This window comes from Nelusetta ayraudi, unplaced genomic scaffold (assembly GCF_046127955.1).
Source record: "Nelusetta ayraudi isolate G7.1 ecotype Tasmania unplaced genomic scaffold, CSIRO-AGI_Nayr_v1 ptg000105l, whole genome shotgun sequence".
Lineage (NCBI taxonomy): Eukaryota > Metazoa > Chordata > Actinopteri > Tetraodontiformes > Monacanthidae > Nelusetta > Nelusetta ayraudi.
Window position 1 is genome coordinate 122,041 of NW_027466155.1, and position 65,460 is coordinate 187,500.

General features: G+C 47.3%; 2 protein-coding genes across 3 annotated transcripts; one reads left to right on the forward strand and one right to left on the reverse strand.

Moving 5' to 3' along the window:
- Nucleotides 1–37,412: 37,412 nt before the first annotated feature.
- LOC142903083 (uncharacterized) lies at nucleotides 37,413–51,254 on the reverse strand. Its single transcript, XM_076048526.1, has 5 exons — nucleotides 51,080–51,254; nucleotides 48,189–48,331; nucleotides 44,728–46,952; nucleotides 42,403–42,896; nucleotides 37,413–40,739 (listed from the first exon to the last, which is right to left on the reverse strand). The coding sequence occupies exons 2-5, from the start codon at nucleotides 48,324–48,326 to the stop codon at nucleotides 38,179–38,181; spliced, it is 5,418 nt and encodes a 1,805-aa protein (XP_075904641.1). The 5' UTR covers nucleotides 48,327–48,331; nucleotides 51,080–51,254; the 3' UTR covers nucleotides 37,413–38,178.
- Nucleotides 51,255–52,797: 1,543 nt separating this feature from the next.
- Nucleotides 52,798–60,202, forward strand: LOC142903085 (kynurenine--oxoglutarate transaminase 3-like). 2 transcript variants are annotated; one of them, XM_076048528.1, is made up of 14 exons: nucleotides 52,798–52,897; nucleotides 53,841–53,934; nucleotides 56,152–56,213; nucleotides 56,590–56,734; nucleotides 56,848–56,997; nucleotides 57,139–57,225; nucleotides 57,316–57,444; nucleotides 57,534–57,654; nucleotides 58,288–58,364; nucleotides 58,469–58,558; nucleotides 58,627–58,813; nucleotides 59,468–59,544; nucleotides 59,634–59,720; nucleotides 59,808–60,202. In XM_076048528.1, the coding sequence occupies exons 2-14, from the start codon at nucleotides 53,842–53,844 to the stop codon at nucleotides 59,862–59,864; spliced, it is 1,362 nt and encodes a 453-aa protein (XP_075904643.1). In that variant the 5' UTR covers nucleotides 52,798–52,897; nucleotide 53,841; the 3' UTR covers nucleotides 59,865–60,202. The 2 variants fall into 2 exon arrangements, with proteins under 2 accessions (XP_075904643.1, XP_075904644.1); XM_076048529.1 differs by lacking the exon at nucleotides 52,798–52,897 and adding an exon at nucleotides 52,928–52,946.
- The last annotated feature ends 5,258 nt before the right edge of the window (nucleotides 60,203–65,460 follow it).

A 65,460-nucleotide genomic window follows, 5' to 3' on the forward strand; every position in this document is an offset into this window, starting at 1 on the left:
GTCGTTGGGCTTCGGCTGAGGGTTTTTTTTTTTTTTTCCGGCAGTAACTTTACACACGGAGGACATTAGCGGCCTCGGAATCGAGGTGAGGAGCCTTTTTTAGCGTTCTTAAGCTTGTGCTGGTGCTCCATCCTTCGCTGCTCGGGTTAAATCAGTGGTTCTTAACTGGTGGCTTAACTGGTGGGGTCTCACGAACCACATTCTTTTTTCCCTATCATGAAGCCCACTTTCTACCAAGTATACAGTCGTAAAAAAATATATATATATTTAAATTATTGAATTGTGTGTCCTGCAAAATGTATTAAAATTTTAAACATTTAAATACAATCAAAGTAGCTCAGCAACCCACTTTTGGGTCACGACCCACCAGTTGAGAAACGTTAAGGTTGATTACACCATTTAAGATTTGTCCCCCTTCAGGAAAGAAAGAATTGAATTTGAAAAAACAACGACGACAGGGTTGCCAGGTTTGAGTCCTATACACCTCGCTGTGTTTACCTTCTCCACCAGAACGTCTTCCTTCAACTCCGTGTGTCTGTCTGACTGACTGTCTGACTGACGGTCTGACTGACGGCCGGGAAAACGCTGCGTTCAATCTGATTTTCCCGCCGCTCCCGCATTCCGTTTGTTAGTTGCCGGGCCGCCGTTAAACTTTGCCGCCGACGCCGCCTCTCGCTCGGCGAGCGTAAAATGCAGGAGGTGCGGAGGAATCTGGAGACGCGTTTCCTCCTCCTCCTCCTCCTCCTCCTCCGACGGGGAGAGAGGGTGACAGCGGCGCCCGGAAGAGGCCCCCCTGTCTCCCGTAAAGGATGCACAACAACAACAACAGCGGCAGCAGCGGCAGGCCTGTGATTAAAATCTCCTTCTGATTCTTCCATCAAGACTTCTATTAGGGCGACAGGCCGGTGGAGGGGAGGCTGCCACAACACCAGGCAGACGCAACAGACAGACAGACACACACACACACACACACACACACACACACACACACACAGCGACAGAGAGGGAAAAAAACAAAACAAAAAAGGAAAGAGGAGCGGCAGGTATTTAAAATATTTAAGCCGAAGACTTTTTTTTACCGTTTGCTGCCGTGTTTATTGTTGTTATTTCTTGTTGATTGCAAGCAGGCGGAGGTGGGGGGGGTGGGGGGTGGGGGTGGGGGAGGCGGTGTTTTGGTGGCGGTACACCTCATGCAGGAGCAGCAGCCGTCACTCAAGCGGCAGGGTTGGCTGGGGAGGGAAATTTGATGTGTGAAAAGCTTTTCTCGCACCCCCTCCTCCTCCCACGACCCCCCCCCCAACCCCCCCTGTCGACGTGCACCTGCTGACTCTGCAGCGAGCAGCAGTCACCTGTCACCTCCCTCCAAAAGTAGCTACACAAATCGGTGACGAGCAACAAAAAAAATTTCAAATACAAATACAATTTACAAAAAAATTCTAAATGAATCCTCAGCGGCAGTCGCCTCTGCGTTGGCTCCGCCCCCTTCCTCTCTCAGACGTTCAGCCACAGTTGGAGACAAAAGAATCATTTACATTTCCTCTGGCGAGCCCCCCCCCCTCCCTCTCCATCCCTCCCCAGATCCTCCTACCCCCTCCTTCTCCCTCCCCCTCCTCTCTCTCTCTCTCTCTCTCCCCCTCTCTCTCTCTCTCTTTCTCTCCCTCTCTCTCTCTCTCCCTCTCTCTCTCTCCCTCCCTCGCTCTCTCTCTCTCTCTCCCCCTCTCTCTCTCTCTCTCTCTCTCTCTCTCTCTCGCTACCAAAAGCTTATTTAACCCAAGGTTAGATTACAACAGCAAGGTGCTCGCCTGGCCCTCCTCCAGCTCGCCGCTATCAAGGGGCCGCCACCTAATCTGGAGCAGCGGCTCTTCATTAATGTATTATTAACAAGGCGGTTACAGTGTAATGCGGGGGAGAGGCGCTCCGCTGGGGATAGACCTAATGGGGAAGGGCAAGAGTGCGCCCGGTGGAGGCACGATTACAATGAGAGGGGGAGGAAGAGGGAGCGGGTGGTGGGGAGAGGGGGGCGTGGACTGGCTGACTGGGGCTGAGAGGGGGCGCCGGCGAGCCCTGACCCTCCTCGTCCCTGCGCAGCCACCGTGGATAGCAAGGAGTCATCTTACCAATTAGTGTTACTGCGTATTTGGATTGTTAAAGATAACAGGGTTTAATTGAAAAGCGCACCCCTCATCCCCGCCCCCACCACCACCACCACCACCTCAACCCCCCCCATGCTCTTCCAGGCTACTATGTTGTAAACAAACTCTGCGGGTAGATGGCTGTTTTCACTTCATTACGCTGCCTGGATTCTGCAGGTTAGATTTAAATTCATATCTTTAAAAATAAAAATTTAGATTTTGTGTTCGCAGAGTAAACTGGCCGCCGGGCAGGACGACACCATTTGACGTTATTCAAATCAAGCTCGAAGGCAGTTTGCAGCTGTGTGTGACAACCAAAGCAGATTTCTTTTTTTTTTTCCTAGGTCAATACAATATTTTCTTTAAATCACATTTGTTTTAAATGCATTTTTAACAACAGTAAAAAAACTTTTCTCGACCTTAAAAACAGCTTTTAACACATCCAGGCCTGAAGCCATATTGTTGTTTTTGCCACCAGAACAACGTGCACTCGTGTCTGTGGTTGGATTTAAAGGGAAAGTTCACTTCCCTTCTACTTCTGTGTGTTGTGGAGCAGGATGTTCTGGTCGTTTGGATGACACCAGACGCGTCGCGCTACAACTGGGGAAATGAATCCGCTAAGAGGTTGTGTCACCCCCAACGACGTGATGATTGTTTTCATGGGCATATTAACAGGGAGCTTTCATATTTACGGGAATTGATGGGGCCCTGGGGGCCAAAAAAACACTCGATGAAAAAACAACAACACGGAAACGCAAAACGTTCTGACTGGGAAAACCTTCGTCCGTGGTTTCGGCTCCGGAACGTTGATCCCTCGTCTCATCTAACATTTAATGATGTTGACATTTTGTCACTGATATTCATTCACATTTTTGCGTGGCGACACACATGTTAACTGAATGAGGTTCACTCTGTCTTCATAAGGTGTGTATAATTATTAGTGTTTTTTTTTTTTCCTTTGTTACAGACGCACTATTTTCAGATGTTTTTCGAACCTTGACATTTGTTTGTGCAAATTATTCGCATGTAAACTGAAAATAGTATCTTATAATATTAGAAACGAGCGGTACGAGGTATGTACTTAAATAATAAACACACATTCACGCACACACACACACACAACATAAAAACAGGAACAGTTTTTCTAGTGGGTGATGAATGATAACTTTCCCAAGACATGATCTGTGCTCGGGCGTCTGCACAGAGCTGGAAGCAAAGTGAGAGAGCAAGCAGGAGAGCCTGAGCCACGGCGCTGCTCGCCCTGCTGCCCTCTGGCAAAGGAAAACAGGAGCGTCTCTTCCTCCAACCCCACGGCTCCACATGCAAAAAGTTTCCTTTTTTTTCAACATTTTTATGATGACTTATTACTCGCCTATCCCTCCGTATAATTTTAGTATTTTATTACATTCAGCACCGAGGCTTTGTCGGTTTTTTTTTTTCACTCTAAGAAACAAACAAAAACAGGGAGATCTAGCGCGGTCGTTAGCCGACTCTCCGGTGCGCCAGCTGGCCGCGGCCCTGCCGCCGCTGGCCGCTGCTCTTCACACTCCCTCTCTCGCCGTCTAATTGACTTCATGCCCATTCATGAACAGGCTCCTGCTTTTCCACCTGCTCCGCCTCTATTCACGGCGCAACACCAAATTCTCCTGGTGCTCTCACTCTATTAACAGAGATCATAGCCACGTTCAGCCTCCCCGCTATTACTGCGGGAGATGCTAAAAATCTCATTTTCAACTCAATTTAACCGGGTCTACTACCACAGGAGTGGGGTGGGGGGGGGTGTGGGGGGGGGGGCTCATCCGTCTCACTTAATTATGGATAAACAGCTCTGCTGCCACAGTCCCGTCACAAGAATAAAAAAAACAGCCTTTCTGGAGTATTTTGTGGGGAAACGTGAAAAACACAACGCTTGTCTGCAAGGCTATTTATAGACACACACACACACACACACACAGGGTCACTAGAGACACTTAAACCTGCAGGAAAAGTTTCACCGTAATGTAATGTGCATTTCGATCCACACACCAACACACACACACACACACACACACAAAATGAGACTGCTGTTCCAGCTCCTCTTATTTAACTCAATCATTTTAAACTAGGTGCCTCAATTAGATTTAATAATTTAGTGATCTCTTGGCAGTAATACCAAGTGACCTAGATAGCAGGGGGATTTTTTTTATTTTTTGTTTTAATATTCTCCAGTGGAGAGGCCCATTACCTGGCTGGGCTGCGTCACCACCAGCCATCAAGCTCCCAACTCGGCCAACATATAAACACGGCCATCAATGAGGCTCAACGTCTACGGCGCCTGTTACACAAGAGATCCAGATAATATCATTGAGCCGCTGCTGCTGCTGCTGCTGCTGCTGCTGCTGCTGCTGCTGCTGCTGCCGCTGCTGCTCAGCGTACTTGAGGAGGGGGAAACATGTTAGCTTTGGCGCCACATCCGTTCCACGCCTGTTAAAAAGAAAAACAGAAAGAAAGAAAAGAGAAAAAGACGCCGCCTTCTAACGAGAGTAAGAGGTGACGTTTTTGGCGCGGCATCCTGCAGGAGGCTGTCGCCGCGGCTCTGGCTTTGAGCTCCCCTCCAGCGCATACACAGATCCGTAGCAGGAAGCAGCCCGGCTCGGTGTTGAGCGGCGCGCCGACACCAGGTCTGGCCGTCGCTGCTGCTGCTGCCTGCCTGTCTGTCTGTCTGTCTGTCTGCCTGTCTGTCTGCCAGTCTGAGCCGCTTCCTCCCTCCCTCCCAGCGATCCGAGCAGCAGCAGCAGCAGCAGCACCGTTAGCTTAGCAGGCCATCTGTGACTAAGTGCTGCGCGGTTACCCCAGTTTTTGGAGCGTTAGCACCCCGCCACCCCACCCCTTCTCCAGCACATCTATGATCTTAATGAAGCCACAAGCTTTTTACTGTCAATCAATAATTGAGCAGTTCCGCTGAAGGAGCTTCCACAGCTATTTGAAAGGGGCCAGGAGGATGGCTGAGTTCAGAGTGGCGAGACTGGAGGAAATGAAAATGCGCCTCACAAGCAGAGCGGAGCTGCTGAAGGGGGTTCCTGCAGCAGGTTTACACAAGCTTTTACTCACTAAACTGTCTGCTAAAACCATTTGTGCGTGTGTTTTTTTTTTTTTTTAACGGACATCTTTATCGAGTCTAAGCTCCAAAACCAGTTCTGACGCCTCCAAAGGAGAGATGCATGGTAAAAAGAAAAAAGAAAGAAAGAAAAAAAAAAAAAAAGGGGGCGGATCGCAGCCGTTCCCCCATCCCGTCCTCATTTTCACCTCATTCGCACCTAACAAAGCTGCACCTGACTACCATTAACAGCGGGTCATAGCCCGGCGCCGTACCCCGTGCGGCGCCGACACCTCCCAGCAACTGTCAAGTCGGGCTTGAGGCCTATTAATGTCTCGCAGTGACTGACGCGAATCAGCCAGAGTCAACAAAAAGCAACGCGACAGAACGAAGAGGGGGAAACAACAATTTAACGACGCGCGTGCAGCCTGACGAAACGCAGAGCAAAATGTAGCGTAGCAAAAAAAAAAAAAAAACTATATATATATAGTGATGTATGACAGATTTGCAGAACGAGGACAGAAAACATCCACCGAGGTGACAAGCTAATTGGGGACAGGGTACATGACAACAAAAAAAAAAAAGACTCAACAGGATGACAGCAAAAAGTAACAAAGGCTGCGCTAAACCTGTACGTTGGGATTATTTCATCGACGAATTGTTGGCTCGAACGGCGCAACGTTTACAGTGTGTGTACATCAGCAGCATTTACATAGTTTGTTTTTCAGGGCGGGGGGGGGGGGGGGATTATTGAATACACTCAGACATGTTTGTATGTCTAAAAATGAACAGGACATGTTCAACTATGGAGCAAATGTAATTTTGAAAAAAAAAATAGATAAGGACGTCATAAAGACATCACATCCTAGCAGGCTAAAGCACATCATCATACATCCAGATTAGCATTAGCTGGGTGAAAATGTCTTCCTACAATCTTCTTCTTTAACGCTAATCAAAGGTTCAAAAGGTATTTCACCATTCAAATTGCTCATTTGCATTCAATAAACTGCACCAAACCAAACGGGCCACTGTGCGCGGCTAGCGATTAGCGCGCTCCCTAATTGACGACATCAGCCGAGCGCCAACCTGGTCTCGGGGTAAAGTTTCGAGCACGAATGGAGGGGGCGGAATGTGAGAGCAACCTGCTGACTGTGCTGCTGAAACTTCTGCCGGCAGCCAGCGCTAACAGTGTTCCTGCGCCGCCTCTTTTGCCGGGAGGTTAAGCAGCTGAAAGCAGAGTTTTTCTTCCTCTAGTATTCCCCACAGGCGAGCGAGCTAGCGGGCGGGCGGCGGCAGCGGCGGCGTGTCCCTGGGTTCTCTTAGCCCTCCTTATCCCCAGACTTTCACGGAATAGACCTTAAACCACTTTAGCTCTGCTTTATGGTATCATCATTGAGTCGCTTGTGACACGTAGATGCAAAGGGGTTGCCGGAGATCCGCGGATTCATCCATTATTTATGAATTGTGTCGCGAGGATATAAATGCCGCCAGCTCATTGTGGGGTAGCATACTTGGCCTATCGAACCCTGCTTACAAACGGCGCCATCTATTCACAGGCGGCGGCAGTGGCGGCGGCAGTGGCTGGGATTTTTAACAGACGCGACCGGCCGCACAAAGTGAAGGCTACTTGCATCTGCTAGGGGAGCTGGTGCGGCCTGGACGGCGCTGGTCCGGTCCGGTCTGGTCTGGTCTGGTCTGGGGACACTTCTTGTGTGCATTTCCAATTTTGCATTATTTTATGAGGGGTTTTCAAGAGTGTAAGCAAACAGTCCTGCAATCCGCTCGGGGGCCGGCGACAAGAAGTGGAAAAGCCATGTTCGGCGCTCTCCTGGGAGGCACAAATCCTTCCCCACACAAACGCCGCCTTAATTAGTTGGACGGTGCCTAACGGCAGGACATTAGAGTGGGAGTTTGACTGACAAGGTCCTGCTCCTAACTTGTGTTGAATTAAAAGAGGATAGCCGCGGACGGTTTGGTATATTGAGAGGGCCATTTGCATATTTGCGACTATATTAAAAGGGATTAGCTGCAGCCAGTGAGGCACAACAAACAGAAGGGGAAGGACAGCGCGCTTTAATATCACAAATGACACCCAGGGAGTTACCCCCTGCCTCCGAGCCTGATTACGGCTCCTTAATTAGGACGGCTTCTCAACTCCTCACATCGTCTCCTTCCCCTTGCACTGCCGCGTACGGCAGGAGTTTAGTCCCAGATTCAATATTTACCCTGCACTTCTCTACTTGTACCGGGAGTTTTCGCCCAGGATGGAGTGGGGTGAGTAGGGGGAGGTGGGTACGGGGGGCGGGGGTGGGGTTGGGCTGTAGTCGGCACGATATTAATCATGTGAAATCTGCTCCCCATATGCAGGTGCAAACCAATTAGCAGGCTGGCATTTAGAGGACTTCAGTTAATATTTCCGGCGCCCGTGTAATCGAACGGCCGACGGTGTTCAAGTGCCGTTCACGCCCGTTTTCAAATACCGCGTCTGTCAGCGTTGCTTTATTGGCAGCTGTGTGTCAGCAGCTCGGGGGATTTGGTGTTGACATGTCACGTTTCCTTCAGACAGGTGCTGAGTGTTTCGCTGCAACAAAGTAACGCCGGCGACGATTCAATGAAGCCGTGCAGCAGCTGATGATGTAGACAGTTCATTTCATTTGAACGCTTTCGCCATGTGTCAGTTAATCTGAGGGGTTTTTAACTGGCAGCAAGTGTCAGTTTATCCCCATACGATGCCCGATTGAGTGACCCACATCACTATTGACGGATGTTTACAGAGGATAGTGGATGTGAAGCAGTGGCAGATGCCTGATGATTAGTCTTGTTGGACCGCAATTGATTGATTGATCGATTCTCGGAGCAACGTGTCCAAATGTATTGACGGACAAGGACGCACCAGACGGACAAACTGAGGCTCGCGGCACTTGTCATGAGCAGCAGCAGGCCCGTCTGCTGCTCAAATAAGGTTTATGTCAATGAAATATTGGGAAAACAACAACAAAATAGGGTTGGACAATATTGCCTGTTGTGTAGCTTTTCTATTAAGTTATTGGCAGGAAAGAGGATAACGGTTTTAATGGTTTTGGACAATTTTGTTTGTGAGTGAATGAAGGATGTGTTTAAGTTGATGTATAAAGTACACTGAACAGTAAACACATTTCCTAATTGCAGCTGATAAGACAAATATTATTATTGCTGGTAGTAGAAGTGGTAGTGGGACATAAGTAGGACCCGAAATAGTTGACAAACGGAACCAACCAGAAAATATACGCAACTCGACCAGCACCAACATCAGGGCTATCCACTGCATTGCATACATAACATACAACAGGAACGGTAATAAGCACTTTGTAATAAGGTAATAAGCCTGAACCAAGTCCAGGCTGTCGGTTGGCACGTTTGCATTTCCCCCCCTATACTAACGGCTAATGGCTAACAGCTGAACGGCTAATCCAACCGTGAGTTTAACGTCAAAGTCCTTTTTCCGCTACCACGGCGGATGGAATTATGCTAGTCCAGCCGTCTAGTTCGAAGCAGATAACCTGGCAAAACAAGTCTTGGACTGTTTGCTATCCTTAACAAAAAAGATGACCACGATTCCCGGATGTTTACGTTAGCATCGCTAACTATCCAGTATCGCCACCCAAGGTGACAGATTTTTTCTATTTTCAACCCCGAACCTTCAACCTTGAGTGCAAAGTGACACAATCCCTCAGTCCTCATATCCACACATATGCTGGAGGTTGGCAACGCGAGACATAACACTGTAAATTTTACAACAATCAATTGTGGGCGACTGTGGCTCACGAGGTAGAGTGGGTTTGTCCAATGATCGAAAGGTTGGCGGTTAAAATCCCACTCCATCCTAGTCCGTCTTTGTGTCCTTGGGCAAGACACTTAACTCTAAGGTGCTCCCAATGGGGCTTGGCAGTGCTTTGCATGGCAGCCACCCATTGGTGTGTGAATGTGTGTGTGAATGGGTGAATGAGAGGCCTTTGTAAAGCGCTTTGGGGTACCATGAAGGTGCTGGAAAAGCGCTACATGCAGTAAGTGCAGTCCATTTACCATTTACCAACTACTGACTACCAGCTACTGACAGTAGCAATGGTTGAACTTGTAGTAGTATCGTCCTTCCTCCCAAATGACAACCTGGTGCATCAGCACTGGATCCAGCTGTCCAAACATTTATTTTACATTTGCAAAATGTTTTTCTTCTTTGTTTGTTTCTTTAGTTATTTATTTATACATCTGGCTGGTCCTCTTTTAATGTATTTTTCCAACCACCTCATCTCCACCTCTCTGGCTTGTGAGGGTGCAGGAGTCAATCCCAGCTGTCTTGGGGTGAAGACGGGGTTACACCAGTGCATCACAGGGCTACATCCACAGACAATAGGCAGCCATTCGCATATACAGGCTATACAGACATATAGATTTGCCAGTTAGGATGACATGCGTGTCTCTGGACCTTGGGAGGAGGTTGCAAGTAAGTGGATGAGAAGCCACATGGACACGAGGAAGCTGTGCAAGCTACACACACACACACACACACACACACACACACACACACACAAAGGCCCCGGGTGGCACTGAAGCCTGCAACCTTCTGGCTGTGAGGCCGCAGCGCCCATGAATCCTTTATGTAGCAGTAAAATGTAAATGACTTCAATGTGAATAAATAAAAGGCGTTTCAGCCAAAGCCGGTCGGTGTTGTTCATGTCAAACATCATTGGACACCATGTCAACCACAAGCGCCGCTGAGATTGGCCTTTCGTGAAATCACAGAGGAGTGAATGGGGGAGTGGGGGCGGAGCTGCGGGCCCGCAAAGATGCAGCTTGACCCACTTGTTGTTGTTTGTTTATTTATCATTTTCCAAGATTTTTCTTTTCTCTCTCTCTCTCTCTCTCTCTCCCCACTACGGCCGAGTGCTGGGGCTGAAGGTCAAAGGTCAACTGTCACGGGCTGGGATCCTCCAGGGTGAAGATCCTGGAGACGGTGTCCAGGTTTCACAGGTCTGCCCTGCAGCTGCCCCGGGGCTTGAATACATCTGTGTGTTTATTGAGCGAGGGTGGAACCGCACGCCACAAAGGCCTGGCCGCCACCACCACCACCACCACCACCATTTGCCCTGTCGCCGCTGCACTTGATGCTAATGCTCAGGTAGGCTCACTGGCTTCCCACCGCACTGTCTGCTGTTTGCTCAGACGGTCACACCAGTGGCAATAAAAAATGAAAAAGGATCGGGAGGGAAACTTTGGTTTCCCGGGCCGTTGCATCAGACACCCGAGAAAACACAGGGGAAACAGAATTCCGGACGCAGACTGAACAATCCCACATGATGGAAAGACCGCCTCACAAATGGTGTCCTCCAATAATCGCGGTGTTCCAGCCTCTTGGTGAAATTGGAACTTGGATCAGAAATGAATTAGTTCCAGAAATGCACTGTGCCTCTTCTGCTTCGTGAGTGTGTATTCTTGTGATGACACTGGTACTGCTACCGGGTCACAGCCAGGCATTGGCTCCACCCTCTGAGACCCTCTGTGTCCCTGCCCAAACAGATGGAAGCTCCAGCTAAGCACGGGTTTTAGCAGGAGGCTGCAAACAGAGGGCTAAATGTGCAGTTTTCTGGGCATCTTACGTATGATTTATGGGAGCAGAGAGACCAGAATGTGGGCATAACATGGGAAATTTAAGATTAAGATAGTTTTTTTTTTTCTTTCTTTCTTTCTGTCTTCCGGTGATTTGCATGCGATTCCGCATCGCTAAACCCCATCGTCGACGCTGATTAGGAACTCACTCAGCCAGAAGTAAACCGTGTTTGCTCTGTTCACAGTGGAGGAGGACAGAGGGGAGGAGGGAGGGCGGGAGGGAGGGAGGGAGGAGGGGAGGTGGGGAATCATATTAGCAAAAATAAATGTTGGTGGGTTGTTAGAGAGTCTGATTATGTGTGTCTCAGGCAAATTGGCGGTAATGAGTCAAGAGACTGCGCTCGTTCACATACATTAAAACAGCGATCATTAGGAAATTAGGGCCCAGATTAATCCTGTTAATGACACACTGGAGCTCGTGGGAGCAAAAGGAAAAAAAAAAAGGGGGGGGGGGTTGTTGGGAGGAGGAGGAAAAGAAGAAGAAGAAGAAGAGGGAGAAGAAGAAGAAGGAGCAGCGGCCCCAGATGTCGGCATGTGGCGGCGTGATGAAGCATCAACTGCTTACGACGTCTCCTGCTCTCACCCCCCCCCCCCTCCCCCTTTCCCCACCGTCTACTCCCCACTTTCCACACTGCCTGACGCTAACGTGGGGGCCGCTCCTCGCACAGTGCCACCACTTGAAATGCAAACGAGTGTTGGGGAAGGATGTTGGGGGAGGGTGACGGAGAGAGGGTGGGGGGGCGGGGCGAGGATAGGCGAGGCGGGAGGGAGGGAGGGAGGGATGGAGGGGAGGGGGGTGCGGAGGGGGGTTCGGTCTGCCGACTGCTAATGAGAGCAGATCTCAGCGATGAGGAGCGGGAGAGAATAAGGAGGGGAGGGGCGGGGAGGGGAGGGGGAAGAGAGAGTGAATAAATTAAAAAGAAGAAGAAGAAGAGATCTGAACTGAGGATAAGACGCAGCAGCAGGAACTCTGATGTCCCCAATTAGGAGGGATGTCACCCCCTGTCTGGGCCCTAGTAATAAAGCCCTCACTCTGTATTCGGAATCACATGGCTCCCGCACTGTTAACATTCTAATATCTTGGGCGTGCGCAGTAACACTAATTACTTGGCCATTTGGATGTGCTCCTGAATCTCCTTAATGTTTGCCTCCAAATGGAAGTCTGAGCCGGGGCTTAGGCGGCGTTACATTAGGAAATAATCAGCAATATTTGCCTGAGCCGGCGAGCGGCCACAGTTTCTCCTATTGACTGTTTGGATATACCGTCCTCCTGTACAAAGACAATTATTCTCTGAATTTTAACAAGCCGGGGCCCTCCGTCTCCCACAGAACTAGTGGGGTGTTTTCTTCTTCTCCTCCTCCTCCTCCTCCTCCTCCTCCGCCTCCTCCGCCTCCTTGTGTTTGAGAAGGGCTACGCCACATTTAGATTTAATTACAGGTGTTTGAGAAATCCGCGCAGATCTCCCCCAATCTATTCCTATCAGGCCGGGCCCAGTAATTGAAGGGAAACACTCGCTGGCCCAACATTAAAATTCATGGTCACCTTGAACGCCACGTCCGTCTGTCTGCCTGCCTGCCTGCCTGTCTGCCTGCCTGCCTGTCTGTCTACAGAAAGTCTGTCTTGTCTGCTGGAGAATCCCATCAGGCGGCGCTAAGAAACAAACACTTCCCCCCTTTTTTTTTTCTTTTCTTTCTTTTTTTCGTAGCTACCTATATATCGCAGCAGAGGAGAAATTGTTATGGGGGCGGGGGGTTGGTAATGTGATGGTGGCGGTGGTGGTGGGATGAACATTGCTCAGACGGCGACTCCAAACGGCCAACTTTCATCCGGCGGAAGCCGCGCGAAGCCATATTGTTTTCAAAGTGTAGTGAACCCAAAAGAGAAAGGGTAAAGCCATTGTGTGTGTGTGTGTGTGTGTGTGTGTGTGTGTTGTAGCAGAAAATGGGGGTGTGGGTGGGTGAGATGAGGTGGTGGGGGAGGATAAAGGAGAAGAAAGATTACAATTTTTTTTTCCTTCCCCCCGTGTTGAGGTGGCGGCGCTGGCAGCGAGCAGCAGCAAATGTAATGGTTGTATTACTGCACTCGCTGATGCATTATTAATGCAAACGTGATCAAGGCAGGTGGACGAGCCCAGGAGAGACGGCGCCGCTTAATGAACAGCCGCCGCCGCCGCCGCCGCTGCGCCCCGCCTGCACCCGGAACAAGGCCCCGGCAACAAGGCCGCGCCTCCGCACCGTCAGCTACCCACTGACCAGGAAATTGGCTCGTCGACCAATCAGCAGCAGGGGTGAAATTAACCTGCACTTAGTGTCACTCTGCACCTTAATGTTGCACACATGCTTCTTCTTTTGATGGGTGTGTGTGTGTGTGTGTGTGTGTGTGTGTGTGATCCCAGTAGAGATCATACATATATTACACCTTTGTTTGTTTGCTCAATCTGTTTAATTTTGCAGGAAAATCATCTAATAGGGCAGCAGCAGCACCAGGCGATAACAGTGATTTAAAGGCCAGGTGTGTAACGTCTTAAAGGGCTTCTCTTGACGCTGTTTTTTTTTCCTTAAAGAAATACGTATTTTCTTTCTTTCTTAATTTAGCCTTCGTTTGACACAGACAAATGATCAATAAAATCGCAACAACTGACCAAAAACCAAACACGGCACAAAACATGAAGACGCACCAGAAGGCACAGCGAAATGAAGAGACAGCATCAGAAATCAGTCAAAACAGTCTCGTGTCGTGTTTTTAGTTTTGTGAATTGACTAAAAGTGAACAACTGCTGTGCCAATCATTTCATTTGCCAATCAATAGCAGACATTCACATTTCCATAGAGATCAGCTCCGCCTCTAAGGAGGCAGCCATGTTGTTCCACTGCATTTCTACGATAGCCTGTGAGGTGGACCTGCTGATTATAACCCCCCCCCCAAAAAAAAAAGTGGAATTACCGATGCTAACTCACCCCCCACTAAATCTGAAACACTGGGCCTTTAAGGCCAGTGAGAAGATGAAGTTGCAGCGTGATGCCATGCGCCGCTTCATCAATTTTTCCCAAACGCGATTGGCTCAAGAGTGAATTAGCAGCTTTCTGTAGACGTTTGCTCCGTGTTTCCCTGATAAAGTCTTATTGCAGGACACACGAGGATGAGGAGGGAGAGGAGGAAGAGAAGGAGGAGAAAGAGGCGGCAGCCGCCACGTGATTCACACTCAACATGCGCGGCTTGTCGACATGTTGCTGATGTGCGCCGTGCGAATCGCTTTTATAGAGGATAACATCAATTTGACTTTAAATTTTCATTTGATTTTTTTTCCCCCCCTTCTTCTTCTTCTCCTTCTTTTCTGAGAGCACACACGGGCTTGTCAGTGCACTGGGCTGCCTTTCCTTTCCTATTTTTTTTCCCGCCCTCAAACCCCGGAATTTAAATTATTATTTTTTTCAAGTCACATACTGCCCCCTAGTGACGGAGCGTCGTATTACACGTATAAATCAGCGCCTGTCTGACGAGGAGGGCTCCTCTGGGAGAATATGCTGTGTCTTGGAGACGCGTCAGACTCAGCATGCAAGGCACGGCATTAGGAAAATGCATGATTAACAAAACTATTGCTGCAGTGCAGTTAGAGTGCGCGCGCGTGTGTGCGTGTGTGCGTGTGTGTGTGTGTGTGTGTGTGCTTGCGTCCGTGTGAGCGCGTGAGAGCAGCGAAGCCAAAAGCAGGGAGCTATTTTTGGATTTCAGCTCGAGCACGAGTGGATCGGCTCGTCTGATTGAGGACAAATTGCATCTCCGACGTTTTGCTGGCGTTCGCAGTCAAACTATAGACGAGAGGTGAGGGAGATCACGTGCACCCCCCGGGGTTGGACGAGGCCGAGGTTTTGTGTTGTGTTTGGATTATTATTAGAGGCCAGATTACGGCCAAACCCTCCTCCATCCTTTTTGATTTAGATCCGTAAAGAAGAAGAAGAAGAAGAAGAAGAAGAAGAAGAAGAAGAAGAAGTGGGATTCCTTGTGTACACAGGGATGTTTGTGATGTTTATTCCTTTATACTCAGAGCCCCAAGGTCATGCAGGTGAGCACCCCGCCCCGCCCCACCACACCCTTACTTCCACCCCCAACCCCCAAAGCCTGAGACCCCATGCTGCTTTGCAAGGGGACCAAGAAGAAGGCCGTCTAGGGCCCTGCAGCCTGGTTGGATGGATGGATGGATGGATGGATAGATAGATAGATAGATGGATAGATAGATAGATAGATAGATAGATAGATAGATAGATAGATAGATAGGGGTGCATCTGCAGCCCAGTGATGATATTTTAACAGGCACGGTGGATTTTTTTTCTTTTTTTCATTTTACCACCGCCTTGTTTACAACAAGTGGAACAGACAAAGTCACATTGGTGCAGGTTGGTGCGGGTCCGAGGCGTTAGCAAGGAGGCGGCGCGCGGCTCTTCAGACAGGTAAGCTCGGGGTTAATGGAATACTTACCGCTGTTGTAGTGTAGTGTGTCTCTCCGTGGCTCGTTGGGGATGGGAGGGTTGGGGGGAAGATTTGTCGGCGGGGGGGGCGTGATTTGGCGTCGAGGCGCGTCGGGCGAAGCCCCCCCGGTTAACCGATGGAGCGCATCCCCTTCCTTTCGTCAGGCCTGGATTAGGAGGCGGCGGGACGGAGCCGCCGCACATACATCCTGCCCTTTTACGGAGGATTTGGTCACGGAACAGTTATTTATGACTCCGGCCGACACGCCAGGCAAATTATTCCTGGATTACATATATATAGACGAGGCCGGGGGAAGAAAATCAGTGTCATGAATCTGAATGAGATGGTAATGTTTCTTTTTTTTTTTTTGGGGAGGATGGGGGGTGAATGATGTGATGGGACATTATTTCACAGCGAGCAGGAGGAGGAGGAGGAGGAGGAGGAGGAGGAGGACAGGAGCAGTAATATGTCACACCTGTTAGCAGGATTTGTAACGTGGAGGGAAGGGATTGGCGGAGGAGCCTGGTCGGCATCGCTGGGCTTCCAAAAACAGGCCACGAACCACTGACGGAAAAAAAAAACAAAAAAAAAAACGCGCAAAACAACAGTTGCAGCCCCAGAGAAAGAAAGTCTCCTTGTTTAGAACTTGTTTATGTTTAATCCGTGCGGCGTGAGGCGAGTCTAGCCCGGCGAGGGGCCCCCCGCCGCACGCCACCGCACCTCCGAACGACGGCGTTGAGGCAAAAAATAAACATTTGGATACGACCGAGCCAAGAATTGATTGTGGCTTTGGGGAGGCTAGCGTCGTAGCCCGCGCAGCTTCGCCTAAGGCTGGAGCTTACCGCTGCTTTTATACATACTTTATTCCTACCTGTTTTCCACCCCGCATGTCTTGGAAGCGGCGCAATGGTCTCGGCCTCAGCAGCTCCCCCAGCAGCCCGAGCAATCTGTTTGAATCGGCCGGGTTGTGAATAAAACAAACCCCGCTCTTCTGCTCGGCTTAGTGTATAATGCAGGACCTCGCCACCGGTCATGAATTGACAAAGTCCACGTAGAGAGGCCGCGTCTCACCTCACCTGCTGGAAACAGCCGGCGCACGCACGCACACACACACACACACACACACACACACACACACATGGAGCAGCAACCGTGTGGCGATAATGAGGTGGGAGGAATTGCATGACAGGAAAACAAAACAAAACGAGAGGTAGTGGGGGGGGGTGAGGCGGAGGGGGCAACCCCAGGTGTGGGCGGGCAGAAAATGGGACATTATGTTGGGATGGAGGCGTCCCGTCCCTCAAGACAGCGGCAGCTGAAGATGTAGCTGGACGCTAGAACCGGGTCAGGCGCTAACGCTAGCGCTAACAAAGCCACAGCCACCAGACTAAATATTTCATGGCTCCTCCGAGCACAAAAAGACTGCCGAACTGACCCGGCTCGTTTGGAGCTGAAGGTCACGACCTGGCCAGCTGTGGGCTGTGGTGGTGGTGGTGGTGGGGGGGGGGGGGTACACCTCTGATATCTACTGGGTTGTGGGGGGGGGGTTTCGCTGGTAGATTTTTGTTTTTAGTCGCTCAGTGGCTGCAGATGATTTGGGACTGGTTCCCTCCGGAGCACAGCTTCAGTATATCGATGCACATTTTTTACAGGAGACATAACAATAAAACATTTTTAAAAAAAGTCTGTGCAAGGTGGCCGTGAATTCTCTTTTTCATCTATTTTGTTCCCGCACTCCACTTGGCTTCTGCTAACAACACAAAAGAGAACAACAGTGGCGGCGGTGGTTTATACCCTGCAGACCCTAAAGGGAGGCATTTAGCTCCGTGTGACTTTGTGTGCAAAGCAAACCCAAACTCCCAGTGCACGGGGGGAAAAAAATAATAAAGGAAAACTCCAGGGCTGTCTCCAGACAAAAAGCAGCAGGATGGATGGATGGATGGATGGATGGATGGATGGATGGCGGCGTCTGGGGGAAAAAAAGGAAGAATAATAATAATACAACAACAAAAAAGCTAAACCCTGGTGGTACCTCCGCTGCTATTCCCTCCCTAATCAATATCAAAAGCAACACAAAACGCACAGGGCGGGGAGGGGGTGAGGAGGAGGGGGGCGGGGGGGCACACGCTCATGAGAAATAATGCTAACATGCGCAAAAAGCAAACAAATGCCTTTTCTGTTGGGGGTGGGGGGGTGCATTGGGGAAGCGGGGTTGGTGGTGGGGGGGGGGGGTTGCTGAGTTACGGCGCCATCTCCCCGTCTTTACCTGTCATTACCTGCTTTGGCTCCTAATGAGCGGCTCCTCCACACTCGGTCACATCACATTTGTTTTCCGCGAGTCCCTTTGAACAGCTGAGAGATATTGAGTCGCCTTTGATCACCGAATCCGTCTGAATTTCAAATCAGACACGGGGGCCCCTCCCACCAGCACCACCAGCCCCCGTCGTCATCCCCCCCCCCCCCCCCCCCGCCCCCTCTTCTCCCCCCCACAATATCTCCTGCGAGGTCGTCTCCACACTTTCAGTCACTGTTTTGTTTGTTTATACGTCAGCCGAGGGAGAGAGAAAGAGAAAAGATGATGGTGAGCGTGAGAGAAGAAGAGGAGGAGGAGGGAGGAGGAGGGTGAAGGGAAAGACGGAGAGGAATCAGACGAATAAAGAAGCGTGGAGCCTTGCAGGGAGGAGGAGGAGGAGCCAACGCCTGGTATACATTTTGTTCATTAATGTTTATGAATTTAGCGTCGTCGTCGTCGTCGAGGGGGGGAGAAGAACAAAAGGCAAAGACGTCACCGCGAGACGGGAGTTGCTGTGAAAGCCGCTCCTGTCTCTTTCTTTTCTTTTCTTTTTTGTATCGCTCCCTCTCTTTTTTTGTTCCCTGAGATTTGATTTGTTTGGAAGGCGGCCGCTCTTTTTAATGATGACCCTTGGCGTGCTGCGGCACCTGGGACCTCCCCCAGCGCGGAGAGGCAGAGGGAGCCTCGTGGAAAATTAGCCCGTTCACATTTCAAACAGAATTGGGCCTGGACGCTGATCACAGTGCCCCCTCTCCCCTCCCCCCCTCCCCGCCTGCTCCCCCTGAACCCACTCCACCGCCTCCGCTGACGGTCCTCCCCCCTCCCCCTCCCCCGGCGTCGTGACCGAGGGGACACGAGCAAGTCTTGGATGTGGTCCGGCTGCTGAAAGATTCAAGCCACCACCAGGGGGTGTGATGGGTCCCTTTGATGTCCGAGCTGGGGTGCAAGGGGTAGGCGGGTGGGGTCGGGGGGGGGGGGGGGGGCGTCAAGGATCTAGGTTCTCTGGGAGGCCATCAGAGGAAGGTGGACTGAGGAACAGGAGGAAGCTCCACCAGTCAACCAACTTTCACGCTCGTCTTCGGTAAAGACCTGAAATATCAACGTCCGGCAGAGTGAGTGAACGAGTGAGCCGCAAGAAGACCACCAGCAAATCCCAGTCAAAGTCGAATTTCAACTCCAGAGTTTTTCGTGCACCTGCACAATCGAACTGAAAAGGTCGAGTCGGTGCGCTACATTGACTATGTATGCATGCACAGCTTCATCGAGCTGTGCTCAAAATTGGGTTTTCTTTTCTGATCGGACTTCTGCCCTTGTCCCAGTTTACACGCAGCTGAGAAAATCGAATTATTCATGGGAACGTGTCCTCCTCCACAACACTAGGGGGCGAAATCGGTCTTTTCAGCGTGTTCATTTCCAGTTAACCTCTTTCGTCGTACCATGACAAAACAACTGGAGCGCGATAGAACACCGGTGTAATGTCCGCGCTGGTCTTTCAATGTAACCAGTTTCCTCACCTGACACCTGCACTGCAGATGTGCCACCCTCAGCGGATTGGTCAAAAATGTAAAAACATGCACAACATATTACTGCCGATTTAACAGTCGAACTCCACATCTACAGCGAATGTACTCTTGTAAGTGAGCGTTACGTACTAATGACATTTAAAAAAAAAAAAAAAAAAAGAGGAAATACACTAACATGCAAATTTGTGTCAAGCTGCACTTCATTCCACCCGAATTAAAAAAAAACTACAACACAACATCTATCACAAGTCTACCTCTTTAAGCCACAGAGACTCACAGCAAGCACAGCTTTCTTCAAGTATTAGTAAATGAACTCACTCAGCATCCAGAAAACATTTTGCTCTGGGCTCCCCGAGACAACTGGTTTCCCTTCCCTCGGCCATCATGTTTTCTTTACTTTCATTAAAATCGCTAGTAACAGGTTGTATATGTTATGTTGTGATTTTTTTTTTTTTTTTTTTTGGACGATCTGCTGATGGCGGCGTGGCAGCTGTTTGGTAAGGAAACCGATGGGGATTTGGATACAGCCAACAACGCTGTGTGCAGTTGGAGGGCTACAACAAACCCATGTCTTTGATTTGATACTTTGTGCCGTCACTGCGGTGACTGACCCGGACCCCTCGTTCTCGGTGCATACGGGGTTCGGAGAACAGCCTGGTGGGAGAGGATTTCTAATTGCAGTGTATGGAGCTTCAGTGAAAGCAATGAAACGTAAATACCAATTGCTATCAGTTGTGCAGAGCGCCGGGTCGTTGCAAACTCTTTTTGGAGGACACAAATTAACTGAAAAGCTTTGCGTACTGCTTCTGCAAAGGCATTGTGTCCTCAGTGATGCGCAAACCGGTAAAAGCGCCACGAATTGAAGGAGCTCGTGTCCTGATTGTTTTTGTTCCGTGGGCAGACGCTAGCGCGGGGGGGGGGGGGTGTGGAGCATGCGCACATGCATTGTGCACAGGAAGGAGAAATTTGAATTCCAATCGCATTGTCTGGGTGTCTTAGTCGGAGTTCTCTGACGCCAATCGGTGTTCTCCAACTTTGGCCTGTGTCGGACTAACGTGTTTGCGAGCGCTTCACTTGTCCAGTCATAGTGGGATCAAGGCAATAATCTGGTTTTCTCAAGCGTCACGTAAACGTAGTGATTGTGGAGCGAGATGGCTGATTTCAAGACACGCTAATCACCACGGCACCTGGTGTGCAAAGACACACAATGAAAAGAGTGGGGAACAAGTGTAGCTAACTGTGGCAACAAATGTTCTGACTCTGCAGAGACTCCGTCAACCAACGCCTCGGGTTCATTTGAAAAAAAAATTCATTTTTTTTACCCCCAAAAACAAAACGAAAAAAAAAAACTCAAAAATTTAAAAATGTGTGTGTGTGTGTGTGTGTGTGTGTGTGTGTGCGTGCGTGTGTGTATTGCGCTTGCAACATGGCGACAAGGAAAAAAGCTAATCAAAGTTGAAATGTTTATCCTTTGATCTGAACCATGTGCATGAATGGCGGATCAATTATCCCAGTTCAAAAATTAATGGGAGCGCCAGAAACTTTTAGCCTCTGATGAGCGAGTGCGGGGGGCATAATTATCTCGCAGCGCGTGTGTGTGTGTGTGTGTGTGTGTGTGCGTGGGCTGTGCAGGCAGATGGAAGACGGTCTCAGCGAGGGGAATACTGGAGATCTGAAAGCGTTTTAGAAACAATTAAAATCTTTGATGGTTTAATCTGTTCACATCAAAAGCAACAATCCCTCTGTTTGATTTTCTTTTGATGACGCACCATAAAACCAATTAGGGGGGCCGACTGTTAGCAAACACTGACGCAAGGCGTCTCGTTCCACACGTTCCATGCCCTTATTTTATTTTTTTGCGTTTTTTTAATTGCAGTTTTTAATGAGACTTTTTATAAGTTTTTATAGCGTTTAATCGGAGGAGGAGGAGGTTGGCGTCAACCCCCGAGTCAGCCCTGGAATTTCAAACGTGGAGCGGCTCGGAGCGCCACAGTCCCATGGAAGTGCCTGGGAAGCGCTATTGTGGAGCCGCTCGGCCGCCGTCTTTTTGTGCATGTTCATTAGACGGCTAATCACAGGAGGGGGAAGTTCACAGGCGGTGGGATTAGAAGAGCCAGGGCTGCTCGTTGGCATTCCAGCGGCGTCTCGTCAGGTCACAACTCAAACTCAGACTCACATCTGCTTTTCCCTTTTTCTCCCTCCATATATATATATATATATATATATATACATATATATATATATATGTATATATAAATTAAAGCTGCAAGCAGCGTCTAAGGGACTGAGGTTGCTGTGATCCACCGACCCCTGCCGTCCTCTGATGCCCCTGATGACCCCTGATGACCTTTTACAACACCTGTCGTTAATGCCGTTGTTGCCACAAAACCCTTCAATAAGTTTTCTGCGATGTGACTGATAGGACCTGTTTACACAAAGACGGGTTTCTCTGAAAACGCAGAGATATTTAGTCGGTTCAGCCTAGAGTTTACACGCCTTTTAAACGTCGTTTTCACTGAAAAATCGCACATTTTCAAAAACGCTCCTCAGGAGCTCCTCCTACGTTTGGAAACATCGGCTTTGTTTAAACACAGAAAGCAATCTTTTTTGGAATCACCACCTGGGTTTGAATCTTGGGCTCCACCAGGTGAAAGTTATCAGTCTTTTAAAGTCAAGATCAGAGAGAAGGTCAAGAAAATAGTTAGCTCACGTTGCTAGGAGCTTGACTATGGCACAGCTGGTTGTGGGTTCAATTCTCCTCCAACCATATATAATATTGGATATATTTTTGATTGCTTATTCTCTAAGCATTAGATGACAAGGTTATTTTTTTTTTTACCGCTTCAGGAAACCATTCAGTGCCTCAGCCTCAAACCTCGACCCTAACCTTCATCAGCCTGAAGGTTGCTTACACTATGTTGTCTTTTGTCTGTTCCTGCTTTTCCACACCGGAGTCAAGACTTCAACCAACTGGGCTAAACTCCTCCTGCTGTTGATGTATAAAAGTAACTCTCTAAAAAAACAACACTAGAATTAATCACATTAAACAGATCAGAATCTCAAAAACTAGAACTGTTTTTGTAGACCAGGAAGTGAATTGAGGGTCATATTTTGGCCCTGGCGATGTCTATTGCTCAGGCTCAGTCATTTCATGAAATGCGTTTCTTGAAATTAACAGCGGGTCAAAGGCTCCTCGGCTCCTCCTCCTTCTGAAGCTCCCATCGGTTCCCACCAACCAGAGGCCACTAACAAGTGTTTTCACAGCTTCCCTAACCAGGATTGACTTCCCTGAACGTACAGCGTCTTTTTTTTTTTTTTTTTTTGCTTCTTCCTTCTTTTTTTCTGATCTTTTTTTATTTTATTTTCAATTTACACATCCTTTAGTGGAAGTTCAATCCGGACTTCCGAGATTTGAGCCGGGCCGCTTGTTTTACATTCGGCCCTAAAAGCGGTGTAAATTGAATTCCATTGTACGTCCCCGACAGTGACTACAAGTGTAAAGTGGCGTGTACAGAGTTGTAGGTACAGCTCCTCTGGGGCCCCGCCCACCTCCCCCCCCCCTCTCAGCCCCTCCCTCACAGCTCCATCAGGGAACCCGGGCGGCACCAGGAAGGAAAAAAAAAGAAAGAAAACAATCAATAAGTCACACGGCATCACTGCATCCCGGGAACCATTCGGCCGTAAATTAGCTTGACAGTGGCGATGAGAAAGGAGGTGGGGTCTGTCTGCGCACCCCCCCCACCCCCCCACCCCCGCCCGGCCCTCCCCTCTTTCCCCCCCTCCTGAGGAGAGTCAAGCACCAAACGGGGAGCGATTGAATGCGATTGAATGCAAAGTGCTCGTTTTCTGGCTGCTGACTTTTCTGCAAGCCTGCAGCCCCCCCAGCTCAGCCCCTCCCTCCCACCACCACCACCTCCGACCCCTGGAGGCGAGACCAGCAGAAACCCGCCTCACATCACAAGGTGTCGTGCTGTCGGTCCCGTGTCACAAAAAGAAAAGGCAGTAATGGTTGCCAAAGATGTGGCAGCATCTTTTTTCTTTCTTTCTCTTTTCTTCGTGCCCTCCCTATCCTCCTCCCCCACCCCTGTTGGTTGGGGTTGTACTCTCTCAGAGCAGAGCCGCGCTCTCAGGCCCCGCCGTGCGGAGGCGGGATTTGATCTCGGTACCTTTGTGACACTTTCGGATGAGGGATAGCGGTTAGTGCTGAACAAGTGACTTGCTGCGCCTGATCAATGGCGCTCCGCCGACAGGCCCCCGCCGAGGAGCCCAGGAGTTATGGGATGGTACCTCGGCGCCGCTCAAAAGCTCCGCCCCTCCGCCCCTCCACCCCTGCCTTGCCTACCGCCACCCCTCACCCCCCCCCCCCCCCCGCCCCCTTTTCCCACTTTCCCACTTTCACGCTTGTTAATGGCAAGTCATCTCTTTCTGTCTCTCTTTTTTTTTCTCCTTCTTTCTTTTTCATGCCTTTGCCGAGAGCTCAAGGTTGCGACAGGGGCATACGCGCACGCACGCACACACACACACACACAGATTGTATGGTGACCTGCTGAACATGTCACATACTGTATGACAGTGTTTTTTTTCCACGATAAAATACAATTTTGACGTTCAGCCGGAGACGACCTGATTCTCTGGACTGTGGAGGTGTGTGTGTGTGTGTGTGTGTGTGTGTGGGGGGCGGGGGGGAGCAAAACTCACCACAGTGAGACCTGGAAATCGAACCCGCCACCTTCTCGCTGTGACCCGCGTGGCCTGATTGTTGTGTGAAGTTATGTGACAGTACTATTTAGACCTGAGTTCTTGGAGGGAAAAGAAAAAGGAAGAAATAAAAAAAGGAGCAGGTGAAGGACGTGCGATGGTTCTCTGTTGCTTGTATCAATTCGTCGCTGGAGGTCTTCAGCGTCTTCAGCCGACCGCCAAGCAAAACCCTGAGTGTAACTCAGAGAACCTCAATGCCAAGTGACCATGAAGTCCAGAATGTCGTCGGTCTTCCGCTAATTTTCAGCTTAGCATAAGTATTAGCATTAGCGGGCTAGTTTATGGCTAGCAAAGTGACTTGAAGAAAATGGGCTGCAGTTCCAAAAGGCAGTTTTCCTTGAAAGGCTCACATGGTTCACACCATCATGACGGCGGGTCACCAGACGCGGGAGGAAAAAAAAAAAAGGCATCAAGGATCAAATGGCGGCCGAGCAAGGGAGGGATCAAAGAGAGAGAGGACACGCGGCCAGACAACCTTTTACCGAGGAAGTGAAGCTTTGGTTACGGATGTGACGGAGGGCAGCGGGTCGGGGAGCAATCATCTCCACGACACCGTCGCACAGCAGGTGGCGCCACTTCCTGCCAACGAGGGGGTTTGACCACGAGGGGTCGATGGGAGGAGAGGGCGGGGGGAGGGGCTCGATGACACAGGACGCCCCTCCATCGACAACGGCCGACGGGTGCTTCTTCCTCTGGCCGCTGACGGCCGCTGTCAGCGTACAATGAAAATATAAAATCCAGGGGGCCGAGTGTCAGAGAGCATTTGACATCCGTCTTAATCAGGTAGAGTCAAACTATGGCCAGGTGGTCATATGTGGCCTGTTAAGCTTTTTAATCAGGCCTGTCAAACTTGAAGTAATGATGCTAATACTCCGTAAGTCATAAAATAGCTGTATTTCTTGATTTTCTTGTGTGTTTTAAGAGTCATTGCAGTAAAGCGCTAAATACCTGGGGGCTTCAAAGACAGATATTTTGTTGTAACGCTTCTGTTCATTTTCAATTGACGCTACTGGCGGCGGCGTGAGGTGCAGGCAGAAGCAGGAAGGCAGGTGAGTCGGGAAGGCGAGCACGAGGGCCCCGTCCCTGGCGTGATTCTCCGTCCCCGGCGAGGAGCTCACGCTAATTAGCTCAGAGGCTAATTAAGATTAGCGCCTACGTCGCTCACCTCCCAACTCCCCCCCCGCCCAATCGCTCCCTGCTGACCCGAGAGCTCTCCCGTCGAAGCGAGGCGGCGGCCTTCAACAGAGCGGAACATGCTAGCGTGCTAAAGCTATTAACCCTGACCCCGGCTACTCAACAGCCCCAGACCCCCACCAACCCCCCCACCCCCCGGCTTACATCTGGTGCAGCACTGGACCAGTACCAAGTCTCTCGGCGGGGCAGGAAGACGGAATACTAGTGAGCCCACAGCTAATGATTCGACTAATCAGCCCCTATTAGCTCCCGTCTCTGATTCGCTAATGCGCCAACCTTTTACCGCTTTTTTTTTTTCTTTCTAATGCTTCTCACGCAGCTGCCTTTGACTTTTAAGAAAAAATGAGGAGAAGGGAGGGGGGAGGAAACGATTCTTTTTTATTTTTTCATTTTTTAAAAAAAAGGGCATTAGAGACTCTTTTTTCCTCGAGAGTCCTCGCTTTTTTTTTTTTAAAGACTCCTTCATTATAAAAACTGTTGTCTGTTTTTGCGCAGCGTGGTTCCATGCGCTGTGATTACCGGGGAGCCGCCTGTCACATCCAACTCTCGCTCAGTGCTTGTCAAGGCCTCCCGCTGATTGGCTGCTGCTGCTCACATGAATGTTTCCTGGAAAAGAGAAAGACAACAACATGATCATTTCAAGGTGCGAAAAAGAGGGAAAAACAAATTCACTTCGCACTATTATGAGTTCCAATTTTTTTTTGTTTTTGTTTTTTTTATATTTTGGCTACCTTCAAAGTCTCTGGTTCAAAGTTGCTCTTTGTTTTTTTGTTTTTTTATGTTTCGCTTTTTGTTTGGTGCTTCAGATTGGCGACGGCAGCGTCTAAAAAATGTCAAACGCGCAGCGGCGTCCCCACAGCGTATATCAGCATTACATTAGCGCCGACGACACGTTGTGAATGCTAACAAAGCTACGTGACTGTCAGCAGTCGCAGCGGCAAACGCCAGCGCCGCTGATGATGCGTGTCAAGTTTTACACGGCAGAGACACAAAAAAAACACACATCAAACGGTTCCAAATAACACACACACATATACCAAGCAACCACCTCCCACCCCCACCCCACCCAACACCCCCTCGGTGACGGGTAACGGGTAGCGGCTAGCGCAAATGGTCATTATCGCAATTCATCCAAGAGTGTGTCAGAAAATAAATAAACAACTCAAAAAATACATATATATATATATATATATATATATATATATATATATATATATATATATATATACAGTTAGTTCATGACAGGCCGTCTTTAGCCACGTTAGCATTGTTGCTAATAAAAGCACTCTTTTAGCTTGGCTAGCAGACAAAGAAACCTAGGTTTTTGTTGTTGGTTTTTCATTTTTTTTTACGTTAGTTCTTACTGCTGTTCTTACTTTAGTAAAGGCTACTTCCTGTTAGTGTTAGCCATGCTACAGACTCTTTAACAGCAGCACGCTAATGGGCTCAAACGTGATATGGTTGCGTGTCAATATACAGTTAACCGCATTGTGTCCGCTTGTACACTCAAACCCTTGAGGCTTTGCGTCTTGAATCACAATTACGGAAACACTAACGTGCTGTTCGGCCAGTTCACACTGTAAAACTGCAAAAATTATCATTTGCTCAATAAGACGAAACAAAGAATGTTTTATTAAAAGGTCTTTCTGTTGAATACAAAGGAGGATTTTCTTTTCTTTCTCTCTTTTTTTCTTCATTTTATGTATTTCTTTGCTAAATCAAAATGAGGCACATTAAGCAAATTAAAGCAGTGGTACAACGCCGTGCGCGTTCAGATGAGAGCGCGGAGGGAGCGGCTTTTGTTTGCGCGTCTGTTTGATCAGGTTGAGGCAGAGGACAGATTAATATTGTATAAATGAATTTATTGTGTAATGTGAGCGATCAAATTAATTAAAGGGGTCCACAGCTGTTGGAGGCGAGCGGGGCCATGAATTTTTCAGTGCTACCACTTCTCCCTAAGATTTTACAATAAATATTTCTGGAGGTCTTGGATGAATTTTTCATGGCTGAGCGGGGGAGATGAAAGGCGAGCGAGGGATCCGGGGGACGGCGGCTCGGCGCTGCTGACACACCACAGAGAGGTGCATCGGCTCCAATCTTTATCAATGGGGGCCCTGGCCGGCGCTATTGCTTTAATTAGCCTGCTTTGTCAAGCACTCCTCCATCAATAAAGAAGACCTTGGACCATGTGTTTGGGCTGAAGGAGGAGGAGGAGGAAAAGGAGGTGTGTGTGTGTGTGTGTGTGTGTGTGTGTGTGTGTGGGTGGGTGGGTGGGTGGGGGCTGATATGAAGGAGACCTTCTTTTTTTCTTTTTTTTTTCACGCTCTCCTACTTTCAGAGAGGAAACGCGAACGGAGCAGCGGGACCAATCTGGTCACGCAAACAAAACCTACAACTCTGCTAACATTCGCTACCAGGGGATTTGTGTGATGATGTCACACGCAAGAGCGTATCCACCCGCCCCGCCCCCCGCCCCCTCTTCCCCAATTCCCCCACCTCACCTGTTCATCTTTGATATCCACTCTGGTGACAAATCAATAAATTATCAATTTCTGCACGCCTGCGTCCGTATCGTAGCAGCCGAGCGTGCTGCGTATTTACTGATTTGCACGCAAACAACTTGTGCTTCACCCTGGATTTGGAATTCTAGGGTGGGAGCATCCTGCAGTGTAACCAACCCAAGAGATACAGACATCTGTTTCGGTGGCCGATGTATCAGCAATACTTCCATGTGGAATTGCATCGTGTTTTGGGTTTTTTTTGGGGGGGCCTCGCTGTGCTAATACGTAGGTAGCAGAGGTGCTGCTCTCAGTGCTCAAGGTGCTCGAGGTGCAGAATCTCAGCTTTGTGCTAAGTGCGACTGAGACTTATTTTGGTTCCAAATAAGCCGTGAAAGAACTGAACACACGGCCGAAAAAGAAGTCTGGATGTATCATCCGCATAGTTAAGAACTTCAAGAGTCATGCTAGTTAAGAACTAGCATAACTTCACAAGGGGGCAGCAGACAGAAGTAGCGCACACCCTATTGACCCGTAATTGCCTAATTGAAGAAATTAAATGAGGAAAACATCATCATCATCATCATCATCATCATCATCATCATCATCATCATCATCCCAGGAAAGGATCTAAGAAGACACCCGGAGTGAGACGCCTTCTCACCCCGCTGTTTTCCAACTCTGCTGCCTGTTTGGTTTACAGCGAGCGCAGGCAGCGAGATGCAGCTCCAGGAACCAAAACAACGTTCTTGTGAGGTTTGTAAGGGGAGGGGGAGAGTCTCGACAACTCAGGGAAATTGTTGTACAAAATTGCAAAATAAAAAAATAAAATAAAAATAAGTTCTTAGCCGTGTTCCAAATAACATTCGGTGCATTGGCAGACTTCAGTGTGTGGTGCACTAATCCTGACATGGGTACCAGAAATGACATCCATGATTTTTTTTTCCCTCTTATTTTATAATTTTAGAGCTAAAAGGAGCATCGCTGACATTTTGTCACATACGATAAAACCTGCACAACAAATTTGTCAGCTCAAGAAGATGTTCCACTCTAGCTAGGCTTTACGGATACTAAGGTCAGCTAGCAAAATGCTAACAACACTGTGCAAGTGGACTCTTTGTGCTAGTGGACATCTTCTTCTTCTTCTTCTTCTTCTTCTTCTTCTTCTTCTTCTTCTCCTGTCTGTGTACTCCCACAGTCAGGACAAAGGCCCAGAGAAAACAGCTCCAAAATACAGGAAATGGGAATCATACAGACGTCTCCACAGTAGCTTGATTGTAGGAGATAAGCAGTCATAATCAGGATGTTTTCTATTTATCATCTTTTTCTTAAGTGCAACGTTTTGGTTTTTACATCAACGTCTCATTTGCTATTGAACGTAGAAAAATTGAACTTGCACAGAGCAGCACCTCAAACCAGAGCCTTCCACGTCAATATGCTAATGTGCTTTGCACCCTCAGCATTCTTCCCCTCTTCTTCTTCTTCTCCCTCCTCGGATCTATTCAGCCGACAGAGAGAAAATAAAGGGGCGGCTCCAGCCAGCACTTAGCACCACCGATTGTTTAATTCTGTTATATTCTGGCCCAATCAATGAGTCTCACTTCAAAGCCATGGGAAGAAGGAAGAGGAAGGAGAAGGAGGAAAAAAAAACACTCCCCGCATCCAAAGTCCATTGATCAGCTCTAATACAAGTCATTAACATACAAGTTGTTAACAAGTGGAGCCTCTGTACTGTATCTCAGAATCAAGAGCGCCATCGATGAAGCCATTTTAGGACTTTTAACGTCTTAGGAACTCCTCCGCTGCAAGAGCGGGTTCACCGCCGCCTCCTTCCTCCTTCCTGCTGCTGTTTCCTTCCCTCCTCCCAGCCTCCAACCCTCACCCACCGCCCCACACAGCCACTCAGCCTCAAACCCATCGGCCACTTAGCTTGACGTAGCGCAAGAGCGGCCCGTGTGCTTTGCTGATGATAAATTCATAAGCCCAAACTGAGGGGAAAGGATCCTACAACCTCGCCAATGGCCGGGGTTTTGCTCGGCGGCTGTGGCGTCCGTATCCTTTTCACCAACAGAAATAACCCGGCTGGCGGTCGGTCGGTCGGTTGGTCGGTCCGCTGGTCCGTGGTCGGTCGGTCAGTCGTTAGCGTAAAAGGGCCATTTTAGCCCCGATGGTGAGGACGGTGAGGAGCCGGGAAGGGAGGGCGGGGCTGGTGGGTTGGGGGGAGAAACAATCCAGCAGCCTGTGATAGCCCCGCCTCCACACACACACACACACACACACACACACACACACACACACACATACACAGCACTTGCCAACGCAGCAAACGCATACGCGCATCTCCGCCCCTGCAAGAAGACGAAGAAGAAGAAGAAGGAGGAGGAGGAGGAGAAGAAGAAGAAGGAGAAGAAGAAAAAAAGAGAAGCTAAATCAAGGCTTTGAAAAACATACAGCGTCTTTAATAATTCAGGCATCGGTGGGTTTGAATGGCCTCTTTAGCCAAGAAATATAGCGGCTCCTGATATAAGATCGCTCCCTCAGGGGCCCCGCTGAAGCGCACTCACTCCTCCTGCTGCTGCTGCTGCTGCTGCTGCTGCTTGAGATGCAACTACCTGCCTGATTACATTGGACAAGGGGGGGGGGGGATGGAATGTAAACAAGAACAAGAGAGTTAGTTAGGGAGGGGTGTGTGTGTGTGTGGGGGGGATAATTAATTATATATTTTTAAATGGTTGCAGGATTTAAGAATGAAAGAAAAAATGTAATATGCATATTTTCTATCCGGAATCTCTGAACTTGCAGCGCAGCCGGCGAATCGACAGCAAAGTTTTGCAGCGGAGCAATTATTGCAGCTGACGAGCATCTTTACTGGGGTTGTGGACGAAACACGGGATTGTAAATATTTAACAATCTTTGCACCCAACGCACATTCATATTTCATCAGGTTTCTTGCAGTTTATACTCTAAGCAAAGTGTCGGGCTGCATAATTATTTCAGTTTAGCAATTTTTTTTTTTTTTTTCACGCCCCTCTACCCCCCACCACCACCCCACCCTCGAAAAACCCACCCTTCCCCCACCCTCCCACCCCCTGCAACACCACCACCACCACCACTTTTCTCTCCCAGCCTATTACTTTCATAAATACAGGAATTTGAGCTGCGGCTCCTCGGAGGGCTAATTTGAGGAAAAAGCAGGCATTAATTAACGGGGGGGCGGGGGGGAGACGGAGGAGGAAGAAATCCCTAAGTAAGCGAGCTGTTGGCAGATATCAAGGATGATTTTCGCCTTCAAAGGAGGCGGCGGATGGATTTGAGAGGATGCGGCGGTTTAATCAATACTGTTGACTCCCGAGGTTGGCAGGTGCGCTCGGCCGGCGCGCGTCTCAGCGGAGACATTTCCATCATTCAGGAGGAAGGAGGGAAGGAGGGAAAAAAGAACGTGGAAACCGACCAACCAACCCCCCAACACACACACACACACACACACACACACACACACACACACACACACATTTCTTTTTAATTCCCTCCCCTTTAATTCAAGATTTTTCATAATAATAATAATAATAACAATAATAATAATAATAACAACAATAATAATAATATATTATATATTCTTTATTTTTTCGCTCTTAGACGAACACAAATCTGGCAACCCTGCTGAAATATTCATCCATTTCCCCATCTTGACCCACAGTCGTCTCAGTCATGGTGTACAGCGTGTGTGCGTGTGTGCATGTGTGCGTGCGTGCGTGCGTGTGCCTGCGTGCACGTGCACGGCCTCCGAAACCTTTTGTTGTAGCAGGACCTCCATCTGCGTGTCGGTCCATTCTCACATCCAATGTGTGCTATAGTGAAATAAATATCAAACTCCTAAATATTTCAGTGCGTTCTAGGAGTAAAGTGGAAGTGTTTTTCCTGACAGGAGCCGCAGCCGCGGCCTCCTGCAACCCCTCCCACCACCACCATGCCCCCCCCCCCCCCCCGCCCCCTCCCCACCACCACCACCACCCTCAACCCCCTCGCCACCGTGAAATGCATTGTGTGCAGCGGCCGAGCCGATCCATCACTCGGCATCTGGCGGGAGAAAAAGCACTTTCCTACGGTGGCGGCGGCAGCAGTGGTGTGTTTGTGTGTGTGTGTGTGTGTGTGTGTGTGTGTGTGTGTGTGAGTGTGTGTAGTTCTGCCAGTGTTGCTGTTTCAGCGGCACCCCGGAGACCTGACTGATGGACACTCTGGTCATCACTCTGGTTGGAGCTCTGGGACCCCCCTCCTCCTCACTCCCACCCCTTCCCCCATGACCACCTCCACCTCCTCCTCCTCCTCCTCCTCCGTCGTCTGCAACCTCCAGCTTGTTTCACTCACCTCTGCTCCTTTTGTCCCAGCAGTGTTGTTGTGCACTCCTCTTTCACTCATTTACTCTTCCTTCACTCCTCCTCACTCCTCCTCACTCTTCCTTCACTGCTCCTCATTCCCTCTTCTCCCTCTCCTCCTCCTTCACTCCTCCTCTTCCTTGTCCTTTTCCTCTTCTTCCTCCTCCTTCTCCTCGCTAACTTGACAGCCGCGGCTGCTCCACCTGCTCTGCTCTCCTCCTCCACTCCAGGTCTCAGGGCCCCTGTTGGCCCGTTAAGGCAGGAGAAGCTACGGCTAGCAGTCTTTAGCGCCAGGATTAGCTCGGCCTCCTTGTGAAGGGATTTTTCTCTCTCTTGCTTCTCATCCTGCCTCGATTTCACATGACAGAAGTGTGCGCGTGTGTGTGTGTGTGTGTGTGTGTGTGTGTGTGTGTGTGTGTGTGTGTGTGTGATTGGGTGGATGCTTTTGCGAGAGAAACGTGTAGAAATAAATCTGTTTCTCTTTTTCCGGGACAAATTTGAGATTTGATTTCCAAAACGTTTGCTCGTCTCCGCTAAACGCAATGAAGCCGGTGGCTGGGGGGGTGTGGTGGGGGGAGTAGGAAGGGGGTTTGGGGAAAAAAAGAAAAAAGAAAAAGAGGGGTGCAGCCGCCGCTGGAGAGGCAAAGTGGGCCGGAAGGCAAAATCTAGGTGATGCGTATGTTCGCCGCTGGGTCTTCCAAGGGAAGGTAGGATCTGACAAAAGAGATCTGTACAACAGGAAAACCCTCCGCTCTGCTCCAGCATGGGATATTAACCCCCCCACCACCACCACCCCCCAACACACACACACACTCCACCCCAGCCACCCCCCACACCCCAAGATAAAGATTCCTCCCCTTAAAACACGTCTCTCATCTCATCTTTTCATCCCGTCTTCTCTTCTTCTTCTTCTTCTTCCCTCCGCCGTGGCAGCAGAAATTAGCCACTGATAAAGCCAAACAGCCTCTCTCTCTCTCTCTCTCTCTCTCTCTCTCTCTCAGACCTCCGGCTCCCCGGTGCAGTCCCAGCTCGCCGTCCCTCGGGTGTTTGTTCAAAAGGAAGGAACTCGGCGCTGCCTCCGGGGGATGTTTAACTCATTGCAGTGGCAAGTATTTAGAGAGAAACTCAACAAGTTTCCCTGGCTGTCAGCGCCGGGGATCCAACTGTCAGCCAGAATTATGTCTGCCAGCCGTCTGACGTGAGCTAATGACCAATTGCGTCATTTTTAGACAAGAAAAAGAAGAGGAAGAAGAGGAGGAGGAGAGAAAAAAAAAAAGCCGCCATCGATGAGAACTAGGCCAGGCGGCGCTGCGTTTTGTTTTTTGTGTTTTTTTTCCTCTCCCGCCGAGCCCCCTTTTTTTCCCCGTTTGAGTTTGAACCGCCGCAGCTAAGTGCATTAAGTGATGCTGATTAACTGAGATTATCGCCACAGCCGGGACGTGATTCCGGTTTGGATGGCGGCGCATAAATTGAGGCAGAGCAAACAGTTTGAGTGGCTGATTAATAATTAAACGTCAGCCGAGGGTACATCAATAAAGTGGTAATGAAGAATATTTGTGCGAATTATCTCTCCCCTCATCCAGGAAATCTGTCACTCCTTTTAGCAGCATTTAGCGCCGGATCGCCTCCTTTCTGTTGTTCTTGCTGGCGCCACTCGAGGCTATTTTGAGTCCTGATTTTGTTGTTGTTGTTGTTGTTGTTTTTGTATGTGATGTCACTTTTGCCGCTGATGAAGATTTCAAGGGTTCAGCTGTGCACCCTAAAGATTGTGTCTCAAAGCATCTGAAAACTCCTTTCTCACTCACTCACTGGCTCCAGCGCTAAAGCTACGCTGCTAATGACGCTATCACTGCGTTTGCTTCTCTTCATCGACACAATTTCCCCCCTTTCTACCCCTCCTTTGCTTTTTTGCCTTTTCATCCAGAAAACCTTGGCGGGCTGATCCGTGCAACCCTCTGGCTACGCCGGCTCGGGTTTAAAATTACAAAACGCAACCACAGACTAAAACACACAAAGCAGAGCACACACACACACACACACACACACACACACACACACACACACACACACACACACACACACACACACACATAGCCACCGAGCATCCTGCAGCGGCCGTCTCAAAACTGAGTCTCTGGTGCCCTCTACCTTCCAGTCATGGTGGCACTGGTTGAAAACCCCCCCCAAAAAAAACACTAGGGTTCATGAACCAAATCTGAGCCGGCATTCTGCTGTTTCCATTCGTGTTTGAGGTTTCCTTTAATCATTTAGCTGACATTTATTTAAAAAAAAAAATAAATAAAAAAAATCTATGGCAACCTGCGAGTTATTGAAGCAGGACAGCCGTGGATGGACATAGGTTGCAAGACGCTGATGCCGTCAGTGATGCTGAAGATAAATTTATATACTTTTTTTTCCCTCTTTGCAACCGCGATGCACCACTTTTGATATTTTATTTACAACGGTGTCTGCGGGTCACTCTTCTCTGGAATAAAACTGTTCCTTTGTTCTGCCTTTTTCCAACACGGTCTGTGGCATGTTGTGTCCACCCGGAGCACCGTTGACCTTCCACGAGGCAGCTACCTGGTTAAAGAAGTCCATTTTCAAGGCTGCTCCTAGCTCGAATCAAAACTCCATTATAGATTTTACCTCCAGGGGAACCCAGGGCTCACAAGGTCCTTGGCAATTTTACCTGAGGAAGAAGCTAAAAGGATTTGAATCTCCCAGGATGAGCCGCCGAAGAGGAGGAAGGAGGGGAGTGTGTGTGTGTGTGTGTGTGTGTGTGTGTGTGTGTGTGTGTGTGTGTAGGGGGGAGGGGGGTGTGAGGACCGAGAAGAGGGTGGGATACGCACCTCAGGACCCGAGCCCCCTAATCTTTCTCTTGCCAAGCAGGGAGAAAAGGAAGAGAAAAAAAAAAAACAACAACAAGAAGGAGCAGGAGGAGGAGGAGGAGGATGGGGGTAAGAAAAAATAAAAAAATAAAAAATGAAGATTCAGACATGGTTCAGTGGCACTGAACCCCAAACATCAGGGCCTGCAGAAGAAGTGGTGTAGGAGCCAGAGAAATGTTGAAAGACGTCAAGGTGGGGAAGAAGGTTCTGCCGCCAGGGGAGCCGCTCTCCAACAAGGCTTCCAACACATTTAACATATATATAAATATAAAAAAAGGAGGAGCCAACAAAAACAACAACAACAACAAAAACAACAACAATGGCCCCCTCCGTGCTGACACCATCCCCAACCGCTAGCGCTAACAAGACAGATGGAGGCCAAAGATGCAGACGGATCACATCAGGACATCTGTCACTTCATGGCAACAGCCTGCTTAATAAGTGACAAGGCTTCCTCACCCCTGGGCACAAGACGGGGGAGGGAGGGAGGGTGTGGGTGAGTTTGGGGTGGGGGCAGGGGAGGAGCAGAGGGTGTGCGGTGTCTCCGAGCATCAGCCGTCAAAGTCCACTTTTTTTTTTTTTTTTTGCAACAACTTGTACCCAATTATGGCCAGTCACAGCCAATATGTGGCCTTGATTATCAAAGCTTGGGAGGAGCGTTTGATCCCCCTTTTTTTTGCACAATACTGTATGTATGTCTTCATTCAAGGGAGGGCAAGGGAGGTTTTAGTAAGGTTGGACAGAAAGAACGGTGCCCTGCAGCAGGAGTCATCCAAACTTTATCGTGCGAGTCATCAGCAAGCGTTAGCAGCGTTAGCAAGGGCGCGAAAGTGCTGTCGCTGAAAAATCTGCCGCCATTCCTCGGAGGCATCATCAGAGGAGTGGCGGGGATTCAGCACATGAGTTTAGCTTCTTCAGAATATTTTCCACACGGGTAGGTTTTGTTTCCGAGCATCCGTGTTGGAAGGATCCCTTAGAAAAAAAAACCTTTAGGAAAAGAGGAATATTGAGAGAGGGTTGACATGGTGGCGCCTGTTGGCTCCCAGCAAAATAGTTGAGAGTTAGCGAAGAGCATGATACTACCTGGTCATTTGACAGGCGAGGACTTGCATTCAACTAAAATTTAAATGAATTTAAATATCTTTTCCACAGTTTGAAGCCTCTGACGTTATGTCAGAGGCCTGCCCCACTTTCCAGGAGAAAGTACCTCCAGTTCTAACAAAATTGCTGCTTTAGAATCGATGCTAATCCGCCAAACTCACTTCCTGTATTTCATATTCGTCTTCCTCTTTGGTCCTTAAGGGCAGCCTGTAGACGCTCCCTGTTTTCGTCACAACTATAAGTAATTGTATGTTTATGGAATCCTATAACAGACAGAAAATGCTTCGTATTTGGATATTTCTTTGCCCGAGGGACGCGTAAGTTTATCAGACCTGAAACACTTCCAACCATTTTACCATTAGTGTAGCCTTTGTGTTTGGTTGAGTATGTTTTTCAGCCGCTTTGGGTCGAACCAGAAAGCAGACAGCCGGTCGTTACAGCGATGAAATGTCTCCCGGTTGACAAGCAGAAACTTTTACCATCGTGAAACAGGATTCACAAATCTGGCTCGCGTTAGCATTTTCCTCAGGTTGCAGAACGGTCGGATTAGCCTGCTGTTAATCTGATGACCATTTCCTACAAGCGCAGTGTGGCAGTGTCACCCTGTGAGGCGAACACGTGCACTGAGTGTTTGTGACGAGCGCTGATCCCAAGGAAGTAATGAAGGCAGGAGCTACAGGCACTGTTTTTTTTTTTTGTTGTTGTTGTTTTTTTTATCCACCTGATGGCGGATTTCTAACAACCCGAGTGTCAGGCTGCCTTAAAGTCATGTGTCTCCCGCTTCCTCTCAGCCGAAGTGCTGAGTGCCTCAGTGCCCAATTTCCCAGAGGGCCGAGGGGCAGAATGAGACAATGTGAGAGCCTGGTGTGATTCTCTGTGTAAGCCTGAATACCAACAGACCAAAGCAAAAAGCTAACAGCAAGTAGAAACAAACATACACTGTTAATACCCACAATGCAGAAAATAAAAGAGCAAGACATGGTGGGGGGGGCTGCTTCTTGTTCTTGTCCTTGTCTCGGCTATGAACTGAAACCATGTGAAAGGTTCCCTGTCTTTAAACAAAAACATACATTTTTAATTTATTTTTTAAATAAGACTCGTTTTTTTTTTTCTTCTCCTTTTCACCTCGTAATCAGTTCAAGGGCATTATATTTTCAGGCAAGTCATTAAAAATGACTTGTTTAAAAATATTGATAATCGGTTTTTGAAATCCCGGGCGTTCAAAGAACAACGCAGGGAATCAGCTTTTAAATTGTCTTTGTGTAGCTGCACTTTCACACCACTAGGAGGAGACAGCGGTCCAGAATTGAGAGTGATGAAAAGCTGCCAGAAATGCCCCCAGTCAGCAGTTCCACGGTTCATTGTGAGAACATGTGCACGGCCACGAAGAATAACAGTTGGAACAAACACAAAGTGTGATGAGCAAATAAGAACTTTGATCATCACAATCATAACGGTGCCGGCCTTCGTGTAATTGCCTTTATTTTTTGTCTGCCAGATTTCAGAACAAGATTGACAAAGTGCTGAGCAGAGTAAATAGGTAATACACAAAGAGATAATAAATACGTACAACAAATTACACACAAATTACACATTAAATATATGCTCGCAGAAATAAAAACAAAACACTCAAAAAAAAGATCATGAAGAAAAAACTGTTACAGAATGAAACAAATCCATTGTATCAAAATACAAAATGAATCATTTGTGGGGGAGGGGAGGGTACACAGGTCCAAGTGGAATGAAAATGGATTGTAATGGCAACAAGAAGCAGCTGGCACAGGAGATCAATGACTGGTTTAATGATGAAGAGTCAGAGTTGTCTTAGATCAGCGGCAGCAGCAAGAAAGTCCAGGTCCATTTGTGAGGTTTTACGCTTCAAATTGTGTTTGCATTCCAGTTCTTGTCATTGGAATTTTGGGAAATCATATTTCCACTGATGTGCGTTGCATACAAAAAGTTTAGAAAAGAAAAGGTGACCAAACTGCTACTATGCAATTGAAAAAAAAGCCCCATAAAGTAACAATAAATTAGACACATATAAAAACATTTGATAAACGGTGAACAGTTCTAGAAACCATTTCACGCTTCCCCCCAGAGGAGCCAACCTTGTATGGGCTGTGCATTTATAGGTCGCTAGCACTTAATGAAGCATAACAACATACTGTACCCTGAACATCTGTTTCTAAGTAAAAAACAAAAAACATCGTCCTTGCAGCAAATAGAGGCGACTACCGCCCATCACTGAGACATTTGCAGCCGTTAGGAAAAGAGACGCTAGATTCCTGATTGATACTGTCTTTGACCTCCGGGGGCAGCGAGTCGAAGAGGTGGTCCTCCACGATCAGGCAGCTCCGACGCAGCAGACAGCACTGGCCCAGCTGAGGTGGCAGGCGGTCCAAGCAGTTGCCCTTCACCTCTAGGTGCGTCAGCTGCGACAGCTGGCCAATCTTCTCCGGGATGGTGGAGATGCAGTTGTGGCTGAGACACAAGACCCTAAGCTTGGCACACTTGAAAAGCTGCTTTGGAACCACCTCCACCCTGTTGCCGCTGATGGCAAAATGCTGGAGGTTCTGCAGGAAACCCACCTCGGGCGGTATGACCACAATGGAGTTGTGGCTGACTTCCAGGTGTCTCAGCTTGAGGAGGGAGAAGAGCGATGAAGGGAGGGACTCCAGCTTGTTGTGTGAGAGATAGAGCGACTCCAGGTTTTTGATGTGGCTGATAGACATTGGAATGGTGATGATCTTGTTGTGCCAGAGCTTGAGGCACGTCAGCCTCTTCAGGTGTTGGAAGCTGATGATCTCCTCAATGGTGCGGATGTTGTTGGACTTCAGATCCAGCTCCTGGAGGTTGGTCAGGCTGAAGATTGCGTGAGGGATCCTCTCCAGCTCACAGTTGAGGAGCTCCAGTTCAGCCAGATTCATGATCTTCTTCAGGCTGTTCAGCACCAACAGTTTCGTACCATCATTGTGAATGACCAGCTTGATCAGGTGCGGCGACAGATCCGTTATGTTGGTCGGGATCTTTGTCAGATTGCTTTTGAGGTGCAGGACTTTCAAGTGCCTGAGGTCCCGCAGGGACTCCAGTCCAATCATCTTGTTGTTCTCAGAGTTCAAGTTACCAACCAAGTACAGCTCCCTTAAATTTTTCAACATGTAAACCCAGCTGGGAATCTCAGCCACGTCTGTGAACTTGACATGAAGGCACCGGAGGTGATCACGGAGGAAAATGAAAGCAGTCTGTTCCACTTTGGCAGGACAGTGGTAGAAGTGCAGCTCCTGCAGGTTTATCATCTGTGAGATCTTGGCCGTGATTCTGGCCTCAGGGATTAGCTCCAGTTTGAGGATTTCCAAATCGGTGAGATCAAACACGGCATCGGGAACCCCCGAGAGCATGAAGAGGTGGAGTTCCAACTTGTCTTGGGGATTGCGAGTGACGTGCTGGCGCAACTTTTCAAAGGTCCACTCTTGGTTCAGGCTAATCTCCCTGAGTTTGTTCTCACTGACCTCAGAGAGAAAAACCCCAAAGCGCTTTGAGTAGAGCTGGTCGTATTGGTCAACCATGTGCAGCAGGAAAGCAAAGTCATTCTTAACGTCCGGAATATCACTGAAGCTGCTCTCCTCTCTGACTTTCTCAAAGGAATACTCCTTCAGCGGTCTCCGAAAAAGCCAGAAGAGCGTGTATATGCAGATGACGCCATAGACACAAATGAGAGCAATGTAACTAATGAGGAGTTTCTTTAACATAAAAGCCATGTTGTGCGTACACTGGAACTTGGCATAGCCAGTCAAATGCTTTATTTCAGGCTCACACACATGATCAAAATCTATAGAGGCAACAAAAGTCATTGTATAGCACAGAATCAGAATGAATTTGACTGTCTTGATGACTGTCTGCATGGCGTATAGCCTGTAAATCAAGTCACTGTCCTCCACGTGAGCGCGGAATTTACGGACTTTTTCGAAGAGGGCTTTCGCCTGCTCGCCATCTTTCTTGTCCAGTATGGTCATGGAGGGAATTTCACTCACGAGCCTCTCCACCGAAAACGTGACCCCGGATTTGCTGAGTATCGGAGCCGACTGGTTGGGACTCCCCTCCTCGCTGCTGGTGGACAAATGCTTCAGGAGGGAGGAGGCACCGGCCAGACGCTGCTTGTTCTCCTCCGAGTCCTCGCATGCCGTCTCAGAAAGCGCCTTGGTGGTCCACGGGGACTCGAAACACTTTCCCAGGATGGAGACAAAATGTTCGATTTTGGAGCTCGTCTTTGGATACTTGAACCAGAAGTTGCTACTGACCATCAGAACAATGGTGTGGATCAGGGCGAGGTATGGGAAATACTTGGAGTACCATGGTAGAGCGACGTGGTAGCACATCTGATTGACAAAAACATACTGCTGAAAATCCAGCTTGGTCCGGACACCTGTAGGCTGAGGCTGCCCAAAGCTTGTGGGCGACTGTGTGACGTGTATCTTGGGCGTGCTGCTCTCTGGAGGCCTCTTGGCCATCAGAGGAGCAGCTTGTTCTCCAATGGTGCTCTCTTTGTCCCACAAGCTGTCGGCTGTCTCTGGCAGTTTGGGTCCTAAGAAGGTGTCCACCCCATCTGAAGTTGGCTCCAGAATGGGAAGACAAACAACCTGGTCTTTGGTTAGCTGCATTGTTCCCGAAAAGATGGCCAGCATCAGCATGACGATGCCAAGGTAGTCCATGAAGACATCCCACCATGGTTTCAGAATGCGGTAAGTTGGCTGGATGTCGTTCAGCGATGCTACTTCTGTGAGGGTGAACATTCCTGCAAGAAAGTAAAAATATCTTGATTAGAATATCCCTAACAGTGTCAAGACATTTCTGCCATGTCATTGAGCTGCGTCAATACATCATGTTCGTTGTACAAGACTGTTAGCTAACTTTGTAAAACATTTTAACCCATATAAACACTGTGCCATAATGTTGTGTGATAGCATAAACCCCAAGCAATGTAACAGAAACTCTAATACCATATTTAGGATTTAGGTTTGGGGGAAAAAAATAGAATGGAAAGATATGACGTACTGACAAATATTTAATATAGATTTACATTTTCTGCTGGTACACAAATACATTTAGATGATGCAAAGGCAACAATGGCTTAGTTTTCTTGACTGAGCGTGTAACACATGTCTTAGTGTATTTTTATTGTATTTTTGTATTTGTAATCAAACGCAGGACAAATCTAATTAGATAATAAGATAATAAATATTTCACAAGTTATTTTTGATCATTGCATAGCGTTTACACATTGCACGGCTGTAACTAGCTCGCAAAGACAGAGGCCAAGTATGCTTTTGTGCGCAACACATCAAGCCTCACATGTTGTATTGACCGGTTGCACTACTGAGTCAACAGATTGCTGCATAATCATAATTGCATAACTGTGATAATAGAGGAAATACAGAAGTCAGTAAACCACCACTGCTACCACTGGCTATCATCCTGTTGTAACACATTTTGACACACTCACATTTTGACACATTTTGATACACTCCTTTCGTAGAGGATTTTATGGCCACTGAATCTTTCTGTGAAAGCTGTGACATCCATGGTGAGTGACCATGAGTTCTATGACATCTGGGGCAGGAAGAACGGGCTGCCTGTACGCTGCCTGGCTCAGGCGGAGGGAGCTTGGAGAGGACAGCTTTGACACATGATTATGGATTAGACGATGACACATTGGCCCCTAAACTTGGGCGACAGTCAGTGCACACTTGAGGTCCAGGGATAAACCCACAACACACCCATGCCGACACCATTTCTCTGCTGCAGGCCCAGTGTTTGTATGTAAACACAAGCTGACCGCCACCTTTCTCAGGGAAACCCGCACTTGTTCGATATTAATGATGGAGCCATTCCGCACATTACTCAACAACACATCTACTTCAGTGCACAAATGGTGACAAATAGTCCACTGGTGTAACCCTGCTAAGCATAAAGGGGACATCACAGTCTCGTGGTGCTGTTTAAAATGTAGCACATGGTGGTTGTGGGGGTGGGACAACAACACGGATGTGCGCACTCATCGACAGACACACTGGAGTCTTTTGTGCTCGCTGAAAGCATGAAGGTCACTCGGTGTTGAATGAGGCTGCGAAGCAGGCTGAGACCGGCTGGCTGCAGCATATAGACGCATCCATGCAAGCCCCGAACCGGAGGGAGGCAGGGAGAGCCTTTAAACGCAGCACGGCCACCTGGGGTGGGGGGGGTGGATAAGCGGGAGTCGCGCGCACGGCGAAACGTTTAACTGACCCTTTGTGAGCATGTTTAATCACGTCCGTGCACAACTAGCTTGCCTGCTAGCAACACGGGTTGGCTACACAGCAGCGCGTTCCGGTAAATACCGGCGGGTCCGGCGCGATAAAGCCGCAGCCGGTAGTCGGGTGTCGTGTCGTGCCGTGCCGGGCCGGGCCGGGCGGACTCACCTTCAGGAGGTCCGGTCGACTTGGGTCTTCGATGCCGGCGGTACCGATTGGCGCCTCCCGTCACTGGCCATGCTCGGCGGCGGCGACGAAGCGCTCCATTCTTGGCTGGCACCGAGGGCCTGCTGGCCGGGGCTGTAAGCTGCTTATAGCCGACTACCCCCCACTCCGCCTCAGATGGTCGAATCCTCTGCCTCCGTCCTACTGGCAGGCAGCGCAGCAGCACCAGCTGCTGGAGGTGGTGCAGCCCGCCGCCGGATAGATAGATGGATAGATGCTGGACAGGAGCCGGACACTTAGCACCACCACCACCACCACCACCACATAGTGTACACTGACAACAGCCCTGTTTAACCATGAAATATGAGTGGAGACCACTGAAGCACGCGCGCGCGCGCGCGTTCACACACACACACACACACACACACACACACACACACACACACACACACACACAGGGAGCGAGAGGTTGGGCTTGAGTGATCGTGAAGATGTTACTCTAATTAGCAAAACAACTTTATAAAATCAAATGTAAAAAGAACACACAACCCTATCTATCTATCCATCTATCTATCTATCTATCTATCTATCTATCTATCTATCTATCTATCTATCTATCTATCTCACAGAATTGCTCAAGTTCCATGTTGCTCTTTGATTCCACTCAGTGTCTTACATTTACGTTACATAACAGCCTCATTGTTAGGATTCAGAATTGGTGCCTAAAAGAGAGGAAATGAGACTTTTAACAACAACAACAACAACAACAACAACAACACAGTAAAGACGCTGTCATCAGCTGTCTGAGGCCGAGCTGTAAAATGTCATGTGATAGAATCAACAACGGTGATATGTGACGGACGGAGACTGTTGTGTAAACATGTGAGCAGTAGCCTTTTGTTCTTCTGAATTACAAATGATAAATAATCCTAAATAAATCTGTCAGGCCAAAATCCTGCTGAGGCTCTGATCTGGGAAATGTCAGGCAGCTGAGGGGCAGTCCATTTCGTTTTTCCCAAATAACTTTCAGAATGCTTCTAAACTCCTGGGACAACTTTATTTTTCCTTCAAGGGCACTGAGTGTGTTGTGTGTGCATATGACAACACTCTAATCTTCTTTGTTTGCTAATCCCCACCAGGAGCATTTTATTTTATCATTTAAATGAGACTGGACAAAATGTAGACCACTTATACAAATCAAAATCTGTTTACTCTTGTTTTGCATTACATTTTTTTTTTTTTTTTAAGCTACTGAATATGAACATCACTGATGCAGAAGACAACAAAAAGTTAAACATTTGCAGATTTTTATTAATCAATGTCATAAAAATAGTGCTTATAAAAATATGTACTTTTTTATAACTGTTGTCCTTTATGGCGTAGACAGCATTAGCATGACATTGTCTTATAAGGTTTATTTACCCAAGATGTTGTTTTTACCTGGTGAAATACATAATTATATTATTTAATATTTATTTATTTTCAAATAAAAAGCTCCTTGGATATGTTAATACTGCATAGGACTGTACTTATATAGTATTAAAACCTTTTGCTTGCTATGAAGTTGTGAACTAACAGTCCAATCAAGGCAACAATAAGGTAATAAAAATATATATTAAAAAACACAGCAAATCTAAGGCTACTGGCAAACAAATGAGGTCTCTCAGAGTTACATTCAGTGCATATTTTGTTGTTGCAGTAATAATAACAAAACAGTTTGGTAAAAAAATAAAAATAGAAAAAAATAAAATAAAACTGGCCTCATTTTCCGTTGTGCAGAATTTGGTTAAGTGGTCCATAATAGTTACTCACTAATTAGTAATATATCAATTGAAAATAAATCTCCATGGACTGGATGAGGTGAGCAAGAGGCCCAGCAACCTGAAACATCTTCTTAAGAATACAAAACAGCAGTATAAATACATTCAATTTGGTGTGTTAGTTTAGACTGTTTTAAAGGGGACATGAGGTTGAATTTAATTCCGCACAAACCCAGAACAGTTTTCAAGCCACTCCTACTTCCAGTCTGAGAGCTAAACTCTGGGTTTATGCTAAGCTAATGTCCAGATACAACTAAGATAGATTAAAAACTACAATTGCAAATGATGGATAATTAAAAAAAAACAAAAAAAAAAAAACACACAAATTTTCTTCCTTACATCTTTTAAAAAGGGTAATTCTAATCTCAGGTATTGAAACAGTACATCACCAGAAGTAGATCAATCCATTAAAAAGGCTCTTTATCATTAGACAATGCCAACAGCAGGCACTGACAACAACATCATCATCAACAACAACAACAACAACAACAACAATAAGGCATTTCACTCTGCCTTCATTTGGTCCCTGACGTCCGAAGGCAGAGTTTCAAACACTGTCTCTTCCACTATAAGGCCGCTGCGCTTCAGGGCGCGACAGCAGCCAAGCTCTCGGGGCAGAATCTCAAAGTGGTTCCCCCTGAGCTCCAAGTGCGTGAGTAGAGCGAGGTAGGAAATCTTTGGTGACAGTATGGACAGGGAGTTTTTGCCCAGCTTCAACGTTTTGAGTTTCTTGCAAAAGAAAAGCTCATCTGGCAGATTCTCAATTTTGTTATACGTGACGGAGAAGTACTGTAGACTCTGCAGGACGCCAATTTCCGGCGGGATGAAGCGGATGTCATTGTTGGATAGGTCCAGATAGCGCAGCTTGTTGCACAAGAACAGATGTGAAGGCAAGATCTCGATCTTGTTATGGCTGAAGTAGAGGCGCTCCAGGCTGCTAAGCTTCTTGATGTGCTCCGGTATGTACATGATGCTGTTGTACCAGAGTTTAAGGCAAATGAGTTTCCGAAGATGTTGGAAGCTAATGATCTCCTCTATCGAGCGGAGATTGTTCTCCTTCAGGTCGAGCTCTTGCAGATTGGTCAGGCTGAAGATAGCATGCGGGATTCGCTCCAGGTCACAACGCACCAGCTCCAGCTCAATCAGATTCGACATCTTCTTCAGGTTGTTGAGCATGACCAGCCTGGTGCCATCATTGTGGAGATAGAGTCGCTGCAGATGACTGGACACATCCACAATAGACTGCAGTATCTTGGTCAAATTGCTCTTTAGGTACAAAGTTTTCAGACACTTCATCTCCCGCAGTGACTCGAAAACAATGTTTTTGGAGGCATCAGGGCTCAGGGACCCGATGAGATGGAGCTCCTCCAAGTTGCGAAGGCCGTACATCCAGTTGGGAAGCTCCCTGTTGTCGTCAAACTTCACCCGGAGCACTTTAAGGTTCTCCTTGAGGAAGGAGGTGGCAGTTGTGTGCAACTTTAAGGAGCATTGGTAGAGAGACAATTCTTGGAGGACCTCCAGCTGCGAAATGGAGGCAGGTATGGTGACATTGTTGATGATCTCCAGCTTGAGCGACTGCATCTCCGTCAACTCGAACACAGTGTCAGGTAGACCAGGGAGCATGAAGAGCTGCAGTTCCAGCCTATTGTTGGTGTTAGTCTGAAGCTTTTGACGCAACTTGTCGGTGGTCCACTCGTGGTTGAGGTTGAGCTGTTTCAGTTTGTTCTCACTGACCTCCGACAAGAAAACGGCGAATCGCTTGGAGTACAGCGGGTCGTACTGGTCGATCATGTGCAGCATGAAGGCAAAGTCGTTCTTCACGTCCGGGATGTCGCTGATTCCCGTCTCCTGCCGTACGTACTCGAAGGAGTACTCTTTGAGGGAGCGGTAAAACAGCCAGTAAGAGGTATAGAGGCTAGTCAAACCGTAGACCGCCACCAAACACAGATAGCAGTAGGACAGCTTGGAGAAGAGGTGAGCCATGGTGTGATTGCACTGAAAGACTCTATAGCCAGTCATGTCCTCGATCTCCACTACACAAGCCACCCCGTTCTGCACTCGATTCACGAGGGAACTATTGTAAGCGATGATCAGCAGGAATTTAAACACCTTAAAGACGGTCTGGCGGACATACATCAAATACAGGATGTCCCCTTCCTCTACGTGCAAACGGAACTTCTTCACCTTTTCAAAGAGAGCTTTAGCTTGTTCACCCTCCTTTTTGTCAAGCACGCTTGCCGATGGCTTGTCAACAACAACTATTTTCTCTGGGATGGACCGCAAAGACTGTGTCTTTTCCAGGTTTCCCTCCCCGGGAGACATGGTTATGTATGATCTGGAGGCGCCACCCTTCTTTTGATCCTGCTCTTCAGGGTTTTCTCCAGACACCTCTGACAAAGCACGAGTGGTCCAGGGGGAGTCAAAGCATTTGCCGAGCATCGAGATAAAATGCTCTATCTTGGAGCTAGATCCCGGGAACTTAAACCAGAAGTTGCTACACACCATGAAAATCAGAGTGTGTATCAAAACCAAATAGGGAAAGTACTTGGCATACCAATGGAGAGCCTTTTCATAGCACATCTGATTGATGAAACTGTACTGCTGGAGGTCCAGGTCTGTTTTCAGCCCAGTCATTTCTCTCTGTACCATGGGTGGAATTATGTCGATGGCACTCGAGTTTTCTGCACCCGCTGGATTTCTCTTTGGAAGGCAAATTATCTTATCTTGCATTACCTAAAAAGAAACAAACAACAGTTAAAACAGAATTTTATGCAACTGAAAACAAAAAAGCGGCCAACAACAGTCATACCTGAAGTATCAGAAGACTAGTTGGTTCAGTCACAATTTGACTGTTCCGAGCGGTGCATTGCAAAAGTAATGAAAAGCCATTATTTGTTGCCCTGGACAACTACAATACCACAATAAGTATTGTAGCATGTCCTCGCACCTGAGGTACTATCATATCAGGTCCATAGGTAAAAAAAAAAAAAGAGAGAAGCCAGTTTCCGAGTATACTGACTATATCTTAAGTACTATGCAATGCAGTAAGTACAAAGATTGGACAATATATCTTGTTATAATATATTGTGTATGTTGTGACAAGGAACTTTTTTAATGATTTCCTCCAAAGCTGATTGTTTGTGCCTCCTCTTTTAAATCGGGATTAAACATCAGTAAACTGCTTTCTTTCTTAAATCGTTTTCACAGTAAACAAGACGAAACAAGATACAGTATGTACATTATCTCCTGCCACTTAATGTCCCTCAAAATACTGAATTCTGCAAGCATATGTGGGAGGAGATGTTGAAACTGAACCCAGCTGGAGCTCAAAGATCAGATCGAATTCTGTAAACTCTCCTCTCTAATTGTAAGTGGGGGGATTTTTATGCACCGTTACTAAAAAGAACAGCATGCCGATGGTACTTGACTTTTCAAATAAACTATTTATCCTTTCTGTTAACAAACTGTCTATGCTAAGTCAAACCATCCGATCGACAAAGTGGTAAATGGCTGCTCACAAACAAGACAAACACCGAAAATGTTTGTCTTTGAAAATGTTTTGGTGTCCTTTCCAGCGTTTACTCTACCGGCTGCATGCAGGGAGCCAAATAATGTTCCTGCTCCACACTTTGGAATCCTATGTTTACGAAGAGGGGCTGGGCAGGGAAATGTTTCCACCGCCAAACTCCTGACGGGGCTCAATGCTTCCTTTGCTGCGCCGGCTCCAGGTTGTAAAAGTGGAGAATGGGCGGCTGTGAGCTGCTGCCAAGGCAGGATGCCGGGCAGAAATGCTGCATCACTCCAGCCAGGATACATTAATCCATCTGCCTGTAATGGGAGGGAGCGCGGCGGAACGCTAACTTTACCAGCACTGATGGCATTATAACCCGTTTTGAAAGGCAGACAGGCCATTATTCAATCTTGTGAAATGCAGTGATTTGGAGCCCCCTCACCCCGTGCTATACCGACCTGAAGGGTGCAGCCAAAGACACCAATCATGAGCATGATGACAGACAGATAGTCTGTGAACACATCCCACCACGGCTTCAGCACTCTGAACGCTGGCTGCTGCTCAGAGAATTGCCGGAATTCCATAACAGGAATCATGATGCCTGCAAAGAAAGATAGAAGAGTTAACACGCGTGACCCTTGAGCCACACAATGGAACAAAACAACTGTCCGAGGGACCAAACAATGGGTGTGAGAGCTTTGGATTTCTATTTTTCGTCTGTGATGAGTTCAACACATCCTTTGATTTAATGCCAAGTCAATTTTGCTCTTTATCAAATGCCACAGTTCCTAAATAAACACTTTCACGCAAGCATGAGTTCACAATCTTGAAGCCAGGGCATCGTTTGCTGCGGTAACTTCCTGCCATTGTCACAACTAAACCCCGCCTCAAGTTCCCGCCTCTTTCTCCACAAAGGATGCTGATAGGTCTGGTCATATATTAACTGGATGAAAGCAAACCAGATTCAAGGTTTCCTGTTTTAGACTGATTTAAAAACAAAAACAAAAAAATTAGGCATAGAATAAAAAAAATGTCTAGTCTTTTAAATCCACAACACCTTTGCTTTACCTGTGAAAGACCTTTTTTGCCTTAACAGCAGTCACTACAGAAGACAGACTGTGCGGACGCCGCTCTTCCTGCACACCTTGTGTGAAGTGCTCACTCCAGGCGCCAGCTTCCTGTTTGCAGGATCAGCAAGGCAGCAGTTTGACTGCAGTGCCTCTGTTGCCCTACATTATAATTTAGTGCTTGTCCTGTAGTTCACCAACCAGGGGTGACGCCTGAGCTTTTCCTGTTCACTGAACTCTTAAGTTTCATTTTAGCTTTGAGAAGTTAGACACTTTCACTTAAAGGTACCATATTATGAAAAATTCATTCCAGCAGTGTTTCATTCCAATAATCGGTGTCTCCCTGGTAAAGAGAAAAGTCAACCTTTCTGTTCAACTGCATGCTCCACTTTTCATAAAACGCATGTGTATGTGTGGAAACGACCCCTGCCTGTGATGTCACAAAGGGTCTTTCATTTGATTCCTTTCCAGAGTTACAGTCCCAGCCAGATGTTGGCTTCGCTCTGGTTTTGCCCCCTTCCAACAAAATGTTGATTTATGCAGGAAGCTGGAAACGGAGCTAAATGTGCTGTTTACTGGAGATCTACAGAAGGTGCTTTTTAATTATTCAATATACAACCACCCCTTGGGAAAAACACAGATCTGAAAATGGGAAGAATCCAGATCTCTAAAATATTATCCAATCACAGACTGTTATTGTCTCAAACTCTTGCAGACAGCTCAGTACCTTTGTCGCTAAGAGACAGCAACAGTCAATAGCCCGACACTTCTCTGAACTTACACTGTGGTTCATTATTAATGAGTTGAGCTGCTGCTATGTTTGGATGAGAGCAGGCAGGATCTTTGGAAAGTTGTTATGACGGTTCTATTAGAGTTTGTGATACCAAGTATCGCAAAATCCTCCCATTCGCCATGGCAACAGGGTGGACGGAGGTAAACCACTTTGGGGATGTTTACTGTGAAAAATGTTAAGCGCTGCTACTTTCATCATAGTGCAGATTCAGCCAAATTGCTGCAGCTGTTCCTCTCTTCAGTCTGCTACATCAATCTGAGTTTGTGCTCTGGGTCTCAGAAAAAGAAGAAGAAGAAAAATGTCTCCTTGGGAGTAGAACAGCATGACTTTCTGAAGAGTCTTCATAAAAATAATTACAAGAGAAACTGCCAGCCTTCAGTATTTCATTTCACTGCCTCCTGAAGATTTAAAAGGTTAAGACATGAATTCATTTAATCACTGGGGTGTAGGCGGAAGATGGAGGCCCAAAGAAAGAGAGAACATTTCCAGACATTAATGACTAATGGGCTAAAAAAAAGAACTGACTACAGTAGTCCAGAAATCACCCTAATTGTGATGAATCTCTGCTTAATTCACTGCACTTACTACAGATTTCACACACACACACACACACACACACACACACACACACACACACACACATATATATATATAAGATGTATGAGGTCACAGGGGCTGGTAGGCGTCAAATGTTTATCTTTATCCTCGTATAATTCAGCGTCCTGTCTGCCTCAGACATCCCAACATCTCATAAACAGCCCACCTCCAGTTTACAGTGTTTACGGCTCCCGCCAACCAGAGTTTGCTCTCAGCGTAACCAGCCTAATTCAGCTGAGCTGCTTCAGTGGCACGTTTAGACAGAAAAATAGAAATAAATTTAAAAATGAAAAAATCCAGACACCTTCTAAAAACCAACGGTACTTTTGAGGGTAAAATAAAAGGAGGAGGCGGGGAAAAGGTGGGAGCTGAAAGCGCCACTCTGTATTGGCTACACTTAAAAACACTCCCGTCTTTCCACTGGATGAGTCAGCCACTGAGCCGAGCTGACCAGGCCATATCCTTGCCCCCCCCCCCCCCCCCTTTCCTGACAGGAAATTCGTCTGAATCCCAGATATCCCAACGCAGACATGTTTGGAACACACCCAGAGCCCAGGGCGACCACACACATCCGCGTTTAAAGGAAAGGACACGGAACAGGGCGAAAACTCTGCAATGCAGAGGGGAAACTTTGATTCAGCACTTTCCACATTAGAAAAAAGCAGCGAGAGGACCAGAGAATCAGTCTGAGATGACCGCGGACGAGTCAGCGAAGCAGCCGGTTCAACCGTCCAATAAATAAATAAATAAATAAATAAATAAATAAATAAGAAAAAGAAAAGAAAGAAACGAAAAGGAAAGGAAAGGAAAGGAAAAAAGGGAGCCCTGAACGCGTCCCATGTGACATGTAGTTACTTAAAGCGCCGCTTAATGATAAACTCAATGTATTCACCTGATTAAATGATTCGCCCTCTGGATGACGTCCTGGATGCTCCGCGTTCATGCGCCGACGGCCGGGATCATGATGTGTCCGTCCTGCCTTGTCCTGTCCGCTCCGCTCCGCTCCGCTACTCACACTCGCACTCTCACACGTACGCACACATACTCCTCCAGGATGCCGACACACACTGACCACACCAGCGGCGTTGTGTCAGAAACAGGGGGGCGTGGACCGACTGAAGTTAGGGATGATGTCACAAGCAGCGGGCGGCAGCTCAGACACCCTCTGTGTTGTTGTTGTTGTTGTTGTTGTTGTTGTTGTTTTTTCCTAACGCGGATGGAAAGTAACAGTTTCACAGCAGTGTCGCAGGCAGGAACAATGCCCTTGAAAACGAATGCAGATAAACTGAAGGGCAAAGTGAGGAAAACTGTAACTGCCAGAGCTGGAGCCAATACTTCTCCATAGTTACGGTTGCTAACATAGGATTGGACAGTGTTTCAGGGAGGGTCTTGGAGACTGTAAATAGGATGACCAATAAAATACATTATTGCAATAACTTGCAAGAATTTCCTTTTGCAACTCTTATTTAATTCACAAAAAAATATATATTTTGCTCAAACAGACACACCCAAGTGAATCAACCCAAGCCCGTTACTGGCAGCATCTCTTAATCAGAGGGTTGAGTGTACTGTTTTCAAAGTGTCATACTCGTGGAGACAGCCAGACACTCTTGGAAAATGGAGACTGGGTTGCTGAGGATTAAACTTAAAGTGATTGCAGAGGCGGTCCCGGCTAGTTTTGCGCCCCGCCCAAATTTTTGGAGGCCAGGGGGTGTCCAAGGTCAGTGAGAGGGTGCAGCTGTACTGAAATGTACGATGGAGAGGTGGGGGGGGATTATGTCGGACAGAACGCACTTTTCTTGTGTTTTTTTGAAGGACGCCCCCAAATAGATTGCGCCCTGGGCGGCTGTCCAAATTGCCCACAGCAAAAACAGCCTCTTCGTGACTGATTATTGTATCACCCTTGCCAGACTGCCTTTGGTTGCTAAGCCATGAACTGACAGCGATTCTTGTGTCTTTCTTGGACTTCACTGAGGCTACAAATGAGACAGTTTTAAACCCGCCTGTAGTCTGGCTTCCCTCTGCACGTCACCCTTGCACTGCTAGGGGCACTTTGAAGCCTTTACACTGACCTTTACACTATCATTTCCATCTGACGCTGCTAAACGGAGCACAGTGCAGGCCTATGCCTTGTAAGTCATAGGAAATGTAAGTTGCTGCCAAAACAGGTAAATGTGTTTTAAGATGTCTTTGGCACAAACCCTTTCAAAGACACTCACCGATAAGTTTATATTTACTTTGAACCTCAGTTGGGACAATAAAGACTCTCATCTTGAAATAATTTGACCCACATAAATTTACATATTTTCTCACATTATGAGGTAATTGCAGTGGTGCTATTAATTAGGACATCTAATGAAAACATAACTTTCCACAGTGCTTTAACAGATTTACAAAAGGACAAGAAATTCAAGAAACATGACACAATCGAGCACACAAAACAAACAGCCAAACAATTTAATTCAATTTGTATTCCATATTCCATTAATTATATGCTATTAATCAATTGACATCCTTAAAGAATAAAACAACAACAATAAGGTACTTTGCAGTTTGTAAATTACGTCTGGTTTTGTCAGTATAGCCATGGCAACTCTAATTTCCGATATCCCATTAACGCTGCACCTTTGTCTACGCCCCGTCGATGACGTACGCCTCTCTCGCTGCAGCTGTCTACTACTCTGCAGCCGGTCCAGCGCAATTTAAACAAGTAAGTCGCGACTTCTTCCGGCGCGTGGCTTCAGTTCGAGCGGCTCATGGTATGTGATTTTCCCGGAGAAGGACGGCTGCAATCTCGGCTTCCGTCCTTTCTACGGCTCCACTATCCACAGGGACAGAACCAGTAGCGGTGACCCAAACGTAGCTGCATTTGGCCATAAAAAAAACAACAAAAAAAACGACCAACTAGCGCGGTATGCTAGAGTCAGCAAAGGTTTGACTTGTTGTGACGTAATCAGCACGCGAAGCACGTGGTTTACGGGCACCACGCGTGTGTCGGCTCATAGCAGGAGGACCGACAGCAAAGCGGCGCCACAATGGAGACAAAATCAGTGTGTTGAGAAACACTCACCCAAGAGTTGCCTCTCGAGTAGCCAAGGGCACTGGTAGCCAAGATGACGCACAACGGCACTCAGGCGTCCCCTGTTGGCGTGGTTGGGAAGTTAATAAATACATACATACATGCATACTTCCACGCACCACCGGTTTGTTTTGTAAAACCAAACTGCTTCTATTCTCTTTTTTTTTGTCTTGGCTGCTTTATTCTTTTAGCTAGTTATTTTGTTCAGCAAACCCAGGAAATTCGTAAACAGTATTGCCTGCATTTGTTTAAATGAAAGTTTGTGTCTGTCTTGTGAATTCAATCCCGTTTACCAGGCACATATATGTGCGTATTTTATTTTGGATTTTTAAGGGACAAGGAGGCCACGAAATCTGTGTTGTTATAATCAAATGAAATAATGAAAACACAATACTCTCAATTGATAGATGTTGGATTTTTTTTTCTCTTAATCTTCAGTTTTACAGTAAAAAAAAAAAATGAGAAAGAGATGAACATGAATAACACCGACACAGCATGCCTGGAAGAAGTGATCGTGTTTACAGATGATTTGCATTTTATATCTGTCTATTTGTGTGTGTGTGTTCACGTGCAGCATGAGCTTCGTGCGGCAAGTGCTGAGCTGCTCCAAGTTGCTGCGACAGTCTGTGGACATCAGCTGCAGAAGAAGAGGGTTCTCCGCCACTCAGGTGAGCTACGGCGTCAGGAGCTCAGGTAGAACTTGACAAACACGTCACAGTTCAGTCACAATCTTTAAACAAATACTGAATATATGCTACCTCAGTATACTTGTCTTTAAACTAACCTTTGAGTCATGTTTGTATTGGAAGAGCTTCCCCTGTGTTCTGCCTTGTGTATAATCACAGAAAAAAAAAACTCTTTTTTTTTTTTATTGAGATCAAGAGTGAGTTTATTTATTCCATTAGTTTCTCTTTGCTTCTTTTCAGTTGAGACAGTTATCTCAGGATCTTTGGGGCCGATCACAGAGACTGTATGCAGCATAGATATATACAGAAGGCTAGATGTCTTATCCGCGCTGCTGGCCAATGGAATCGAACGTCCGCACTGGCGGCCATCTTGCCACAGTCACCTCGCTCCGCCTCTCTCACTCAGAACTATGTATTCTTATCGTGCATGTTATTTTAAATAGCCCTAAATTGCTCTATTTTCACCGGAATTTCGAGCGGTTTGGTTTGTTATAAAGGTTATAAGCATCGTTATGATACTGCATACTTATTAATGATTTATAACCATAGGCTTTCATGTGAAAAGAGCAAAAACACGCACACACCCATATTTAATAAAAACGTATATGCTAAACGCTAAACTAAACAAACCAGCACTAAATTGTAACATTAATCAAACAGCTCCAACAATATCTTACAGATGAAATGTGATCCTACGAGCTTTTGTTTCTGGACAGCGATGATTGCTGCACCCATAAGCGGCACAGAAGTTCGGCATTTTTTCACCGATTTCCTGTAGAAATCATAATGCATGATGCTGTAACAAAGCAATCCAATTTTAAATCATTTGCGAATTAAGTTAAATTATATTGAAAAGAAAAGCTATTCTGTCTCTCCTAGGGTTGCCACCTCCCACAGTTACAAATCCGGGACATCTCGGGTGAGTCTCTCGATATGTCAAATTGCTTGTTTTATTTATTTTTATTTAAAACAACTAAAAAGACTCTCAGTTTGTCACCGTTAGACTCTGAATCAAACAGGTGGGGGATGAGATATCAGCAGCTCTAGTCTCTGCTGCATGAACTGATGAGACTGCGTTCATGCAGCAGCAATGGATGTAGGCTAAGTTGCATTAGCTTGGTTTGCAACGTTATAGGAAATGCACCTCAGCGAATAACTACAACCGACACCACAAATATTTTATATGAACAAAATACTAGTTTGTCCTGAAATAGCTGTTGGCTTAACTTAACTTAAGAAATGAAAATCTTTGTGGTCTCAGTCGTATGAACTAGTGCAGATAGGCTGCCTTAGCACCATTATGCTTTTTTTCTAATAGAAAGCTCCACTCTCAACATGTTCTTCACCATCCAGAATTATTGCTACGTTGTGGACGTTTGTAAGAAAGCAGACCGTGTGCAAATCCGTCAGGTTTTCAGCGAGATCAGAGTGTTAATGCTTGTTCAGATCACTCACGTTCCCTCACATTCAATACATCAGACAGTGACTGCCTGACTGTGGAACAATGGCGGCCAGTGCGGACGTTCGATTCTGCGCCGTGAGACATCTAGCCTTCTGTATATATCTATGGTGTGCAGGATCAGAATCAGGATGTTTGGTTGTTACAAGTTAACAGGCTATTTAAGTGAGCGTTCTTGTTTTTTGGGGGGTAAATGATTCACTGAAGCATTAAACAAGTGGGCAAAGTCCCAGGATATTTTCCTTTTTCCTGAGTTCCTTTCAGAGAGGGGAGTTTTACATAACTTTCTCCACATGCTTCAGCGTAGACTTCTGCCTCTCTCAGAGGTGTCGATGGAGGGATTTATCTTTATGATGTCATCGAGGTATGGTGGGGCTGTCGAGTAAGCTACGTAAAACCCAGTTCAGTTTATTTCATGGCCCAAAGGGCAAATTGGGTTGCTGCTCACAGGACCCCACGAAGTAAAACATAAAAAACATACAATGACACAATCACACGTCATAAATACATATCGTACAGATAGCGATATCTTTTTGGAAAAAACTAGGAAATAAGCAACATATCTAAGAAACTGAAGACATTATGAACACCACTGAACCGAGGTCCCAGAATGTTTCTGAACGTCCGTCCGGCTGGTTGGACGAAAGAATATGATGCAAAAGTGAATTTAGTTTAGAGCACCTTGTATTTGTACTTTTTAAATTCACTTTTCCTTGTTGTTTATTTCTTCTTGTTTGCAGCAAACGATGGCCTCTCGGCACACTCACTCCAGGAGGATTGAGGGCCTGGACAAGAACGTGTGGTGAGTGTGTGTGTGTGTGTGAGTGTGTGTGTGTGAGAGAAGTTGTTTTTCTCTTGTCATCGGCGTTGTCCTCTCTGTCTGCCTGCAGGCCTTGTTTTTTCCTGACAGGTTCAGGATGATTCTCGCTACTTATAATAGACAAACATCAAATTAACATCAGATATTTATTCATAACTCTTTAATGAGCTCTATCTAGTTCCATCCTGTTCTGTCTTAAAACACAGCAGACTCTTACTAGAAGTCCATGGTGAGGCTCTGTCTCTTCTTCTGCTCAGGCTCTTTATTTCTCTTTGTATCTCAACAACCTGTAAAAGAGAACCACACCAAGTATATATTATAATCAACGTATTTCTGTCGACGTATTGTTTTTTTAAAGGGTGGCATTCACATCGCTGGCGGCCGACCCGTCCGTGGTGAACCTGGGTCAGGGTTTCCCCGACATCCCGCCGCCGTCCTACGTGAAGGAGGCGCTGGCCAAGGCTGCGGCAGTGGACCGGATGAACCAGTACACCAGAGGCTTTGTGAGCAATGCTGATTGGGTTTTTTTTTTATTTATCTCTCATAATTTGGCCAATCTATTTTTGTTCCATCTTATTTAGTTTGCTCTCTGTCTCCTCCCGGTTGGGCTGTGCAGGGTCACCCTGCCCTGGTCAATGCTCTCTCTCAGGTCTATGGAAAGGTGTGCGAGCGCCACATCGACCCCATGAAGGAGATCCTGGTGACGGTGGGAGGCTACGGCTCCTTGTTCAGCACCATACAGGGCCTGGTGGACGAAGGCGACGAGGTCGGAAGGGGGGTGGGGGTGGGGTGGGGGGTCACGTGCTGCTGTTGCTGTTGCTGCTGCTGCTGAGTCGCTTCCCGGTTCCTGAACATCAGCTCTAAATATGAATACAAGTATTTTTCTGCATCCTGCGCCTCTCTGCAGGTCATCATCATCGAGCCATTCTTTGACTGCTACGTGCCAATGGTCCGGATGGCCGGGGCCAAGCCCGTCTTGATACCGCTGCGTCTTGTAGGTCTCATCCTCAAAGCGGTCCAGATTGTTTTATAGTTTTAAAAAAAACAACAAACAAAAAACCCGTTGCCCTGGTCAATATTGCAGAAGGCAGGAAAGGGGGCAGGAGAAGTCACGAGCGCCGACTGGTTCCTGGACCCAGACGAGCTGGCCAGTAAGTTCACCTCCAGGACCAAGGCCATCATCGTCAACACTCCGAACAATCCCATTGGGAAGGTGAGCCGGCCATAGGAAGCACCGTGGTGTGGGTCTGTGTGTCGGAGGAGCTCCGTTCCACCTCAGTGTTTCCTGTCCTCCTCTCGCAGGTTTTCACCAGAGGCGAGCTGCAGATGATCGCCGACCTCTGCGTCAAACACGACACCCTGTGCTTCAGCGACGAGGTTTATGAGTGGCTCGTCTACAGGGGGCACCAGCACATCAAAATCGGTACTATCGCGGTTCACATTAGCGGTCTAATGTACTTTAGAAGTCCCGTTCTGAGGCTGCAGGCGAAGGAATCGCTCAGATCTACGTGGTCATGTGACTCGGGAGCCAGCTTCAACCAAGAAAAATCTCCAAGAGGACAGAGTGTAGTCAGGTGTCCTTGCCTGAATGTCATGACTGTTCAGATTTCTTACAGTCTGCCAAACTGACAGTTATTGTGGTATTCTAGCTAGCCGACCACATGCTAACTCTAGTCAATTAGCACAAAAACTGCAGGGATGGGCTGATTGCTAGTGTGATTGTTAGTCTCGACTTATTTGACGTTCAAATTATATTGTTACGTCAACACATATTTGATTTTTTTTCTGCTTCCTGGTAATATTTTAAGTGCAGTTGTACTTAATATATATTTTTGTCATCTGTAAATTGTTTTCATTTTTTTTTTCTGTGGCCCTGTTACGATTCCTTCAAAAGATTTGAGGATGAACTGAGCCATGGAAAAGTCAACCGCATAAAACACACTATTTTTTTTATCATGAGAGTAAACTTGGTGTTGGTTTATTTATTTTTTTTATTTTAAAAACGTTTTTTTTTTTGTTAATTTTCTGAGGTTTCTGACACTGCCTTCCTTTCCAGCCTCCCTGCCGGGGATGTGGGACAGAACCATTACCGTCGGCAGTGCAGGGAAGACGTTCAGTGTCACTGGATGGAAGGTGAGAAGTGTCGGGAGCAGCAACGCGGCTCGCGTCACGTCACTGTCAACAAGCAGCTGCTGAACTGCTTATTTGTTTCTTTTTTTCTTTCCCTCGCCTCAAAGCTGGGCTGGTCCATCGGACCCGAGCACTTGATCAGACACCTCCAGACCGTCATGCAGAACACTCTGTACACCTGCCCGACTCCTCTGCAGGCGAGTGTGCATCCCCACCTCTCCCATTGCTCCGCGTTGCGTCTAACCCAGGCGTCTGCTCACCTCAGGAGGCCGTGGCTCAGGGCTTGCTTCACAACCTGGAGCTGATGGGACGGCCCGATTGCTACTTCTCCTCTCTGTCGGAGGAGCTGGAGGGAAAGAGGGACCGCCTGGCCGCCATCCTGAGAGAGGCCGGAATGACCCCGGTCATCCCTGAGGGAGGCTACTTCATGCTGGTGGACGTCACGCCCCTGAGTGAGTGATGCAAGTGCTTCAAAGCACTTTCACTCCACTTCTTTTTCTTTCTTCCCGCTGCAAGTTTTATCAGCTAAAGACTAACTATTGGAAATGGGGCTGCAAGCCCCATTTCCACTGCCCAAAAAATGTGTTTTTTTTTTTAAATAATCGGCATTTGGTGGCGGTGGAATCTGCTCACCGAGCCGCGGGACAAAACGGGTCACACAACCCGGCAAGCGACCCGGGTCAAAACCGACTCCGTTCGGCTCCGCACCAATCGGCTTGCGGTGGAATCTGTAAACCCGGGACAACGCCACCTTTTTTTACCTGCCGCACGGGGTGACGTTGAGCGTAACGTGCGCTGAATCATAATATCGCGCCAGTCGCGTCGTATATCAAGCACTGATGCAAAAGTTTTCCATCACGTTCCATCAGCGCTGGATAATTGTTCATTGTCCTGTTCATTGGTGGGGGGTGCAGCTTGCCGGCCGGGGGGGGGGGGGCCGACACCCCGCTGGGTTTGGTGCGTGGACACGGAACTCAATGCCGATTGCTTCCGCAACGTCCCGCGTCCAAAAACATGGTGACGTCCCGCTAATTTTAGTGGAACAGAGGCTTAAGTAACTAACCAACTAACCAACTAACTAAGTCACGTGCTTCCCTGCGTCGCAGATCAGGACCTGTCACACACGGGCGATGAGGACGAAGCTTATGACTACAAGTTTGTCAAGTGGATGATCAAAGAAAAGGTGAACAAATAACCGTTGTCTCATAAAGTTGCTCTCAGGTTGTTTTTGCAAGCCCTAACCAACCTGTCTGTCTGTCTGTCTGTCTCCAGAAACTGGCTGCTATTCCAGTCACGGCGTTTGTGGGGGATAAGTCAAGGAAGGATTTTGAGAAATACATTCGCCTCTGCTTTATCAAGGTGACCACAGAGTTCGGCCGCGCTTGTGTTTGGTTGCATTTTGCGTCCTCGTTTTCATTAAAATGCCGTGGTTTGTTCTCTCAACAGGAAGACAGCACCCTGGACGCAGCGGGAAGCATCCTGAAGAACTGGAGCAAGACTTAAAAACTTTTTTCAAGAAGAGAAAAGTGCTGTTTTACACGGGTGCAACAATCAACATAATCAATGTGAATGTGAATAGAATATTTGTTTTTACCACAAAGAGAAACATTCTCATCAGGCTAGACGGGTTTGACTGATTTTGTTGTTATTTTTCAAAATTTGTTGTTTTTTCTGTGGTTGATGATTTTTTTTCATAGATGCCTGCAGTAAATCTTCAGAAATGACTTTTGATACCTCAACTTTGAGCCAGGAGTTATCAATAATAGTCATGATGATGATATAATAATAACAACAACATCAACAATAGTGAATATGATGACAATGATAATAATAGTAAAAACAAAAAATTAAAATAAATATCATTTTTGATGTGTTGAGATGACTCTGCCTCTCTGTGATGTGGTTTGAATTATAATTATGCTCCCCTCAACCTTCTGACTTCGTCACCCTCCTCGACAAAGCAAAAACATTTTGGCCCGAAGATGAAGTTGCAAAAAAAATGACAAAACCGTGCGCGTTGAGTTTGGTTCCTATGGGGGTCCAAATCGAGCAGCTGTGTGTGGCCCTGCTTCTTTCATCCATTCTGATCGAAGGTAACCAAAAGTTGTTTTCTGAATTATTCTCCAGATTTTATGACGCCTTAAGAATTATTTGGTGTCCTGAAGTTAATTTTTCTAACTTCTATCAGAACAGAGTGAAGCTGTAATTGAAATAAAATCGACTTTGGCTCGCTCAGAAGCCTTGTTTAGCAGTTGGCTTAAAGACGAGCGAAGGAAATGTCGATAAACACGTTTCTTCTTTGGTTTCCTGTGGTCGGAGGTTCCGTGGTCTCGGCAATGAAGGTTTAATAAAAAAGTAATGGTTCTACTTAGGTTACCAAAATAAAACCGGACTTCTCAAAAGAATCCAGGTGACAAGCTAATTTCGAACGTGAACCTTTAAAAAGTAATATCGCTGAACCTTGACTGAATGAGTGAATGTGAAGGATTAATGAGTGAATCGATGGAAGTTTGACGTGTAAGGCCAGAATTCAACTGCGTACCTGTGATTGAGAGTTTAAACTAAAAGATTCACCCGTTTGAAGGACAACAAAAGGACTTCATTAAGCAGAGTGTCAGCTCATGGAACAAACCCAGATGCATGTCTCGCAGGTATTCCTTGTCATTTTAACCGCACGCAATAACTGAAACTCAATTTTGCTTTGCAAAAGTTCAATTTTTTAGGAATTCAAAGTCAATCATCCGACACACTGCGGGCTGCCGTCCTTGCACTGGCATTGTTTGACCACACGAGGGAGACAAAGTACACAAGAATCAAAGCGACCCAGCCAAAGAGCACGTTTAGGATTTGCCAACAACGGAAGTCTGCTCAGTTTGCGCAATTTCCTCTGTAAAATATCAGAAGGTTTTGCGTGTTGTATAAACAGTAGTGACTGGTAGCAACAGAGAATTGCGGCGACTCATCCAACAAACCCAGACACTTCATACTTCTGCTAAAGGGATAAAGAGCTTATTGCATGCACACAAATTGTAAACAACTGCATTACAGTTACAGGTGAAATTGTCATATTGTTGTGGTTTAATGTAAACTTTCAGCCGTCAGTCAAAACCAGACAACTTCACATTTCTATGCTGTGCTGTTGCCTCAGCTGACGTCAGCAACACGTGCGAGCCGCTACTCACTGTCGCGACTCAGCCCGCTCCGGTGCAGCGGTCAATCGCTGTCACGTGCTTTTTGCGACACCTACTGTACTTTACTTCCAGCACAGGTGATTTCTCGATGGGTCATCGAAGCCGGAGATCAGGTAATGCACTGGACGGCCGCTGGGGAAACCAATCGGAAGGTGTGTGTGTGTGTGTGTGTGTGTGTGTGTGTGTGTGTGTGTGTGTCTAGTCTACGAACGCCGGCGTCCCCCTGTTGCCATGACAACGTCGCTCGACCGATCCAGCAGTCGACGGCTGCTAGCTCCAAAGGTCGCGGAGGGCACGTCCCCCCCCCATCACCTACTTTCTGTTTTCTCACAGATCACTGAAGCTCGCCGCAGCACAGTCTAGTTTCACTCCCCCCCCTCCCCGCAAGGCCGCAAATATATTAGCAGGCTAAATTGTAGCCATAATCCTCATGGCCTCGTGCGGAGTGTTGTCTTGTTTTATTTTTTTTCTTTAGTATTGGAAAACTAATCATGTGAGGCCGCTCCACTGAAGAAGCAAGGGATGAAGAAGATGTTAAACTAGGCGTAATATGGAATCTTTAAAATGGCTTGGATGTTTTTTGTTTTTTTTTTGTTTTCTTTTTAAATGAGTTTAACCAATGTTTTTTTCCCCCTCTTATTATTATTATTTTTTTAATGACAGCTGCAGTATTGTGTTGGTTTGATTCCAGCATTCTCCCCTCACTCTGTCTCTGCATAAGCATGCCATTGTGATTGAGTGAATTTTTCATGTGTAGGAACATCCGTTGGTCATAAATATTTCCGGATTTCCAGTGTGGGAAACTGGATCAGGGAGCACAGTAACTGCACTTCATGAATATGAGGGGGGGGGGGGGATTATTGTGTTTGGCTGCCGCCGGCGGACATATGTAGCTCGCCGTTAGCAGATCCCCGCTAGGATTAGCTGTCTGTCGCGGTAATACCATCATAATTTATGTTAATTATAATTATTGTGCCAATAATCTTAATGTCGTGATCCTGTTATGACGGGAGGATTCGGGTTATATTGTTGCCTATGACGTGAGACCAAACGGTGGTGGTGGGTGTTGCTGTTGCACCTGGCGTCCTCTAGGTGGCCACGTTGACGGCCTTCTGAAGTGGAGTTCTGCGTCGTCGAAACTTTGTTGAAGGGCTCTCAGTGAAAGTTTCCACCGCTAAATGAGTGGATCCCCCCCCCCCCCCCATCTCCCTCCCCTGTTAATGGAAACCAAAGGTTAGATTGTTTCTGCTGAAACCAACATTTTATCCTTGAAATTACTTTTAGTGGAAATGACATCAGCACGGCAGCAGACTGCTTTGTGCGATGGTGTTGAAAAACTACACATCCCATGATGCAAAACAGCTTTTTACGTTGCAGCGCTCGCTGTTTTGCAGGGGTAGTGCAGACTTATAGTAGCTGGAGTTTAGTAATGAGCGATTCTTCCTGGAAATGACAGGTAGGTCGTTGGTGCGAGACAAAACAAGGCAAAACAAAGCAAAACAAACAACCTGCCGTCGTTTGAGACACTAAATGCCATTTGGTGAGGACGAGGGAAAGTGGAATTTAATTTACAACAAGGGTGGGGTGGTGGTGGTGGTGGTGGTGGGGGGGGGATCACAGATGGGTGAAAACAAAGAGCTAATCTTCATTAAACACACACACACACACACACACACACACACACACACACCACAACGGTTCTGCCGGACTTATTCCTGGGCCGCTTCTCTAACGACATATGCCGCAATATCTATGGAAAGCGAGACATAAATATCTGTGAGAAAGAGTGCGCGGTTCCGCGGCGGAGCTGAAACCCCGGCCGAGGTCCGCCCTCGCACCGGCCATATGGCGGCGTTCGCTCGGCTCCCAGCGCCAGCGCCGCCTCTGCGCACACGGCCCGACAGCTTGGTGGACACATAATTAATTTGCCCGGGCGTCTGCCATTTATTTTCCAACCTACTTTTTTTTTTTTTTTTTTACTTATTTATTTATTTTTTTGGTTAATTGGGCAGAGGAGGTTAAAATCAAACGAGTGTCTCTGGGTTTGTCGCTGACCTGCAGAGCAGCGACGGCCTGCGGGGGCGCCAGTGTCGCCGGAACAGCACTTTGTTTATTTATTTTTTTTATTAATTTATTTTTAAGTGTTGTGGATGGAGTCAACTAATCAACCCAGACCAATTCTATTTTAACATAAATAATGTTTTTGCAACTTATTGAACCAACTTCCACTGAATTATTTCACAATGAAACAACAACACGCCAGCCACACTAACGTAGCTGCTAACGTAGCTGCTAACGTAGCTGCTAACGCTGCTAACAAGCGATTGATTGATGAATTCACCACGTCGGCCTGTTGTTGTTTGCAAAGTTTACCGTCGCTCTTTTTTTTTTTTTTTTGGAAGGCTTGAACAAAAGGCCACCTGATTGGTCCTCATATGAAGCATGTGACCTAAGGTCACTGTCGGACATCTTAAACCTGAGAAAAGGGGTCGAGGAAAGAACTTCCCTCAGCCTGACGCGACTTACATGAGTATGAGTGTGTTGTTTTAGTCATTCAGACACACACACAGACGCACGCACACACACGTTCGCGCACGCCTTCCTGTGTGTTGCGTCATCTCTCGCCCCGTGTTGCCGTCTAGTTCACCAGGCAACAGCCACACAGTTGAATCAGGCTGGGATGAGATGAATGTAATCAAGTTAATTGACTAGTAAATGCAAATGTTATTAGCCGCCGCCGCCGCTGCGTAAATGTAGATGACGGCGCCGATGCCGGTTTGTTTTTTTGTTTTTTGTTTTCGCTGCTGTTTGTTTTGTATTTTGTAAACATCAAACGAGGAGGATGATGAAAGTTGTTATCCAAATGATCAGAGAGATAGAAATGTGCGCGAGTCGAGGAGAGAGAGAAGCCGTTAATTAGAAGTCCTGAATATGAAATGGGTCCCTCATTGTGCTCCGTTTTCATTTTCGCACACTTCCTTCCACTCGTGGTAATTAAAAATGGCAGCGCCGGCGCCCAGATAGCAAATAATTAGCCGGGCGAGATTAGAAACATTAAGGAATGTTACGGCAAAAGATAAATAAATAACTGAATAAATCCAAAGCCAAACTGACTCATCACAGTGAGAAGATCAACTGTTTTCAGTCCCATCGCACAACTTTAGGTTTCTTCTTCTCTTCTTCTTCTTCTTCTTCTTCTTCTTCTTCTTCTTCTTCTTCTTCTCCTGCTGTGTTTGTGCGACTGTGTTGCGGCACTCTGAGTGCTGAGGCACGGCGGCAGCGGGGCGCCCGAGGTTAATGACAATACAAATGATTCGACGTATTCAGGCAGATTCTGGAGGGGAGGGGGGTGAAGAGGGGGAGGGTGTGTGTGTGTGTGTGTGTGTGTGTGTGTGTGTGTGTGTGTGTGTGTGTGTGTGTGTGTGCGTGCGGGGGGTGGGGAGGGTGGTGGTGATGGAGGTGGCCGGCGCCTGCAGCAGCAGCTGTGTGTCCGCGGCGCCAGACCCTGCTGTTGTTAATCACCTGCCCCCACCCCCTCCTCACCCCCTCCCTCTCCCCTCCCCCTTGTTGATCTCTCTCTCTCCCTCTCTCTCTCTCTCTCTCTCTCGCCCTCTCTCTCTCCTCTGCACTGATTTGCAAGCGCAGATTAATCAGTGCGGCGGGGCCTTGATGAAATTTTGCTGTTATTGTTCCCAATTTTAGCAACATCTCTTATTGTCTTCATCACTCATTGGGAGCAAGAAGGTGTGTGTGTGTGCGTGCGCGCGCGTGTGTGTGTGAATTATGCAAATGACGTTGCACACTTTTTCTTTTGCGTACCACTTCATTCACTCAGCATTGCTGCTGCTGTTGTTGTTTTTTTTTCTCCCCCTCCGATTTTAATTGTTATTAAATTTTTATTACGCTCA

Bases quoted from the DNA above. Each gene is read 5' to 3' on its own strand.
- LOC142903083 (XM_076048526.1), bottom strand. From the start codon at position 48,326: ATGATTCCTGTTATGGAATTCCGGCAATTCTCTGAGCAGCAGCCAGCG. The intron at 46,953-48,188 runs GTCGGTATAGCA...GTTTCTTTTTAG, and splicing joins TCTTTGGCTGCACCCTTCAG to GTAATGCAAGATAAGATAAT. The intron at 42,897-44,727 runs GTGAAATGCCTT...TGCTAATTAGAG, and splicing joins AGGGACCAAATGAAGGCAGA to TAACATCTTCACGATCACTC.
- LOC142903085 (XM_076048528.1), top strand. From the start codon at position 53,842: ATGAGCTTCGTGCGGCAAGTGCTGAGCTGCTCCAAGTTGCTGCGACAG. The intron at 56,998-57,138 runs GTCGGAAGGGGG...GCCTCTCTGCAG, and splicing joins TGGTGGACGAAGGCGACGAG to GTCATCATCATCGAGCCATT. The intron at 58,365-58,468 runs GTGAGAAGTGTC...CTCGCCTCAAAG, and splicing joins TCAGTGTCACTGGATGGAAG to CTGGGCTGGTCCATCGGACC.